This window comes from Saccopteryx bilineata, chromosome 3 (genome assembly GCF_036850765.1).
Source record: "Saccopteryx bilineata isolate mSacBil1 chromosome 3, mSacBil1_pri_phased_curated, whole genome shotgun sequence".
Lineage (NCBI taxonomy): Eukaryota > Metazoa > Chordata > Mammalia > Chiroptera > Emballonuridae > Saccopteryx > Saccopteryx bilineata.
In genome coordinates this window covers 134,024,402-134,096,490 of record NC_089492.1, presented here as the reverse complement: position 1 = coordinate 134,096,490, position 72,089 = coordinate 134,024,402, and the positions used below count along the sequence as shown (strand labels likewise).

The 72,089-nt window shown below is 38.0% G+C and overlaps 2 pseudogenes; both read left to right on the top strand.

Annotated features, from left to right (window-relative positions):
* Positions 1-28,707: 28,707 nt before the first annotated feature.
* LOC136328784 (AN1-type zinc finger protein 6 pseudogene) lies at positions 28,708-29,345 on the top strand (annotated as a pseudogene).
* A 7,684-nt stretch (positions 29,346-37,029) lies between these two features.
* On the top strand, positions 37,030-66,222 carry LOC136329890 (T-cell surface glycoprotein CD1e, membrane-associated-like; annotated as a pseudogene).
* The last annotated feature ends 5,867 nt before the right edge of the window (positions 66,223-72,089 follow it).

Below are 72,089 nucleotides of genomic sequence, written 5' to 3'. Positions count from 1 at the left end.
TGCTGGCCTCATGTTTCCCCAACTCTGGCATAAGTGAGAAATGTGTGAAGGGCTCCTCAACATGCTACCTTTTCCTTTTTCCCTCTCCTGAATCCTCCATTCTAGCCTTCCACTACCCATAAAGTGTCCCCTGGCTGCCCCTTCCTCCCACCAAACCTGTCCTTTTTTCCCCTTGCCCTTATCCTAAACCACTCCTCCCTGTCAGGCTGCTCTTTGAGGTCAGACTGTTTAAAAAAGAGAAACTCATTCATATCAAGTTGCTAATAATGACTGATGATGAATCCTCCGTTTTATTTCTGCCAAGAGATATTTATGTCAATGAGAAAATGGACTTAAATAAATGAACATATATCCCTTTGTATTATGGTATAGCTTTTAGCTTTCCCTGCAACCTCCCACCTCTACACTTTCTTATCATATTTTTTCACCTATATGACCTGAGTCAATAGAAATTATTGCCTTCTGGGAGGAATTACCCAGCATATAATAAAACAGGTTCACAATCCTTTTGAGCATCTAAATACATTTTGAGAAATTTTAGCAAAGACTTAAGAGGTATGAATTTTTATTTTCAAATTTATTGGATTTCATTTTTTTTTTTTTTTGGTTGCAAGCTTAAGCCCTAAAGAGCACAGAACATAAAATGTTAGCTTCTTTAAATAAAAAAGAGAATAAATAGAATGCCAGATTCCCCCTAATCTTGACTGGATTGGCTGGGGGAGAATTCAAGTCAGAGAGTAAAGAGAGTAGATAAATTTTCTGGTAAGTCCCTCAGTCTCTGCTCAACTTGGGAGAGAAGGTAAAGGCAAGGAGGAGCAGAAGTGCTAGACATAACTGGGGAGTTTAGGAGCAAAGGGTCCCCTGTCTTAGGGTAATAAGAACAGTTTCCCGCACCAGCATGGTAGAACAGAAATTGAGTAGAACTTAGACTATGATGTGTTCAGCAGAAATGGGATTTAAGACAAATTTCCCATCCCTCAAAAAAAAAAAAAAATGAACAGTTTTGTCAGAGTGTCTTGAAAGTAGTTTGTAAGGATTTATAAACCTAAAAGACAAAATGTAAATACAAGGGCGGGCAGAGTAGGTTAACAGTTGTGAATACGTCAAACTTAAGAGTTTATTCTTGTTTTACATTAATCATAACCTGCATGTTCTTTTCCATACAGACAACTGTAAACCTGCTTTGCCCAGCCCTGAATATGTATAACTATAACCAGGTAACAGAGAGTTAACACAGACATTTCAGTGGATATTGGTAGAAATGAAGACCAGTGACTAAGAGCCATTAAAGATGATGAACATATTGTCCAAGGTCATAATAATGAAGATCCAGATAACCCTCCCAACATCTGGACACCTCATAACCCAATTCTCTTCCACCCACATTAACATCCAGAATCTAAAGAAAGGGCAGAAATTCTCAACTGACTGAATGTATACCAAATGACCAAGAAAACCTAGAATGAGAGGACTTAACTGTAAATAACTAGACTAACTAAGGAAAATAGCGGCTTGAGTTAAAAGATAGGCTGTTACATTAAAAAATAAAGGAAGCTGTATTTATACTATACTTTTGAGCTTATGTTCAGAACCATATAGAGAGCGTTATGAGATCTAGGGAAGCATGGAGGACAGAAACTCTGAGTAGATAATAAGGTAAAGGACCTCCTTGGTGTCCTTGAAAACTCATTTAAGCAATCTACATTCCCTGCATTGATCTAGCCTCCACATCTATACAAGATCACCAGGTTTACTACACTGAACGAGAGTTAAGGCATTTGCCATACATTGTCTCTCATGCAACCAGGTCAGCGCAGTAAAACCCCAACTAACCAGAGCACAAGGGAAATAAAAGTTTCCTGTAAATAGCTTTCTGGTTAACCAAGTGTTATCCTGAATCCCAATATCCATTGTGAGATTTATCCTGAATCTTTAAGTCCACTGCCTTAAGTCTTCAGGGTCATCATTCTAAGCCAGGGGTCGGGAACGTTTTTGGCTGAGAAAGCCATGAATGCCACATATTTTAAAATGTGATTCCCTGAGAGCCATACAATAACCCGTGTATGTTATGCATTATCCAATAAAAATTTGGTGTTGTCCCGGAGGACAGCTGTGATTGGCTCCAGCCACCCATAACCATGAACATGAGTGGTAGGAAATGAATGGATTGTAATACATGAGAATGTTTTATATTTTTAATGTTACTATTTTTTTTTTATTAAAGATTTATCTGCAAGCCAGATGCAGCCATCAAAAGAGCCACATCTGGCTCGCGAGTCATAGGTTCCTGACCCCTGTTCTAAGCACTGCCCATGTTCTTCTTCTTTCTCCTCCATATCTTTTCTGAAAGGTCCTGGACCAGGCCGGAGTCACATCAACCACGCAGAGGTCAAAGTGTACAGCAGAGAGGATTTATTGCAAACACCTGGAAGCAGGTGGGCTGAATTCCATAAGAGTCAACCCTGAGCAGGGGTGAGAGGGTTAGTTTTATATTCTGCTGCCTCCTTCTGACAGTTTTTATTGAAGATGATTACCAGGCCTCCAGCCTGAGCTTGTGGTAATCTTCTGTTTCAGTTCCTGCCTCCATTGGTAAAAGGTTTGTTTCGGTTCCTGTTTCCATTAGCAATGGGCTTTTTCTATTGTTCCATCTCCTGACCCCATTGGTAATGGGCTCCTGAGGTAATGGGCTCCTGTTTTGTCAACTTAAAGCAGTGGTTCTCAAACTTTTTGAAGTAGGGGCACATTTAAAATCCTAAAAATAATTGTAGGCGCACTATATACAAATTTTTGAGAAATGTGTTATAATAATTAAATCAAATATTAAAGAAAAAAATATAAAGTCCAAGCATGCTCTTATGGTAATTAAATGAAATAAATACAACAAAATAAAATTTACTCTGACATTAAAAACATTTTTATGTTACATTTTTTTAGTTATGCTTTTTAGAATTCATAAAAAAGAGAGGTTAAAAAATAAAAAAATGATAAAAAGTTATCTTTTTATATATATAAATACATTCTTAGTAAGATTTAGTCAATTCGGCAGGTCCTGGCATGAATGTGTTAAGTTTTTTTATTCTTGTGTTTATGAGAAACATGAGCCTGATGTGTCCTAGCGATTTCTCCAACATTTGGGCATATATTTGAAAGGCAAGCTCTCATTTCCTCGTCAATACATTGAAGAATTCCTCTCTTTTTACTCTTAATTGTGTTGAGGGTAGAAAATCTTATTTCACATAAATAGGATATTGGAAATTGTAGTAAAATTTTCAAAGTTGTTTTAGATATTGGCACATATTCTTCTTTTATAGAAATCCAAAAGGCTTCAAGAGACAATTTATGTTTAATCATCAATCCACGATCACTGGATACAACTGCCAGTTCTTCTTCTGTTAATGTTAGACCAAAATCACTTGAAGCTTCCATGAATGGGTTTCTAATCCAATTGTATTGTTCAGTGTTAAGTGATGGAAAATGCTATAAATTAAATTCTGCCCATCAGCCTTCAAGTCCTATTTTATTTATACTTAACTTTTGCTCACTTCCAGAATCAGATTCTTCAATATTATGCTTCTTTTTGAGAAATCTGTTTTATTTGGGTGTATTTATCTAAAAATATGTTAACAAAAAAACTGTATATCTGTAATGAAATGGTATAATAGAGTAACTATATTTATTTTTATATCTGGGCACATGTCACAAACCAGCGCAGCTAGTAATTTCAGGTCCTGAGTGGGAACAGTGCAGAATTAAGAAAATACTCAGAATTAAGAAAATACGGGGTTGGAGGGTCCTGTAATTGTTGCTGGCAAGAACAAAGCATGCCCAAAAGCCGCATCTTGCTTTATTTATAGGGCAAAGTGGGCTATTAGCAAATCAATAAGATCTTCAATCATGTTTCCAAGGCAACCCAAGAACTTTTACCAAGTGCAGAAAACTCCCACCATACATATCATCTTAACTTCATACCAGAGGATAGAAGAAATTTGCCTCCAGTCTTTCTGGGGAACATGGGGGGTAGTGTAAACAATCCAGCACCACAGTTTAACATACTTTTGCAACCTAATCAGGCAAGTGAAGTGGAGGGTTGAGCAGACTGTCAGCTTACAGCCAATTCCCCACACCTCTGTCCCCCAAAAATCTAAACTCAAAAAACCTTGCTGGTTTTTTTGTCCCCAACAGGCACATATTTCTCTGGAATACCATAGGGCACACCTGGAAATCTTCTAGGGCACACCAGTGCACCCTGGTGCACACTTTGAGAACCACTGACTTAAAGGTTAGGTACAGTTCATCACATACTGACAAAGGGCTAGGAAGGGACAGTTTTGAGCCCTGAGGAAATATTTTGCCCTAACACTTTCTTCTCTATAACAAGCTTTCTGCAGCTCTTCAGCTTTTTTTTATATGACAGATTCTAAGGCTACTCTCCCATTAAGTGTCTGGTTTGGGTTCATCTCTTGAAAGAGTCATCAGAAAGTAGAGCACAAATTCCCAGGTTGACTTATGTAAAAAGATTAGATCTAGACATTAAATACTCTGCTTCGGTTAATTCCATCTATGGTCCCAAGAGACCTTTTGTGACTACATCAAGTTGTTGTCTGAATCCACTGGGTCAGGGATTCTTAGCATTAAGTTTATGGATGGGCTTCAAGGATATATGAATTTCTTAAATGTGGTAGGCAACATATCTATCTATCTATCTATATATATACACACACACACATATATACATATATATGTATTTGTATATATATATATATATCAATATGCATGCTTATCTGTGCATGTGTATATTTATGTGGATACATGTGCTTTGTCAGATGCTGAAGGATTCCATGACTTAAAAAAGTAAAAATTGTGTCCTGAAGTGTCTTTTTCAAATACTGCTGCTAAGCCCAGATCTCTACTCCTGTATACTTCTTAATTTAGTACTTTTTTCAGAAGCTGAGAGAATTGTGCATTTGAAGCTGGAGACAGTAAGAAAAAAATAAGATCAAGACATATTTAATCCTCATTGAGTCTTGCCATCTCTCTCAGGCATCAACCGTCTGTCCACACAGTGGATGCACTGTCTCTGTATCTTCATCCATGTTATAAAGAATATACCAGGATAAGATAAAGCACTCCAGAGTATTATGAAGCACCTATCTCCTAGTAGATACCAAATTTACAGCATCCCACTTATTCTTAAATCACTGAATTGTAACCACAATCCACATGTTGACATTTTATATAAAAATATATAAAAAGCTCTCTATGTACCTTGTTAAAGTCCAGAAACATTAAAATTTGATTTTTCTTCAAGTGTTCTCAGCTGAGTGAGAATTTAGAAATCATCTATGTCAATCCTTTTACTTTATAGATAGGAATAATAGAGTTCAAATATAGGTTAACTGCTATAAATTAAATGTTTTTGTTTTCTCCCCCAAAATTCATCTGTTGGAATCCTACCTCCCCCAAGGTGATGGTATAAGGAGGCAAGGCCTTTGAGAGGTAATTAACTTATGAGGGCACAGTTCCATGAGTATTGTCGTTATTAAAGAGACTCCAGAGAGCTCCCCACTCTCTTCTGCCAGTGAGGGCACAAAAAGAAGTCAGCAGACTGCAACCTGAAGATGTCCCCCCCTCAATCTAGCCATGCTGGCACCCTAATCTCAGATTCCCAGTCTCCCAGAACTGTGAGAAATAAAATTTCTGTTGTGTTATAAAGCACATGATCTGTGATATTTTATTATAGCAGCCTAAACTGCTGCTATACTAAAGCTAAAGCTACTCAAGTAATGGCAATGGCAGGGGTGGCCTAAGGCACTTGTCTCTTGACAGTCAGCCCAGGGCTGTTGCTGCATTCCAAGGAGCCCATTGCCCATGATTCATTTCTCTTACAGCTGCATCAATCCCATATTATCTTTGCGCCATTTCTAGCATGTAGCTCAGACTCCCAAATGAGACCTGCACCATTATGGGGGGTGTAGGAGGGTCTCAGCTGGTTTGTTTTTCTCTTCCAACAGAGGCTACAATGATTGTGAGAATGTGAAGATATGGACTTTTTGCCAGAAAAACAGGGTCCACTTTGTTTCCAAGAACAACGTAAATCTTGTGATTTTCAAACAAAGGCAAAAAATTCCTTTCTGTCCCCTTCCTGGAATGTCGTCGTAGCCTGAAGTGCACTGCCCATAACTGACAGCAAAGGACAAGCTTGCACACCATGCAGTGACCTTCTGTCCGGCTCCTGCCAAACTGGGCTGCCATTGCAGCGACCAGACCTGCATCATGAGGACAGCACTGAGAACTCTTCACCTCAATTCTATTTAGAGAGGCATTAATATGTAAAAATGCTATTCAAAGGCAAAAGGAAAGGAATAATTAGTTGAAGTTCACTTCATTAGTCTGACAAACCAGGACTGGGGCAGGAGACAGGGAGGCAGGGGGAGCAGACAGACATTATATTAAAACAAAGAAAAAGCAAAAACCTGGGATGAAGACCTTCTGTTCTCTTGACATTACCAGGACCGTTGTCCCAAAGTCTGGAGTCTATAAGTAGGCAAAGTTAATGTTCAGTGCCTCCACCTCAGCTTCTGTCTCCACTACTCATCTTAGGACCTCATCAGATGCCCATCCTCACCCCCCAGGGAGAGCCACAGGGCACTCACTTTTCTTCCTGTCTTCTTTACACATCTTGCTCACTGACATTTTCACACTAAAATGTAAATGTGTTACCTTTTCCCAGAGACATTTGTTTTTAACTAGGTCAGAGCAGACATTTTATCCCAAAGAAAAAGATTATGGAACTAATGGTGGAGGGGGGGTGACAGGGCAAGTGGCATGGAGGAGCTTCCTGAGTAGAAATTCCTTAAGTAAGACTCATTGCTTTCGAAGGTCCATTCCACCACCCCAGGCACTGTGTCTTCGACTCTCTGAGGGGATACAGTGCCAGTGCATATGCACGTGCATTGGTAGAGTAACATTTCACTCATTTTGTAATGTAATTCTTGTATTGGCTAATGTGTTTTCTGGTCTTTCTTATGTGCTAACCATTTAACTTCATGATTGTATCTAATACAATGTGTCCGTAAAGTCACGGTGCACTTTTGACCGGTCACAGGAAAGCAACAAAAGACAATAGAAATGTGAAATCTGCACCAAATAAAAGGAAAACCCTCCCAGTTTCTGTAGGATGATGTGGCAGTATGTGTGCATGCGCAGATGATGATGTAACACCATGTATACAGCAGAGCAGCCCACGGCCATGCCAGTCGAGATGTGGACAGTACAGAGGAAAGTTCAGTGTGTTCTGTGGCTCGCTAAATTCGAATCCGTGACCAAAGTGCAACGTGAATATCGGCGTGTTTATAATGAAGCGCCACCACATAGGAATAACATTATTCGGTAGGATAAGCAGTTGAAGGAAACCAGCAGTTTGGTGGAGAAACCCCGTTCTTGTAGGCCATCAGTCAGTGATGAGTCTGTAGAGGCTATACGGGATAGCTACCTAAGGAGCCCTAAAAAATCTGTGCGTGAGCTCACATCGAACTGCACTGAATAGGTATGAAACTGGGAGAGTTTTCCTTCTTTTTGGTGCAGAATTCACATTTCTATCATCTTTTGTTGCTTTCCTGTGACTGGTCAAAAGTGCACCATGACTTTACAGATACACTGTAGTTTTTTAAAGTGTGCTTCTTGATTAAATAGGGAATTTTGAACACCTCTTTAAATACAGCTAGAAATTAAAACCAATTTATAATGCCATATTTGTATATTATACATTTGTATATCTCCAGAAACCCAGATATGCCTCACCAATTTTCCTGTGTCTAATAAAATTATATGTTCAAATTGGCATCAAATTTCAGCTTCCTGTGTATGACAGAACAAGGAACCAAAGTTTCCAATGGGGTTTTGTCTATAGACATTTAGTAACGTAAAATATCTGTTTTTATACTGAAAGGTTTATACAGGTTTATTAACAGCAAGTGCAACTAACTAACTGGTGGTACACCTTGCAAACCAGTTTGGATATATTGGCATGCTTCTGAGTAAAAGCAAACCCTAAACCTGTTCTCTTTCGCAGTCTTTCTGAGATCAGTAAAAAAAAAAAAAAAAAAAAAAAAAAAAAATTATTTGAACTGAAGGGGGTAAAATAAGAAAGTCATAAAGTTTTTTGCATTTTTATTTAAATAAAGGAATTCCAAATGACTCACTGGCAAAGTATTAGCACAAATATAGCCATTGTAAAGTGCTAAGATTTTAAATAAATAATTGTTATTTCTGAGAGAAAAGGTAAGTCTGATCTCAGTTACAGTTTTTTTGTTTCTTAAGTTGGTTGTTTTTTTGGTAGTTTGATTTTTTTGAGATAGTACTAACTCCTATTGCTAGAATAAATTACTACAGAAGATATTATATTCTAAAAGAAAAGTAACTGAAGTTATATATAACCAATTAATTTAAACTATTGTCATTTGAATTACACACCAAGAGCATATACTATGCAGATACAGGTTTTTCTGTTCATTTATTTTTCTTTATTGCAGTAAGTTGATTTGAAAAATAGAGGTATTGAATCACTACATTTTAGTAAATTCACTAGTTTATTAAAAAAAGAAAAATTGAACTCAAATTTTGTTTTGGAGGTATTTACAATTTATATTTGTTTTTGACAAGTCAATTTCAAAATAACTTTTCCTTTTTTAAAATAAGAACAGCCATTTTTAATACCCCAAAGAATTGGGTTGAAACCTAAATGACATCAGAGGTTGAGCCATTTATCTAAATACTTTATCTTTATTTTTGTAAATTATTTAAAATAATTTTATTTTAGCTTAGGGAAGAAGTTCTTCTAAGTTTTGACACAGTCTCTAATAATTTTAATTCTATCTAATTTTATAGATAGATATTTTTAATTGTACATGAAAACATTAATTTATAAGTATCAAACAATTCTCATCTCAGCCACCTTAGTATTAAAAGGATGCTGACTGTCAGGCTTGTCAGTCTCCAAGGCATGATTTCCCATGTTAATATTGAGGTCTAAAGGGCTGGAACAAACTTCTAAAAAAATTAGCTTTTATGGACACGTCTCCTGATGAGTCAAATGTCAATATTCTTACAGAATCACTTTATACCAGGGGTCAGGAACCTTTTTGGCTGAGAGAGCCATGAACGCCACATATTTTAAAATGTAATTCCATGAGAGCCATACAACGACCCGTGTATGTTAAGCATTATCCAATTAAAGATTTGGTGTTGTCCCGGAAGACAACTGTGATTGGCTCCAGCCACCCGCAACCATGAACATGAGCGGTAGGAAATGAATGAATTGTAATACATGAGAATGTTTTATATTTTTAACATTATTATTCCTTTTTATTAAAGATTTGTCTGTGAGCCAGATATAGCCATCAAAAGAGTCACATCTGGCTTGCGAGCCATAGGTTCTCGACCCCTGCTTTATACTACAGAGAAAAATTTTTTCTCAGGCATCTCCATAAAGATTCTTAGTCACCTAAGAGTACCACAGCAAGGACCTTTTCTAAAATAAAAAGAGCCATTTTTAATTCTCCAAAGAATTGAATAGAAACCTCAATGATAGTGTCCCTTTATCTGGTTTTATGAAAAAGTAGCCAGGGGGTAGTTCCACCTTAGAGTTTAGGAACTGAAACACTGTTTAGGTCAAGATGATATCTTTAGCCTGCAAGAGTTCCAGATCTTGTGGCCATTAATCAGGTTAAGGCTATTGTGTTCTACCTCAAAGGTTACTATCCAGGGGATAAGCAAGGTATATAAGAGGTGTATTAAGAGAAGAAAAAAAATAATTTTTAAAGCTATACTCACAACTTATATCAAAATTGTGAGAACCTTCCATTTCACCTATAGAGGATTTTTATAAGTTTTTTTTTTCTTTGAGCCAAACTGACAATACATGTTGAGGAGAAAGACTGAATACTCTCAAAAATAACTATTTTGCAGTTTATGTATTTAAAATTTTTAAAAGAACATAAGGAAGATTACATGAAAGTGGGAGAGAGCAAGTTAGGAATAAGATCATAGGATAATTAAAACTGTTTTCTTTTGAGAGTGGTCATAGTTTAGGACACATGTATAATGACATATTTTTTATTATAATATCATAAAGAAAATTTTCACTGTTGTAAAAATTCTCTGCACTGTGACTATTCATTTCTCCTTTCCTGGACCATTTTTTATATTAATTTCTTGGATTGGACATTCCAAATTAAATAGTATTTTTCAATGTCAAACTCGTGTGAGGGCAAAGCTGTTATTAAGAATTTTTATGAGAATAATTTTAAAAATTCTAAGCAGAACTTAAGTCAACCACATATTTTTTTGTTATTTCCCAGTTAAGTTGTGTGGGGACTAAACTATATACATAAACATGCATACATACATATATACACACAAATACAGTGGTACCTCGACACACGAGTTCAGTTCATTTTATGGCCGAGCTCGTGACTCAATTTGCTCATGTGTAAAATTGAATTTCCCCATTTAAATTAATGGGAATGCAATTAATCCATTCTGGCTCCCAAAACCACATGAATATTTTGTTTTATATGCTTTTAAATAAGAAAATGTACTTTATAAATAATATAAATAATAAGCATATATATATATATATAATAAGAGAGAATGTAAAGAAATAAACTGGTCTATGAAGTATATTTGCCTTCAAAGTCAGGTAAAGATGTTGGCAGAGGGGGAAGAGTCTGGCAAAGGGGGTTTTCATTTCATGTGATATCGCTTAATATAAGTTACTCTCTACACTCTTAACGCTACATTTAATTGCAAAATTTAACTTACACACTACCTATGATATGTAACTTTATTACTAAACTTAATTGCTATTTTTTTACTTTGCTTAATCATCATTTTCTTCACTAACTTTTGGCTTTTTCACCATACTTTCCTCGCTTTCACTTAGAGGCCGTTTCAACAAAATCCTTTCCATGGAAGCTTGTTTCTTCCTCCCTTTCAGAACGTTCGGCACACCATCTAGTGGAGGGTGGCGGAAGCTTCTGATTTAAATATCTGCTCATGACTTAAAGCAGTGGTCCCCAACCTTTTTTGGGCCACGGACCGGTTTAATGTCAGAAAATATTTTCACAGACCGGCCCTTAGGGTGGGACGAATAAATCTATCACGTGACCAAGACAAGTGTCAAGAGTGAGTTTTAGACGGATGTAACAGAGGGAATCTGGTCATTTTTTAAAAAGAAAACATCATTCAGACTTAAATATAAATAAAACAGAAATAATGTAAGTTATTTATTCTTTCTATGCGGACCGGCACCAAATAGCCCATGGACCAATACCGGTCCACGGCCTGGGGTTTGGGGCCACTGACTTAAAGCAAAAAATCTCGCAAGTGACTGCTTGTCACTCAAATTGCTAGTGATTTAAAGTGCTCATGTGTTTCAAGGTACCACCATGTATGTAAATATATAGTTTCCTACCGCCTTCTAAGTTCTTCTAGTGGGCCTATAACAGGGGTCCCCAAACTACGGCCCGTGGGCCACATGCGGCCCCCTGAGGCCATTTATCCAGCCCCCGCTGCACTTCCAGAAGGGGCACCTCTTTCATTGGTGGTCAGGGAGAGGAGCATAGTTCCCATTGAAATACTGGTCATTTGGTTGATTTAAATTTACTTGTTCTTTATTTTAAATATTGTATTTATTCCCATTTTGTTTTTTGGTTTTTTTTACTTTAAAGTAAGATCTGCGCAGTGTGCATAGGGATTTGTTCATAGTTTTTTTTATAGTCTGGCCCTCCAATGGTCTGAGGGACAGTGAACTGGCACCCTGTGTAAAAAGTTTGGGGACCCCTGGCCTATAATCAAATTGATAGATACAGAATAACAAGAAAAATGTACAAAGTTTATTATACAAAAGCACTTAGAATAAATGTATAGAAAGATTATGTAGGAGTAGTAATAATATAGAGAGGAGACTTTGGGAATTTAGATTCATGGTAAATAGAGAACAATATAGAGAAGTAAAAGACAAGGACCAATGTGGACAAAAAAAAGGAGGGGCCAAAGCTTCCAGGAAAAGTAACCTCACAAGGTGAGCTGATCATAAATTCTAAATGGGGCATATCATGGTGGGTGGTTATACCCCAGGCATATAACCTTTTCAGTAAAAAGCTTATCTTTGTCTTAAAAGCCTTTTCCATTTTTTCTGTGCTTCTAGTTTAACACACTTTTGAAATGCCTCTTTTCAGACTTCTAAAGTGTGACCATTGTTAACCTGACCTGTGGTGGCATAAAGTGTTAACCTGGAATGCCAAGGTCGTCAGTTTGAAACCCATGTCAAGGCACATATGGGAAGCAACTACAATGAGTTGATGTTTTCTTTTTCTATTACCCCTTTTCTCTCTCTCTCTAAAATCAATAAGTGACCATCTCCAAGAGAGGACATAATCCAATGCCTGCCTTGCCTTTTCTTACCTTTGTGTAATCTTTCTTCATCCCCTCATTTATATCAAATAGATTAAAAAAACAACAACATTATCCTCAGTAGCATTTATCTCAGTCTGTAGAGATCTTGCTTCTAAGTGATTCTTTCTTCCGTTCAAATGAAGTTTTTTTTTAGTGAATTCTCTACAGGTTTGGATACTTTTATGTTGATATTCTATAGTCTTTTTTTTCTCTTCTTTCTGGTATTAACATAAAAAACATACAAACCTATAGAGAATTTTTTAAGTGTTCATTTCAGCCAAACTAATGACATATGCCAGGGAACAATACCTCAAGCTCTCTGGAGAATAACAGTTTTGCAGCTTTTATGCTTACAAAGGAAATATAAAGATTACATGAAGGTGGAATGAAGAAGGTGGGGATGGGATCACAGGACAGTTAACAAGATTATGACCCTCCCAGCTAGGAATTTATGATCAGATCATAACCTGAGATGACATTCTGTAGGACCTCTTTTATGTCTATAGTAAATCAAAATAATAGTGAACACAGACCAAGTCAAACAATGGTAAAGTTAAAGTGAAATTAGAGAATATCAAGTTTTATTAATCTAACCATTTTACAATGAGACCTAAAGTGCTAAGCCTTGTATTTCAGTAAGTGGTCCATCCAGGAGTTCATCCTTGCTCTCAGGATAAGACCCTCTCCACTGTTGTAGATAAGAGAGGGAAGAGGATGAGGAATGAGTCAGGAAACCGGAAATGGTGAGCAGTGCTGATGGGGAAATGAAAGGCTCGGTAAAAAGCATGTGATTGTGGGCAGCAATGGGTTTTTCAAATAGGGAAGTTGGCAGCGGGCAGGTTTCTGTTGCAGAGAGGGGGCTAATAGAATAGAGTGTGAGACTGTGATGGGTGGGGACAAGCCATCAGAGTTCTCAGGAGAGTTCTCTCTCTGAGAAAACAAAAATCACCCACTGAGGTGAACTTTGGAAAGTGCCACATAAGAGCTCAAGGAGAAGTGAACATGGGGATGTCTGTGGCCTGAGCACCAATGGGACAAGATTCAGGAGCCCTGGGAAGACTAGTGATGGAGGGAGAGCACTGGGTTCCCCCAGGATGGCCAGGACCCTCTAGTCAGACTGGATGTTAATTATAGAATATCTCATTTATCTCAGATTACTCCTTTGGGATTATGTATGTCTAGGGTTTATATAACCATTTCCTTCTCCACCTATTACATTATATATAAACTTTACATTTTTGGATCTTTGTTCATAAGTATTTACTCATACAAATAGTCTGTCATTTTTCCTTCTTATGGAGTCCATTCTTGTAAATGCACAAGAATTCCATCTTTTTAATATGACTTTTCTTAATTCAAGCTAGCTTTGTCCAGTCTAGTAGCACCATGACTCACTTGCCTCCTTGTAAACCAGGTCCTTTAACTCTGCACGTGCTGCATGTCCAAATAATCATTACACCCTTAGAACATCAGGATTTAGTCAGCATCAAATTATTTTAAGAAAAAATGTCAGGTCTATTGATCAAAGAACAGAGATTTGGTCAAATCAAAAATGGCATCTTGACCTCAATTGTGTTTCAGCCCCAAGCCCATGAAACTGAAGCAACCATATCAAACCACAACCACATGAAACTAGACAGTATGATGCCATGGTTGACATAAGGACCTGATACAATAATCAACTTACTCCATACCGCAACTCCATTAGTCATTATGACTAATGATTTTTCCCATATGTAACCTATCTTCTTGAAGCTAGCTGGAAGCCAGGTTTTAGAGCATTAGCTGGCCTGTTTCTCTGGGTTTGGCACTACTTCTTTAAATTAACCTTTACTTTTTTGGGGCAGCAAACTCTTGTTCTTGTTTTATTGGGCTTTAATGCAGACACAAGTTAACCCCTTTAATTCAGTAACATTCTCCCCACCTCCCTTTTCATTAGGAATTGAGCTATATGAGACTTTGTCTATAAAACTGACAGACTTAGGAGTTTGGATTATTTTTATTAAAGTGAAATGTCTATGTGTAAGCTTAATATAATAGTATTTACATTTTAGGTAGCATCTCTCAAGCAGAGTGCTAAATAAATATGGAGGATTTTTTTTTAATCAAATAAGAGACAGGGAGGCAGAGAGACAGACTCCTGCATTCGTCCTGACTGGCATCTACCCAGCAACCCTCATCTGGGCTGATGCTCTGCCCATCTGGGGCTGCTGCTCCATTGCTTGGCAACCAAACTATTTTTAGCTCCTAAGGCAAGGCCATGGAGCCATCCTCAGTGCCAGGGGGCAACATGCTCATTTGAGCTATGGCTGTGAAAGGGAATGAGAGAGAGAGAGAGGAGGAGAGGGGGAAGGGTGGAGAGGCAGATGGTTGTTTCTTCTGTGTGCCCTGACTGGAAATTGAACCCAGAACTTCCATACACTAGGTTGATGCTCTACTGCTGAGCCAACTAGCTGAGGCTGAGATAATTTCTATTGCAGTGTACAGCTAAGAGATTTTGTCAGTAATTCAGGTCACACATAAAGAAAGCAGAACTATATTGACCTAAGAAAAGTCCAAACTTGTATAGAATGTTGATAAGAGTTTATTTGAGTCAGACTGATAATATATGCTGAGAAACAAGATCTCAAATGCTCTGGAGAAGAACAGTATTGCAGTTTCTTTTATGCATTTAAAATTACGGAGGGGATGTAAGGAAGATTACATGGGGGTGGGAGAAAGCAAACTGGGGAGCAAATAGTAAGATTATATATATAGTCTTTTGAAGGTGGCTTTGGTTTATTTCTAAGGTTGTTAACTTAAAAACACAGGGCTTTCTTAAGGCAAAGATAAACGTTTTACTGAAAAGTTATATGACTAGGGTATGACTACCCACCATGACCTGCCCACTTAGGAAGTTTTGATAGGTCACACTAAGAGGCTACTTTCTATAGAAGTGCTTATTTTTCTTTTTTGTCCACAACTAAATGTCAGTGAAGTTAGAGAATAATAAATGGATTTTACTAATGATAAATAGAAATGATATAGTGACATGATGACTGTGGGGAGTAAAGGAGAAGTTTCTAATGAATGCAGGTTTCTAGGTTCTATTAGATCATTTCATGGGTATTCCATGTTATAGGATGAAACTGTTACCTAATTGTCTAGTTCCCCTGATGGAAAATTTTCCCTACTTTTAAAAAACGTATTTCTTATTATTTTCCATGAAAATTGAGTGAAGCATCTCATTAGTGAGTATGAATGAACATGGGTACATAAACTTTCTCAGTGGCTCCCCACTCTTTATCTCTCCAGTCAGTTGTTCTCAGTAGTAGTTTTAGTTCTTGTCTCCTCCATGCCCCGATTCCCACAAGGACAAGTCCTCAAGTGAGAGATTAAGGATTTCTTAGCATTTCCTGAACTGAGTGAGTATATTAGTCTGTCCAGGCTGCCCTAACAAAATACCACAGACTGGGTTAAGCCAGATATTTATTTTCTCACAGTTCTTGAGACTCAAAGTCCAAGTAGTTTGGTTTCTGGGAAAGGCTTGAAGACAGCTGACTTCTTGATATGTGCTCCCACGACCTTCCCTCAGTTTGTGGAGAGAGGCAGAGAGAGAGAGAGAAGGAAAAAGAGAGCTCACTTTTTGATATATCTTTTAAGGATTTCATTTAACCTTAGTGACTATCTTAGAGACCTTATTTCCAAATCCAACCACACTGCAGATTAAGGGTTCAACATATGACTTGTGGGAAAACACAAACATTCAGGTTTTAGCAGTGAGTAACACTACTTTATTTGGAGTTCAATGCCAGCAAAATTAGTTGTATTACATACTTAATGAAAATTCTTTTATTCATTTATTTATTTATTTACTTAGTTACTTACTTGTCACAGTCCAGCCGTGATGAGTCTAATACCAGGTCTTGAATGGGAAAAGGTATGGAATTGAATAAATGATAGAGCCTTAAAGATATATACATACAGATCGGTTTGGGAGGACGCCACGGTGAACAGTCTCTATTGTTCCTGAACCTTAGTGCAACTGCTCCCAAAAGCACATCCACCTTTATTCAGGAAAAATCGTGGTCCATTTAGCAATTCAATTAAGTTTCCAAGTCAACTCAAAGACAACTCCCACCATACCATTCAAATCTAACTTTACACTAATAAGAAACCAGCCTCCAGCCTCTTTCAGAGAACATGGCTAGGACAAACAAGAATCAGGTGTAGCTCTTTGTTAATTAGGCAGGTGAGGTGGGGATTGGGCCCAGCACCTCTGTCCAGATTGCAAAAATACCCTGTTTATTTATTTATTCGGTGCCCAACACTTACTTACTTATTTATTAGGTGAGAGGAGGGGAGATAGTGAGGAAGACTCCTGCATGTGCCCCGACTAGGATCTACCCAGCAATCCCATCATGGGTCAATACTTGAGTATCATGCTATTTTTAGTACCTGAAGCTAATGCACTTCAACAGAGCTACCCTCAGTGCCGGGGGACATGCTTGAACCAATCAAGCCACTGGTTGTGGGAGGGGAAGAGGGATAGAAGGGGGTAACAGATGATTGCTTCTGATGTGTGCCCTGACTGCGAATCAAACCTGGAGTGTTCATACACCCAGCCGACACTCTATCCACTGAAACACCTGCCAGGACCTTAATGGAAATCTTTAGAATCTTTATCTAAAAGCTTAATAAAAAGTTGACAATCTATTTTATATACTTGATGTTTTATGTTTTTATTTTATTTGACTCTGAATATAGAAGGGGAGAGAATATTAGTCACAGGGTTCTGTAATATTAACCAGTATATATGGGTTGTGTTGCAATGATAAATAAACTTGAGTATCTTAGAGTTCATTTCTCAGGTAGGCAAACTCTATGTAGACCAGACAGCTTTGCTCTGTCTTGAAGCTCTGCCACCCAGAATAGGTGACTTCTGAGCTGGCACTGCAGGACAAGCTTATCGGATGTGATATTTTATGTGCTCAGGTCTGGAGGTGGCTGACATTTCCAGCACAGAACAGTACATTGCCCAGTATTCAATCAATGGCCATAACACAATTACAAGAAAGTAGGAAGATTATGATTTTCCTATAAACCCACAGTGGAAAAATGTGATAAATATATAACATTGCATCAGCTATAGCTTCCTAAACCACAAACTAAGAGTTTGCCATTGACCAGGAGATTCAGGCAAAGATGAGGTCTGGGGCATTGTGAGTGATTTGGGAGAAGTTTATCCTATGTGTAGTTTTTGGAAGAGCTTATAGCTCATAAAAATTGCCAAATATCTGTGGCCATAATAGAAAGAGCTCATTAAGTGTAATTTCCAGACTCATTATTAATGTTAACAAATATAAAAAAGAAATAGTGTGACAAATGAAGTTTTAAGTTACTGCTTCTTGCATTTAATAATTGCTTAAAGTTCTTTTAAAGACATATAATAATGAAAACATGGCCTGAGTATTAAAAAGAATTTGTGTTCATGTATTCACACACATTAACCAGCGCGTATCACTGACAAATCACCAACTACTTCTCAAAAGAACTAAAATAAACTCAAATATTAATAAATGTTACCCTTTTTTGCCAATGTATTTTTAATCAGTTCACAAAATTTAACTCTAGTGTGAATTTTTAATGTCTCCCCCAGTATCCTCTTAAAAAGTTGCATTTTCCGACTAGGAAGAGAGGGCATAATGGAATCTGAATGCGGAGTTGAGTGGAGAAACTTAAAGCATTGTGATCTGTTTAAGCAAGCAGGGTCCAGAAAAGCCAAGTAGTTTCTGCTTTTTTTTAAAACCATTTTTTATTTTTCAATTATATTTGTCATACAATATTGTATAAGTTTCAGGTGTACAGCCCAGTGATTATACCTTAATTATATAACTTACTAAGTGATCATCCTGATAAGTCTTTTGCCTCTCTGACACCATACACAATTATTAAATTATTATTAACTATTTTCCTTATGCTGTACTTTACATCCATTTCTATAACAACCAATATTTACTTCTTAATCCCTTCACATTTTTTACCCATACCCTCACGCATACTCCCATCTGGAAACTGTCAAAGTAATCTCTGTATCTAAGAATCTGTTTCTGTTCTGTTTGTTCATTTATTTTGTTTTTTATATTCAATTGATATGCATTTATTACTATTTTATTGTTCATATTTTTAAACTTTGTTTTTTCTTCTTCTTAAAAAAGACCCTTTAACATTCATATAATATTGGCATGGGGGTGGTGAAGTCCTTTAGCTTTTTCTTGTCTGGGAAGTTCTTTTGTGCCCTTTGATTCTAAATGATAGCTTTTCTGGGTAGAGTAATCTTGGTTGTAGGTCATCGCTTCCCATCACTTTGAATATTTCTTGCTACTCCCTTTTGGCCTGCAAGCAAAGTTGAGAAAGCAGTTGATAGACTTAAGGGAGCACTTTTGTATGTAACTAACTTATTTTCTCTATCTGCTTTTAAGATTCTCTCTTTGTCTAAACTTTTGCATTTTAATCATGATGTGTCTTAGTGTGGACCTCTTTGAGTTCATCTTACTTGGGACTCCCTATACTTCCTGGACTTTATGTATATTTCTTTCACCAGGTTAGGAAAGTCTTCTGTCATTACTTTTTCAAATAGGTTTTTCATATCTTGTTCTCTCTTTTCTACTGCCAGCACCCCCATGATGAGAATGTTGATATACCTAAACTTGTCCCAGAAGCTCCATATGCTATCTTCATTTCTATGGATCTATTTTTCTTTTTGCTGTTCTGTTTGGGTGTTTTTTGCTCCCTTATATTCCAAATTGCTAATTTGATTCTCAACTTGATGTACTGTAATGTTGATTCCCTGTAAATTATTCTTCATTTTAGTTAGTGTATCCTTCGTTTCTGCTTGGTTCTTTTTTTTTTTTTTATGGTTTCTATGTTGCTTTTTAATGCTTATTCTTTTTTTGTTGAAGTTCTCAGAAAATTTCTTTAGCATCTTTATAACCATTGATTTGAACTCTGTATCTAGTACTTTGTCTCCATTTTGTTTATTTACTTATTGTTTTTTTTTTCTGGAGATTTCTCCTGCTCTTTCATTTAGAATACATATCTTTGTCTCTGCATTCCAGCTGCTTCCCTGTGTTAGTTTCTATGTATTAGGTAGAGCTGCTGTGTTTCCGAGACTTGATAGAGTGGCATTGTATATTTATTGGCCCATAGGGTCCCATGGCACAGCCTCCCCAGTCATTCAAGTTGGATGCAGTATATTGTGTGCACTGTCTTGTTATAGTTGAGCCTTGCTGTTGGTCTCGCTGGGAAGAATTGATCACCAGGCTTATGAGCTTTGAGGACTGGCTGCAATTATAGCAGAGGAACTGCTGTGCAGTTGAACCTATAGAACAGGACCTGCTTAGGTGGGGGCTTTGATGCTCATCAAGTCAATTCCTTGAGTGTGTCATTCATGAAGGTGGTAAGGTTGTACCTTTGTGTGGTCCGAAGCTTGTGGTCCAAAGCTGTCCATTGAGTGCACTGGCCCTGGGACCTCTTGGGAGGTATGAAGTCAGCTACTGCCTGTGCCTCACTGGGGCCATCCAGTTTAAGATAGAGAGTGATAATCAGATGGCTGTTATTTGTGCTGGGCTTAGAGGCTCCCAAGAGAAGCCAAGCTGTGAACCAAAGCAGACTGTCACTAGTGCCAGTCTTGAGGCCACTTAGAAAGAGGTATGGGGGACACAGAGGCCAGATGATGCTTGTGTGAGAGTTTTAGTAAATTCTAAAGCATGAACCAAGACAAGTTTTGTATGAAAAAGCCACTGAAAACAACTTGGGTGGGGTGAGGTCTCAGGGAATCACCTGGGTAAGGTGAACAGTGTAAGTCAGGTTAATGGAAGCTCAGATATGGCAACTGCCTGCTGGCTCTGTGAGGGTGAAGTCTCAGAAAAGGAACAATGACCTCTGCCAGCATTGTTATCTGGTGGAAAACTGACTCCCCAACCCCAGGTCTTGTCTTGATGCCAAACTATCTGGTTCTTCCACATATGTCCCTGGTTTCTTTCAAGCTGCTGTCTCAGTTCTGGAACTCAGAGAGAGCAAGTCTGAGTAAGTTCATATGTGAACCCTTTAAGGAGAGCTGCCTGAGACTCCTGCAACCCTCTGACTCACTAAGCTACAATCCTGCCTAGTTTCTACAGCCAGAAGATATGAAGACTTCTCTTCCTGACACTGGAACACTAGGCTGTAAGGCTATGTGTATAGCTAGGACTTCTCAATTCTCAAGGGGAACCTCTACAATCAAGATGTCCCTCCCTAATTTTAAACTGCAACACATGAGTGTGGGACCAGCCCTTCCACATCTCCACCCCTCCTACCAGTCTCGAGTGACTTTTTCTTTATTTCCCCAGTTGTAGCATTTTCATATAGCCAGACTCACGTACTTCTGAATGATGATTGTCCTGTAGTTTAGTTGTAATTTGGATGTGGTTGTGGGAGGTTTCAAGTACCATATTTATTTATGTTGCCATCTTAACTGGAAGTCCTTCTGTTTTATTTTTTCTCTTTAATTATTATTATTATTATTATTATTATTATTATTATTTTAGAGATGAGATGCAAATCCCAGAGAGGTAGATTGACATTTGTTTGTTTGCTTTCTTTCATATATTTTTTTTCATTTTATTTGAGTATACTGTTCTAGTGAATGGCCTCTTGCACACACATATTTTCAATTGTGTGATTAATCCAATTACTCATAAATCTATACTTCCAGTAAGACCTCTTCTCATAGTTTCAAACCTACACAGCTAATGGCCTCTTTAACACCTTCATTAGAATTCTTAGTGACACCTCAAAAATCTCATAACAGGAGCAAAAAAGGAGAAATAATATGGTGACAGAAAATAATTTGATGTTGGGTGATGGGCAAACAACATAATCAATGGTTCAAATGCCTTAAAGAAAAACTAAGACAATACAAATACAAACTTAACAAAGAAAACCCCTTTCTCTTCTCTTGCTTGAAGACACAGGCTTGCCCCATTCCCTTGCAAGTTTCTAAGAAGCCATGCAGTCCTAAAATCTTCCTGTCAGTTGGCGGCTGGCAGCCACCTGAGGGTTGGCAGCTACTTGGTCTCCCAATTACAGGCTTTGAATAGCACCTGGATTGGACTCAGCTTTGATATGGATTGAGCCATGGATTGAATCTTCTGGACTCCAATCTTTTTTTCTGGATCTGATGAAGATGAGGCTGGACTTCTGTGACAAATGGAGATAAGACACTGGGAATCTGTGGGAAGCCTTCTATTTCAACCCCATCTAAATCTTACTTTGAAAACTTCATTCTCTCCATATGTGAGTCCTATAAAATATTTTCTCTGTGACTCCATAAGAGAACAACACTTCCACCACCAACAATCCTAAGCTCAAAATTACAGTTGGCTGGATAAGTTGCAAACTCATAGCTGGGAGAGTAAAAATGGCATAATAATTTTCCTGCACACATGGTCCAAGGGTAACTTCAACAATAATAAGTTGATAGACCTGAAGTTATTGTTTAATGTCAACTTCATTGGATTAGCTCAGAAGATTCAAGATCTCCAGTTAATTGTCATTTGAATGTAAATTTATTAGACTCAAGAACTTGTACAAATTATTCTATTCCTGGGAAAGGAATTCTATACCTTTCCAGGTCTTTTCCCATTATTCCTATCCCACCATAAACATTTTATGCATTAAATTCTTGGGGGTATTTCAGATGTTGATCCTCAGGGTTTCTTCTGGACTGTTGTTTTTTCTTTTATATACTGTAAAAAAATTATATATATATATATATATATATATATAATATTTTCCCCCCAGTTGTTAACCTTCTATGGCCTAAAGTTCAGATATACAAAATTGTTCCATTGTGTGATTGACTCACTTATTTGATGTCATTTTCCATTCAATTTCTTTAAATATTTATGTCCATAGTGCAACACTATATGACCCATTTCATACATCGCAGGAAGATGTGCTTCCATCTCTGTCACATGTGTTCCTTCTCGTCCCCTCCACCAACCTGTATTATGTGCCATTCCTATCCCCTATTGTTTCTCCAAGCATCTTCAAATCAAACTCTAAATTCTTGGCATGTATCTATTATGTCCCCTACCCCATATCGCCGATGTTTCTCTTTCTTGTTCTTGACCAAATATATGTTTGGCTCATTCCTACATATGAAACATTTTTGTTACATTTTTTTTATAAGGCCCTAGGTTTTATATAGTCTCTCTCATGTTTTTTTAATTATTATTATTAATTTCTCTTTCTCCTTTCTTCCTCTTTCCAGATCCCTTCAAATTACAAGTAAAAGCGGGCTGTGAGCTGTATTACAGAGACACTGTAAACATTTTCTTTCAGGTTATCAAGGATAAGATTTCCTGAGTTCCCAAAACATGTTATGGGTGCCATCTCCAGAGGGTAAATGTAGGAACCTAATGTCTGTGATCTCATCAATCAGTATGAAAGCACCAAGAAAGTGCATAGGCTTATCAGAAATTCTGCCCTTGATTTTTCTTTTTTTCTTTCTTTCTTTCTTTTTTTTTTTTATATATATTTTTCTGAAGCTAGAAACGGGGAGAGACAGACAGACTTCCACATGTGCCAGACCAGGAAACACCCGGCACGCCCACCAGGGGCAACGCTCTGCCCACCAGGGGGCGATGCTCTGCCCCTCCGGGGTGTTGCTCTGTTGCGACCAGAGCCACTCTAGCGCCTGGGGCAGAGGCCAAGGAACCATCCCTAGTGCCCGGGCCATCTTTGCTCCAATGGAGCCTTGGCTGCGGGAGGGGAAGAGAGAGACAGAGAGGAAGGAGAGGGGGAGGGGTGGAGAAGCAGATGGGTACTTCTCCTGTGTACCCTGGCTGGGAATCAAACCTGGGACTTCTGCATGCCAGGCCGACGCTCTACTACTGAGCCAATCAAGGGCCAGGGCCGCCCTTGATTTTTCTTGTGTCTCCTCTAAGCAAGAAAGATGAATCTTCAGAGACAAGGTTAGTTCAGCCCCTTCCTCTAGGATTTTTCTATATAAGTCTCACCCTTTCCCACCATATCCTTCAAAGTTAGGATAAGGTATAGTTCAAAAGAGAGAGGGGCTGCTAAACAAATGTTCCTAGAGAAGGATGACCTATACATATTAATGTGGTTAATATGCCCCTAAGTTGTTTGTTAGAATTCTTATCTAAATACTTTCTATGCCCTTTACAGTAATGTTGGATGTCTGGCTGTCTACTAGCCCCATCCTTGGATCTAGCCAGCCAATCGTTTGTTTGTCATGTCTCTCTCTACCCAAAGCCTATTTAGATGATGTGGATGCGGGGTGAACAGGAGCACCCAGGCACTCAGTGAGACCTGCCAAGTGTTGATGGAACATGGTATCTTCAAGTGATCCCGGATGTGCAGGCAGAAGAGGAAGCTGGCCTGTCTTGCCAGGGGAGACACAGAAGTCTAGGAGACCAGGGCATCATTTTCTAATGGAGTACGTAAAACTGGATTTGTTAAGTGCGAGAAGGTGACTCTTGAGGGTAGAAGATAGTGCAGAAGAATGGTTCATGGTACCAGAACTAGGTGAGAGAGCTATTAGGAAGAAATGAATATAGGCGATTCCAGGAATGTGGGAATAAAAGCTCAGGATTAGTGAGGGATCAAAAGATGTAAACAGAAAACAAATCCCCTAAAAGATGGTGTTAAGATACCCTTGCCTAGACTTTAGTTCCTTTTTAAGTTCTATTCACTAATTCCGGAAATATTTGTGAAGCACTGAGTATAAAACAGGCACATACTATTTATAAAATGGTTGGGAAAAAAACAACTTAGATTGTATCACCTGCCTCAAGTTGCAATGTTTACTTCTTCAGTTTGTCTATGGGCTTTTTACGGGTTACATATTTTTGTTTCTTTTTAAACATTTGAATTTAACTTTATGAATGTATAATTTACATACAGTACATCTCTTTTAAGTGTACAGTTTTATTCATTTTGACAAATGTATACAGCCATGGGCATCCCTGCAACTATTGGTTTGCTTTATGCTGGTTAAGCTTAGCTTTTTTTTTTGTTTGTTTGTCTGTTTTTAAACGTTTTTTAAACATTTTTTTCTTTTTTTAATTTATTCATTTTAGAGAGGAGAGAGAGAGAAGGGAGAGGAGCAGGGAGCATCAACTCCCATATGTGCCTTGACCAGACAAGTGCAGGGTTTCGAACCAGCAACCTCAGCATTCCAGGTCAACGCTTTATCCACTGCACCACCACAGGTCAGGCCAAACTTAGCTTTGTCTTCTCTACAACTTTATTAAAAAGGAGTAAACAGTATATACTCTATTTAATGATTTATTTTGAGAGAGAGAGAAAGATTAATTTGTTGTTCCACTTTTTTATTCATTTATTGGTTGATTCTTATATGTGCCCTGACCAGGGATCACATCCACAACCTTAACGTATCAGAATGACACTCTAATCAACTAAGCTATCAGGGTCTGTGCCTGTCTCTCTCTTTGTAGCAGACATTTCCTCACCTAGCATGCAGCTATAAGCTATAATATTGTTGATCAGTATATTTATAGTCTATTCTTTTTTTTACTGCTCAATAGAATTCCATTTATGAATATCTTATTTTTTTAAATCTATCTACTCTTTGATGGTCATTTGTTTTTTGGTTTTTTTCCTAGTTTGAGGTTATTTAAATAAAGTCATTGTTGTTTTACATTTTGTGTTTCTTCATTTTTTGTTGTTGTTATTGTTTGTTTGTTTGTTTAGTTACCTGCCTGGACTAGTTCTGTAGGTTCTGGTTGTCTTGCAGTTTGTAACCACTGATATCTCTGCTCACATAAAACCTTTCCTTCTTCCCCTCCTTCTCCCTTTTCTTCCTTCCTTTCTTCTTTCCTTCTTTTCTTCTTCCCTCCTCCTCCTTTTTTCTCTTGCTCCCCCCACCTCTTCTTCCCTTTTCCTACTCTCTGTTATTTCTACCTTCCTAGGAGTTAACTAACCTAAATCGGTATAACTTGTGGTAGCCAAGGATTAGTCAGAGGTTGTGCTTTGCATCTTAACCTGAAAAGGTTGCTATCTTTTCCTGAGGAAATATTTGTGGATTAGAACACACATTTAGCCTTCAAGCAGTTCACAACTCTGCCCTGGCCTTCTGCTTTGTTTATGTGCAGTGCCTCAGGCTTAGGCAGGTATAAGAACTTCCTGTGGACCTGCTAGGTTTCTCCTTAGAGTGGGGGCAGCTTCCAAGCCTTTGGGAGCAAGTGGGAGCTTATCAAAGTCTACTATGGCTATTTTGTTTCCCAATTATTTTTGTTAAATTAATTTTATCTGGTCTCTTCCCCTAAACCAGAATTGCAACCTCTCAGGCAGCTGTAATGTTGATCTTAGTTTTGTTTTGTTTTTTGTTTTTTTTATTGGGGGGGGGGTGCCACCAACTGCTATTGTTTTCTATAACTTCTTGTGCATGGGTCTCTCTATGGAGTTCCAAATTGGATGTACCTTCAGCAACAGCGAGACTGCTGTTCCTCAACCTATACTGTCATCCAGCCAGGGTGAGGATAGGAGCAGGCCCCGGTTAAATCACCTCCATTGTTTTTTTCTGAAGTTCAGGTAGTTTTCTTAAACAAGCACTTCTCAATCTGCTATATGTCTTTGGTCATTTTCCAGAATTCTGAAATGGCTTATTTGGAAAATGTTTGTTTAGTTTCAGCATTGACTTTTGGGGAAAGGATTTGCTCAGATCATTACTCCACCATGCTGGGTGTCCAGCTCCACGCAAACATTCTGTAACATTATAAATCAAACAAATGATAGTTTTAGTTCCTAGAAATGGAAAGAATTGCAACAGTGAACATAACCATTTATCAAGTTGGTGACATACCACAAGTCAGAGACTATTTCAAGAGGCTTTAAGGCATAACAATTTTCTTATTTCCACAGGAAATACCCTAACATCAGATCAGAAATCTTAAACTGTTTTCAATTATTATATTGTTGATGTATTATTCTAATACTGCCATGGGTGTATGGTTCAGTGGGATAGTGGAATAAAGGGATAATGGGATAGTGCACAGTGGAAATAGGTAAGTAATACATAACTGTGCTGATTCATTGGGAACCAGGGATACTGCATGAGAGAAGTTGATGTGAGATCTGTGAGTAAAATACTATAGTTCTAAACTGAAACTGAACCTATCAATATGCCTCATGATATCTACTCTTTAAAATAAATGTTCTGGACACTTAAAAAGTCCAGAAACAAAGACTAATCTGGTGTTCAGATTGTGGTTTCTGTATAATATTTTTCTATAAATACTAAAAGAAACCAGGAGAGCCATGGAGAAATGACTAATTTCTAGTTTGGGGCATGAAGTTTCTACAAGAGTCTGGAATAATTTGTCAGAAAGGAATGGAGAGTTAAATAATATTGAAAGATTAATATTGAAAGAACTCAGAAGCAGCTGATTTGGAAAGGATTTTGTATCATCAATGATACAGTTTAAGCCTCAAACAATGGCTAAGATAGATTCAATCATTTTAACTATGTCAAAATAAATAAATAAGTAATAATGCAAAAAGTAACTCACTGGTCCCTTAAGAAGTCATGTAAAGAACTAATTCTCTTGAAAAATGGTAAATGGTAAACAAATGAAAAAAATACAATACTTATTCTGTCTTTAGTTATCTGAAGGTAATAAGATAGTTATTTAGGAGAATATATCTCTTTAGACATATTCTAACAAATAAAATGTGTAATACCTTTATGTAGCTCCTAAAGAAATACCAGATTTTGGCCACTTGTTTCCAAGGTGTGTTGAGGAATACCAGGGAGTTCCTAACGTCCTTTAGAAGGTCCATGAATTCAAAACTATTTTTATAATAATACTAAAATGTTATTTTAGTGTAGTTAATTTTCCAGAGACAATATGACATATTATTGCATCATATTATATTCAAAAGCCAATATGAAAACATGATATAATGTATTATATATTAAAATATTTTAAGATATTTAAAAAGCTATAAAGTCACTATTCTCATTACATTTGAGAGGAGAAATTTGTAAAGATATTTTTTATTATACATTTATTTATTTTTTGTTGGTTAACAAATACATATTTTTAAATTTTATTAGTTTTTACTTTTAATATAGTATCTTTCTATTATCTATCTATTATCTATAGTATCTTTCTATTATCTATCTATCTATTATATCTTTCTATTATCTATCTATCTATTATATCTTTCTATTATCTATCTTACCAACACTAACATATTGTTGGTAAGAATATAAAATGATATAGCTGCTGTGGATATCAGTTCTGTAGTTCCTCAGAAGTCAAACATTGGGTTAATCATTAACCCAGTAATTCTGTTTCTAGGTATATCTTCATAACAATAGAAAATAGATGTTTAAACAATATTTAAAAGCAAATGTACATAACAGCACTATTAACAACAGTAAATTCTAAATAGGAAGTAACACTCAAAAGTCCATCAGTGAGTGAATGGATAAACAAAATGTTGTATATACATACAATGGAATATTATTCAATCACAATAAGAATGTGTGATACATGATAGAACAAGAATGCACTTCAGAAACATGCCAGGTGATGGCAGCAGGACAAAAGTGAATGGGGTTTGACAGCCTCACCTGTTCTCATTCACCAGCTGCAACTGGCCACAGGCAATGTGTCTGACAGAGAGGACAGCTGCCAGGGAGGAGAGAGAAACAGAGAGAGAGGAAGGGATAGAAATGAGAAACATCAACTTGTAGTTCGCTGCATCACTTTGGTTGTACATTGATTGCTGTTCATGCATGCCTGACTAGGGGGCCCAAGTCAAGCCAATGACCCCTTGTTTGGGCCAGTAACATTTAAGCTCCAGCTAGCAACCATGGATCATGTCAATGATTCCACACTGAAGCCCACAACCCTGCATTCAAACTGGATGAGCCTGTGATCAGGCTAGTAACCTCTAGGTTTCAAACATGAGACATCAGTGTCCTAGGTCGGCCCTCTGCCCACTGCACTATCACCAGTCAGGCTTCACAAAGCATTTTTGATTGCTGTTGGGTTGGTGTTTGAAGTATGGAGGAATGAATTGCAGTCTGCTGCAGGAAAACACTGAAGGCTTTAAAATGTTCTCTTGCACAAAACTCAAACTTTAAGTGTTTATGAGGATAAAGAAGGCAAAAAGCTACTAATGTCTGTCTCAAGATAAGACAACTGTTTGCTCATCAACCTTAACTGTGTGCAACAAAGAAACATGGCTCAAGAAACTAATCACAGTCAAGTGTCTATGCTTTGTTCCATGAGCTGCGCATTTTATGGAAACCCTGGCATGAATGACGTGTGTTCGGTATGCTACAAAGAACATCTTCAATGACAGAATAGTAGTAACAGTAGAGTAAGCCCACCTGCAACTTCTGTCAGTAGTCTGTCTGAATCTTTACCAGTTCAGTGCACAGATGGCGGTGGCCTGGAAGCTCAGCCAGCTTTAGACTCTATATCATCATCTCTGCAGCCAAGTGGTGTATCAAATCAGTCACTTTTATCAGAATCTGTGCCATTTTCCCAAGTAGACAGTACATCTGTGGACAAAGCAATACCTGAAACAGGACACCTGCAAGCTTCAGTATCAGATACGGTACAACAGCCATCTGAAGAGCAGAGCAAGTCTCTTGAACAATCAAAACAGAAAAAAATATTGCTGTTTCATGTGCAGGAAGAAAGTAGGACTTACTGGGTTTGAATGCTGGCATGAAAATGTTTACTGTGGTGTACACCATCACTCAGATGTACACAGTTGCTCTTACAATTGCAAAGCTGATGCTGCTGAGAAAATCAGAAAAGAAAATCCAGTAGTTGTTGGTGAAAAGATCCAGAAGATTTGAACTCCTGCTGGAATACAAAATCCTTTGACCATCTGCAAACTAAAAATTGACTTGAGGTTTTTTGGTTGTTTTTTTCCTAGTCATTGGGAATGTAGAGCATTGTATCTTGCATAGAACTTTTAATCATAGATGTTATTAGAAGACTAGATTTTTGTTTTGGAAATGACTCTAAAAATATATTTTCATTGTAGTTTCTGTAGCTGAAAAGACTTAAGTAAACTTTATCCTTTTAAGATCATTTTAATTTTAGTTGAGTGCAGAGGGCTTTTATAACAAAGGTGGAAAAGTTTTCGAGGATTGTGATTTTTTCCAGTATTAAACATGCATGAGTTAATCTTGCAATTTATTTTCTCATTGTGTATGTATATATAACTTTTCTCTGAGGCACAATTTCTCTTTAGATAATGACTTCTAGGGCACATCTAGTTATCGGTAACTGAATGTATCTTAATCATTATGGCTGCTTCTGTTTTTTTATTGACAAAAGTTGTGCATATGTTAGCATATAGTTTCTTTGCACCCACTTTTTATGTCTGAATCATTTGTCATAGAAGAAAATGTATTGATGAGATTCTAAGTTTGTGTGTTTTTAAATTTCTTTTGAGTGCCTGACCAGGCAGTGGCGCAGTGGATAGAGCATAGGGATGCGGAAGGACCCAGGTTCAAGACCCCAAGGTCACCAACTTGAGCACGGGCTCAAGTGGTTTGAGCAAAAGCTCACCAGCTTGGACCCAAGGTCACTGGCTCGAGCAAGGGGTTACTCAGTCTGCTGAAGGCCTGCGGTCAAGGCACATATGAGAAAGCAATTAATGAACAACTAAGGTGTCGCAATGAAAAACTGATGATTGATGCTTCTCATCTCTCTTCGTTCCTGTCTGTCTGTCCCTATCTATCCCCCTCTCTCTCTCTTTCTCTGTCTCTGAAAAATAAATAAATAATTTTTTTTTAGCAAGGGAAGGAACAGCTGTATACATTTCATTGCCAACTATAGGTTTTCTTCAAATTAGTTCATCTGTCTGTGTGTATACAATATAAAAAATGATCTAAAGTAATCATGCTGCATTTATGTTTATGCACCAGTCTTTGATTAAATAAAAAGGAAAATCACCATATAAAATTATACTAAGTTAAAGAGTCTAAACATAAAAAACACATCTTTTATTATCTTATTTTAATGAAATATTCAGAATAAGTAACTCCACAGAGACAGAAAGATTATTGGTTAATAGGGGCCAGGGTTGAGGAGTGACTGCTTAATGGATATGGGATATTCTTTTGGGGTGATAAAAAATATTTTGGAAATTGTTAGAGCTAATGGTTGCACAATATAATGTACTAAATGCCAGTGGATTATATACTTCAAAATGGTTAATTTTATGCCATTTCATCTCATTAAAAAGTGAACAATTAAATATAAAATATTCACACTTTAACATTTAAACTTCAGAGTCTAAGGATAAGATGTTATACTAGAAGAGAATGAAATAAAAGATAGAAAATCTTCTGAGGAAAAAAATTTCCTATAAAATAAATAATAGAATGATAGAAATTGCTTAATCAAAAATACATACAAGAAAAGAATAAGGTAGAATTGACACTAGAATTTGAATTACTTGGACATATATCTGCTATTCATCTATAAGGACCACACAAGCCACATGGGTTTTGACCCATTTTGGAATAATTATTGTACATGTGGAGAAACTGTAGTCTAATGTTCTTTTGCATGTGACTTTTCAATTTTCCAGCACCGTTAATTGAAAGACTTTCTTTTCTCTACTATATGTTTTTGGATCCTTTGTAAAAAATATTATTCCCCTTATACATGTGGTTTTATTTCTGGGCTCTCAATTTTGTTTCATTGGTCAGTGTGGTTTTTTGCCAATACCATGCTGTTTTATTGTGGCTCTGTGGTATAATTTAAAGTCAAGTAGTGTGATAACTCTGGATTCATTCTTTTTTGTCAGTTGGCTTTGGCTATTCAAGGTCTTCTGGGTTCCATACAAATGTGATGATTTTTTGTTCTATTTTTTTAAAAACTGACATTGTGATTTTAATGGGGATTACATTAAAACTGTATACTACTTTGGGTAATTAACCATTTTGACTATGGTGATTCTTTCAATCCATGAACATAGAATATCATTTCATTTCATTGTGTCTTTTCCAATGTCTTTTAATAATGCTTTATAGTTTTCAGTATATAGGTCCTTCACATCCTTTCTTTTTTCCTAAATATCTTATTATTTTTGTTGCAATTGTAAAAGGAATTGTTTTTAATTTTGTTTTCTAAGGTTTCATTGTTGGCATATAGAAAAGCAGTAGATTTTTGTATATCAATATTATATTCTTTAACTTTACAATATATAATTATAGTTTCCTAGAGGTTTTTGGTGGAATCTTTGGTGTTTTCTATATACAGAATCATGTCATCTGCAAAAGTGACACTTTTACTTCTTTCCCAATTTAGATGCCTTTTATTACTTTTTCTTGCATAATTGCTATAGCTAGAACTTTCAGAATTATGTTGAATAAGAATGAAAAGAGTAGGCAATCTTGTCTTTTTCATGATTTTAGAGGAAGCGGTTTCAGTTTTTCACCATTGAGTATAATACTGGCTGAGGGCTTTTAGTGGTAGGTTGTTTAATTTCCACATTTTGGTGAGTTTCTTTACTTTTGGCTGCTCATTTATAATCTCAAAGCACTGTGGTCAGAGAATATGGTTGGTATAAGTTTAAACCTTTTAAATTTGATGAGGCTAGTTTTGTGACCCAACATACAATTGATCTTTGAAAATGTTTTTATATAAAATGTACATTAAAAACTTGTACTCAAAAAAGTATAAGACACTAAAAAAAGGAATTACAAAAAATACAAAAAAGTGAAAACATAAGTTGTATTCAAAATTAGAGAGAATTAATATCATTAGAATGTCCATACTACCCAAAGCAATCTGTAAAGTCAGTGCAATTCTTATCAAAATACCAGTAATGTTTTTCAAGGAACTAGAACAAATATTCCAAAAATGTATTTGGAACCGCAAAGACCACAGCAACTTGAGTAAAAAGAACAAAGTTGAAAGAAGCATGCTACTTGATATTGAGCTTTCTTACAGGGTCATAGGAATCAAAACAGCATGGTACTGGCATAAAAACAGACATACAGATCAATGGAAGAGAATAGAGACCCCAGAAATAAAGTCATGTCTTGATGGTCAATTAATTGTGTGTTTTTTTTTTTAATTCTGATAGTGCATGTAATAAATCTGGGCACAGTGAAACAAAGAGGAGATTAGGATAGAAGAAACAACATGAGAGAGCCCAGACAGAGCTGTTTTGTTCTATAGAAATGGTATAGGAAAGAAAGAGCTTAGGCAGGGCTGCATGGCTCACTAAGAAGTAAATATCACGGTGGCAGAAGTGAGCCAAAGCAGGACAGCTATTTGTTTACTGACAGGTCAGAGAAAATTGGGCCTTGGAGATAGGGTCAGGAATTAGCCCTGAAAAAGTTACTACTGCTCGTAACTCTATTGGTTGTAAGTCTCTTAAGGCCTTTAGAGTTTAGAAGAGAGATGCCTGAAAGGAATGAAAGGTAAGGGTATGCTCTCAGGAAGGAGAGCACAGATCAATTAATATTTGACAAAGAGGAAAGAATTTACAATAAGGTAAAAGACAGTTTACTGTATAAGTAAAGTTGAGAAAATTAGACAGATAAGTTCAAAAATAAATGAAACTAAACCATTTTCTTACACCACATACAAGAATGAACTCAAAATGGGTTAAAGGCTTAAATTTAAGACTAGAAATCATAAAAATCCTAGAAGAAAACTTAGAAAGTAAGATCCTGGAATTTCTTATAACAATTTTTTTTTGTAATATATCTCTTCAAACAAGGGAAACAAAAGAAAAAAATAAACAAACGAGATTAAATCAAACTAAAAAGTTTTTGCATGGCAAAGGAAACCATCAACAAAATGAAAAGACAACCCACTGAATGGGAGAACACATCCACCAATGATGTCTCTAATAAGGGGTCAATATCTGAAATTTGTTAAGAACTTATACAACTCAACACCATAAATAAAAAAAAAATCTGATTAAAAAATGGGAAAAGACACTGAATACACACTTGTCCAAAGAGGACATACAGAGGGCCAATAGACATTATGAAAAGGTGCTCAATTCACTAAGTATTGAAAAACTTCAAGTTAAAATCACAATGAGGTATCACCTCACATCTCTCAGAATGGCTATCAACAAAACATCAACAAATAGCATGTGTTGGCAAGGGTGTGGAGAAAACAGAGCCCCTGTGCACTCTTGGTGGAACATAAATTGGTGCAACACTGTGGAAAGCAGCATAGAGTTTCTTTAAAATATTAAAAATAAAACTGTCTTATGATCAGGGATTTCACTTCTGAGAATATATTCATAGAAAACTGAAACTCTCATTTGAAATTATATATACACCCTTATGTTCATTGCAGTGTTATATACAATGAGCAAGATTTGGAAGCAGAACCAGTGCCCATCAGTAAATGAGTAGATCAAAACCTGTGGTACATCTACACAGCCATATGTTTATGCTCATATGGATGAACATATATGTTTTTCCACAAAAAAATAGCTTACCTTTTGTGACAGCATTTAAGGACCTGGAGAGTACTATGCTAAGTGAAATTAGCCAGTCAGAGAAATAAATACCATATAATTTCACTTATATGTAAAATCTAATGAATAAAATAAACAAATAGAAAAGGAATCATAGATACAGAAAACAGACTGATAGTTGTCAGAGGAGTCAAGGTTTGTGGTGGGAGGGGGGCTGAGTGAACAAGGTGCAGAAATTAAGAAGGAAAACAGAAATAAAAATCAAGCTGATAGACAAAACAATATAAGTTTTCTTTGACTTAGCCTGAAGCTATACATAGTGTTCCTCCCAAAGTTCTGCTTGTATCATAAAAATTTGTTACTCAAACTTCTAAAGGTACTGAAGAGAAGATCATAAACTGCTAGCAAAGGTAATTTTTCTTTCAACAATGGCTATGACATAAGATAATTTTGCTTGGAGCATAAACTGTAGTATTTACCTTATTTGCTTTTAGGATTTGGGTCTGTAGTTCTATAGTCCAGGAAAATTAATTTCCTTTTTGGGCTCTGGCCAGGTAGCACATCATCCTGATATGCCACGGTTGCAAGTTCAATCCTGGATCAGGGCACATATAAGAATTAATCATTGAATGTATAAATAAGTGGAACAACAAATTAATGTTTCTGTTTCTCTCTGTCTCACCCTTTCTTTTTTAAAAAACAATTTAAAAGTTTTGAAAGAACTAAAAATATTGAAAACATTGTAAGGTATTTTTCCCCACCGAGAAGGAAGGAAGAGGGCTCAGAGCCACAAAGTGTGGAATAACAATAAGGCTTTACTGAGTACAGAGCATGCATCCTGCCCGGCAAGGTTCCCTGGCCCTGAGGTAAGATGGAGGCCAGGGAAGTTGCATGGATTAAACCGCATGGGAGATATTTAAAGGGGTCCCTCTAGGGAAGTCAAGCTAATATGATGTGGTGAAATCCCACTGGCTGGCAGATGGTCGCTTTTTTCCAAACGGTTCCTGTGAAGCTTCTTTTGGCGCGCTTGACTGTGGACGGTCCTAGCCAAAGTTCGTGGGTCTGAGTTCCCCACGTGACCATCCCCCATTATCCACCGACCTTACAAACATGAAAAAAAACTGAATGCTTCACCTTTTATCTATGGTCTTCATTACACCTCTCCCCCCCCACACACACATACACATGAATGTGGGGTTAGGGAGACCAGACAAGGGGATCAAACGAGAAAGAAGAGCCACTGAGAATGTGCAAGAGAAGAGAGGGCCATATGGAGGAAGATTGAGTTGGATAGACAATTCAAAAAAATTCTCTTGATTAAAAGCAGTCCATCCTTTAACAGTGCCTTCTGTTTTAACAGATGGCACAATAAAAGATTGAGGAGGTAAAATAACCCTTCAAAACCATATGGTGGCTTTTTCAAAGTGGTAAAAACGAAGCTGGGGTCAGGAAGAACACCTGGAAGCCAGGGAGATAGGAAGAAAAATCTGGAAGTCAAGGGCTGGAGTGGAAATGACAGGCAGTGGGAGGGTCAGGGTGTGGAAGGCACAACTTTTCTCTGATGTACAATGTGAATGAGGCAGAGTTTTGTCCCTTGGAAGAGGAAGTCACTATATAGCACTGGGGAAACAATGGTTTGCTGAGTTCAGAGATCAAACACCAGCTCTAAGAGTCAAAAGTTCAGTCTACTGGTGACATGCTGCTATTGCCACTTTTGTTGCTAGTTCTCATCCCAGGTACTGGCAACAAGCTTGAACAAGACCATGGTAAGAGTAACTCTTGCTGAAACTTTGGATGTGGGTGGTCGAAAGCATGCTGTGCATACCCCTACAGGTCTGGGCCAGCCCATCTCCAGCCCTCTTCTACCTATATATTTAGGATGCTGAGGATGGATCCAGAGGTCCTGGCACAGGCAAATATTTCTGCCATTTTGCTCTTCAAACTCTGGGGGCTTTTTCGTGGGTGTTTCCGGTTTTGAGTATATTTTCGCAATTTTCTTCTGCCTTTCTCTTTCTTTTCATTTTTCCTATCCTTTCACTACCCACAGCTTTCCAGGGGCCAACCTCTTTTCATGTCAGATGTTGGGCAGATAAGTTATTATTATTTTTTCTTTTTTGTGTTTCTCTGAAGTTGGAAATGGGGAGGCAGTCAGACAGACTCCCGCATGCGCCCGACCGGGATCCACCCGGCATGCCCACCAGGGGGCGATGCTTTGCCCATCTTGGGGCATCACTCTGCCGCAATCAGAGCCATTCTAGCACCTGAGGCAGAGGCCACAGAGCCATCCTCAGCACCCAGGCAAATGCTGCTCCAATGGAGCCTTGGCTGCAGGAGGGGAAGAGAGAGACAGAAAGGAAGGAGAGGCGGAGGGGTGGAGAAGCAGATGGGCGCTTCTTCTGTGTGCCCTGGCCAGGAATCAAACCCGGGACTCCTGCACACAAGGCCGGCACTCTACTGAGCCAACCTGCCAGGGCCAGATAAGTTATTTTATGCTTACTCTGTTAAAGACGGCCATTGCTCTCACATGATGATGCTCTCACATGATACAGCTAATTGCCTTACTTGCTTGGGAAGGGGCTTGGTTATGCTAATGTGTGCTGGAGGAGGTGATTGTCCTTCTGAAAAGTTTTAAAAGGAGGAGCTAGGGGGTCATTTTAAGAAGAGGAGACCACGTTGTGGTGGGGAGAGAAGACCAGGTTGTGGTAGGGAGAGAAGACATGTTGTAACAGGGCAGAGAGGCCATGTGGAGGGGAGGAGGCAGCCAAAATGGTGGAATACTGAAGGAGAAGTCAGTTTGTGCGGAGAAGGAGATAGGGAACAGAGGTGAATAAGACTGAGTGAGGCTATTAGGCCTTTGCTTCTAGGAAAACCAAAAAGATTCTCCTGGTTGTGGAACCGGAGGAATATAAGAGTGGGTTTTGGTGCCTCATGTGTTTGTTTTTTACTTGTTTGTTGGTACAAGTCTAGAATAAAGGGAAAAGGCCCACTAGTTTTTGGCTCCACTGTTTCTTTACAATCTGTCTGAATTAAATACGAACTTTAACCTGCATAGGCCAGGCAGCTGTGATGGTGGCCATGACCACTGACCATACATATCTAACTATCATCATTTGTCAACAGCACCTGGGCACAGGCTGGCTGGATGATTTGCAGATTTATGGCTGCGAAAGTTACTTGGACACTGCCATTTTCCTAAAGCCTTGGTCCAAGACCAACTTCAGCAATGTGGATGTGACTGCGGTGGTAGATATATATATTCCGGTTTTATTTCATCGTATTCAGTTGACACTCCTGCTGCTTATCAGAAGGGCTGGCAGCCTCTTCGAGACTACTCTTGAGGTGGCTATGAGGATTCTATTGATCAGTGCTGACACTAACTGCCACCGGAAGAAAAACACAAGACCAACACACAAAGTTAGTTGCAAGAATCACATAGGCAATTTATTACTCACAAATCCTTTTGGCATGCCAGGGTACAGCTTACAGGGGCCCTGTCGGCATGCTTCTCTTGGCTATCTTTGGTCAGATCTCAGAGTGGCATGCTGACAGTCCACATTCACGTTGGAGTCTGGGTGACTGCCTCAGGAGAGAGCCTCTCAGCTTTAGTACCTTTTCTGGCCAACGCCTTCTAACAGATGTCAATCTACAGGATTGCCACTTCAAACCACCTTTTTGGGAGTTCCTCACAGGGAGCCCTTTTTATGTTAATCTACTGAAATGTTACATCAAGCCACTTTTAAGGTGTCCTAGGGAAGCTCCTTGTTTATGTTAACTTACAGAATTATGACATTAAGCCACTTCTTGTCTATGTATAACTTCACACACACACTAACTGGGCTCTGCTGGAAAGTCAGAGTCTGTTTATCGCATCGTTATATGCTATATTAATTCCTATGGATGGCATAACTTCATTTAATTTCCTTAATTAATTTTAATATATCTTAGTTACTTTTAAATGTCTTTTATATTTTTTTATATTTCTATATATTTAATTACTATAACATTACTACAACATCTGCCATCATTTTATGGGAATCTCTTTTGATATCCTTGACTTGGTCCATCCTTCCTATCATTCCTATTATTTGTTATCATGTCACCGTATGCTTGGAAAATGTCTGACACAGAGTAAGTGCACAATATTTAATAAATAAAGAAAAAATAATAAATTCAAGAGACTTAAACATTTTCTAAGACTCAAATAATAATATTGATTAAATTTAACTTAAAAATGTAGTTTGGAAGAGAGTGAGAGATTAACAGATGTCTACACTGCTTTCTATGGTACTACATGCTCAGCAGATACTGTGCAGCCCATAACTCCTTCCTGCAACAACCCATATGCCAGAATCACCAAAATACCCTCAATGGGGGCCTCAATTTCAACATGACCCAGACTGACTGCACATCTAAATACCCTCCTTCCCAAACTGTTGTCTGTCTTCATAAATGACATCATTTTATGTCCTCCTGGTCACACTTTGTTTGACTAATCCTGATTACCACCATGCTTTGTTATTTCTACTCTGCAGCCTCACTGCTACTGCCTTTGTTCAGGTCACTAAAGTCATTTGCCTTGTAGCTTTCATCACTACCTGATTGCAAATCTCAATGTGAATTATAAACCATTTATAATTATTGAATATAAAGCATTTTTCTAAACGCTTTTTTAACCACATTACTCTCAGGTTCAAAATCCTTCACTTGTTTGAAAAAGAAGACAATATTTTAATATGACTCCTGTAATCAAGCCCTTCCCTTGTTTTGTCTCTTTTTTTTCCTTTGGTCCCTAAGCTTCAATATCTACTTTTCTCATGTAAGTATCTACCATCTTTCTAGTATGTTTTGCTATGTGTAAGGCCGATATTCCCTTCATTAGCTTATAGCAAAAATAGGTAGGATTTTTTTTTTTGTATTTAAGAGAGAGAGAAAGAAACAGGGACAGACAGACAGGAAGAGAGAGAGATGAGAAGCATTAACTCTTCACTGGCACCTTAGTTGTTCATTGATTGTTTTCTTATATGTGCCTTGACCAGGGGGCTCCAGCTTAGCCAGTGACCTCTTTTTCAAACCAGTGACCTTGGGCTCAAGCCAGTAGCCTTGGGCTTCAAGCAGGCCACCTCGTACTCAAGTTGGTGAGCCTGTACTCAAGCCAGAGATGTTGGCATTTCAAATCTGAGTTCTCAGTATCTCAGGTTGACCATATATCCACTGTGCCATTGGCTGATCAGAAAAAAAAATATGTAGAATCTTATGCTTTTATGTTTTTCAGATAAAATTTTAAAATATGTCATATCTATAAGAACTTTCTGTAGAACTAGAGGGCTATTACTCAGAATATGTCCTATTCCCCTTTACCATTCTATGCACATAATGCAGTTGATCCTTTAGTTTCTAGCAAAAGCAAAGGAGGAACAGGTGGTCATCTATATAGTTACCTTAGTCCCTGATCTGCTTTTCTTGCAAGAACAGTGCTTGTTTTCAGGATAGAATATCTTCCCAAGCTAACATATCACTCTGCTATGAGAAAAATCCTGAAATACTTTCATATGACCAACTGTGCTTACAACTTAAAATTCACTTAGAACCAGTGTTAATAAGTAATTATTTAATTCTTATTAGCAAGAAAAGTAATAACATGTTGGAGAGGTTATGGAGAAAAAGAAACCTTCATACACTGCTGATGGAAATTTAAATTGTTATAACCACTATGGAAAACAGTATGGAAGATCTTCAAAAAATTAAAAGTAGAGTTCCCATATGACCCAGCAATCTCTTTGTTTGTATCTATGTGAAAAATTTGAAAACATTTATTTTAAAATTATATGTACTTCTAAGATCACTGTTGCATTATTCACAGTTACCATGATGAGAAAACAACTGAAATGTTCCTTAATATATTTACATAATTGAATAAAGATGTGGTACATAAATACAAAGAAAAAATGAAATACTTCTATTTGCAACAACATGGATGGATTTTGAAAATACTATTCTAAGTGAAAGAAGTCAGATGGAAAAAGTCAAGAACCATAGGATTTCACACATATGTGGTATGTTAATCTCAAAACAACAAATGAACAAAGAAAACAAATAAAAACATACAGACACAGACAACAAACAGTATGGTGGTTACCAGAGGGAAAAGAGATAGGGTGAGGTAAAAACAAGAAAAGAATGTCAAGTACATGCTGATGTAAGACTTAATTTGGAGAGTGACATCACGGAAATGGCGCCGTGAGCAGTGCGTCCAACAGTTCTCCCCTAAATCACAACAAATTTATCAACTAGAAACAGAAAAATTTATCCTCGGAGCATTCCGGAGTTCCACACAAACTGATAGCGAAAGGACTGTTATCACTTGAATCTGAGAGACGAGGGTGTGGAGGAATCTACCACAGGGACGTTCTTTCAAACCGCAAGGAAGTGCGCCTGTGGTGAGTCAGCTCATATACTTGGGAACCGCGAGCCGCCGCGAGCTGCCGACGCGGGCCGCCACCGCGAGCCGCCGCCACGAGTAGCCGCGCGCGCACCCGGTCCGGTTGAGCACCGCTTACGTTCCTAGCGGCCCGCACACTGCGAGTGGGGGTCGCTGGCCACCGGTGCCCGGAGCGCCCTATTCGGGCGCGTGCCTTGGGCATTCCACACGCCCAGGGCGCCCTGCTGGCCCGCACACCCAGGGGGCTCCATTATCCTGCGCCTGGTGCGGTCCAGCCGCCAGCGGCGGGGCGAGCGGGAGAGGCTTGGGAGATTCTCTCCGTGGGCGGGGCACCTCACCCAGCCATTCAAGCTAACAATCAAGCGTTGGGGGAGGGGCACGCACAGGCAGCCTAAAATACCTTCGGAAGCACAGCTGTGACCCAATCACTGAAATTAGCTTAACCCATGAAATCTGCACACCCTCGGTTCTAATTGATAAGATCTCTCTCAGTTCAGCGATCCAAGACAAGAGGTGTGATATTTTTTAGTGCCTCTCGCTGAAGGGGTGGGGGCAACTTCTGATTGATAGAGCCTCCATATTCAGGGATAAACGCTAACAAGAGGGACTTGGCAGATAATAAGATCTATACTACACTAGTCGTAAGCAGAGACTAGTGCCTCTTCTTCCCTGCAAAAACAGGCTACAAAGTGTGGAAAGCCTGGGTTGAGAGGTCCAACTAAATGATAGGCGCTGAACAGTCACCTTGACAACAATTGACTCCCACCCCCGCCTGATTACACTGGAGGCCCTGACTGTCAGACCCTTTCCCAAAGCCTTGCATTGAGTGGGGATAGAGTGGGGATTTCCCAGCTCTTTGAGCCTCTTACTCCCCAGGCAGAAGCAGTTGCAGCCTTATAGCTGGATCACCAGGCTGCTAATTCAGAAAGGGGGGACTAGGAGAGAGAATCCAGGAAAGCAAACTCTCTCATCGTTGGACCCTGCAAATGCCAACAAGCCTTTACTTCCAGCAAGACTAAAGCCAATGATATGACATTGCCATAGAATCCCATCAACTGCAAATCCCTACCTAAGAGTGACACAGGGGCAGAGCCTGGGGTACAGAGTCACCGACCAGGAAGAGGGAGAGAAAAGAAAAAGGAAGAAGTTAACCTCTCAAAATCAAGAAAAACCCACAGACTTTACAACTTGATCCACTAATTTTTTGTTGTTGTTGTTGATGTTTGTTTCTTCTATCTTTTTGCCTTTATTTCCTCCACCTCGGTCCTTCTATTCTCTGCCCATCTTATGCTTCCCCTTTCTGGAACTACACTACCCATGAGTGTTGCATTTTATTTTTCTTCTTCATCCTCACCCTCCTTTAAGGTTATACTCCAAAACACTTAACTCTCACTCTCTCCTCTTTTGTTTTTTTTTTCTCTTGCTTTATTTTGTTTTTTTCTCTTCCTATTTTATTTCTACCTTCGTTTTTCTCTATTTCTTATTTTTTCCTTTCTATTCATTTTTTCTTTTCTCATTTTCCTTTCATCCCATATAATCCTCAATCACGAACAAATAAGTTAATTTGGGAATCAAGGCTTTTTTTTGGCTTTATTTCTCTTTTTTGCTTTTGTTTTTCTTTTTTTTTCTTTTTTCTTGTTTGTTTATTTTTGTGGCATTTTGGGTCCTCCCAACCCAAGGTCTCCATTGTATTTAGTCTTCGCTCCACTTAATACAACAGATTTTTACTTATTATTTTTATTTTTTCTTCTTTATTATTCTTTTTTGGTCCTTTTTTCTGGTTCCCTCTTATCCCTCTCATTATATCTCTTAGTTGACCATCACTTACAAGCAAATCATCTTATGCTTGTCTAAGATTTTCTTCCTTTTTTTTTTTTTGTTGCATTTAGTAGGTCCCTACTTTCTTTTTTTTGCCCCTTGAACTCTTCACCCCAAATCAGGCCCTCCATTATAGGCATGATATTTCCCTGAGGAGGGGAGAGGAGGGAAAGAGAAGAGAGAAAAAAAGGGGGAAATAATAAATTATTACTGGTTTTTTTTTGTGGGGTGTTTTACCTTTTTTTTTTTTTTTTACTTTTTACTCTTTATTAATTCTAATTAGTGCTATCAATAAGACCACCCTCAGATGCCGATAAGAAAGAGGAAATCGAATATTATGGATACAAAAGAAAGAGAGGTAACACAAATAGATGTGGAAAAATCTATGGAGAAAAGACTTAACATATTGGAAGCCTTGGAGCTAAATGACAGAGAATTTAAAATAGAAATCTTAAAAATACTCAGAGAGATACAAGAAAACACAGAAAGGCAATATAGGGAGATCAGAAAACAACTCAATGAAAACAAAGAATATATTACCAAGGAAATTGAAACTATAAAAACAAATCAAACAGAAATGAAAAACTCAATTCACGAGCTGAAAAACGAGGTAACAAGCTTAGCTAACAGAACAGCCCAGATTGAAGATAGGATTAGTGAAATAGAAGACAAACAACTTGAGGCACAAGAGAGAGAAGAAGAAAGAGACTCAAAAATAATAAAAAAGGAGAAAGCCCTACAGGAATTGTCTGACTCCATCAGAAAGAATAACATAAGAATAATAGGTATATCAGAGGGAGAAGAGAAAGAAAATGGAATGGAGAATATACTCAAACAAATAATAGACGAGAACTTCCCAAGCCTGTGCAAGGAACTAAAGCCTCAAATTCAAGAAGCAAACAGAACACCAAGTTTTCTTAACCCCAACAAACCCACTCCAAGGCACATCATAATAAAGATGACACAAACCAATGACAAAGAAAAAATTCTCAAGGCAGCCAGGGAAAAGAAGAGTACAACATATAAAGGAAGGCCTATTAGATTATCATCAGATTTCTCAGCAGAAACTCTACAAGCTAGAAGAAAATGGACCCCAATATTTAAAGCCCTGAAAGAGAGGAACTTTCAGCCAAGAATACTATACCCATCAAAGCTATCCTTCAAGTATGAAGGAGATATAAAAACATTCACAAATACAGAAAAGATGAGAGAATTTATCAACAGAAAGCCCCCACTCCAGGAAATACTAAAGGGGGTTTTCCAACCAGATTCAAAGAACAAAAGAAAACAACACCACAAGTAACAGCTCCACCAAGAACACAATAAAACCAAACTTAAACTGTGACAACAAAGGAAAAAAAGGGGGGAGAGGATGGAGATTAACAGTAGCAAAGGATGATGAAGTGCAGAAATACTTATAATATAGGGTACTACAATGAATATGGTAGGTACCCTTTTCATTACTTAATGGTAACCACCCTTAAAAAAACCACCACAAAAACACTTGACTTAAAAAAGGTAGCAACAGAGGAAAGAAGTATGGAACACAAACAAACAAAAACAAATGACAGAAAAACAAAAGAGAAGAATCAAACTAGATACAAAACTAACAGAAAGCAATTTATAAAATGGCAGTAGGGAACCCACAAGTGTCAATAATTACACTAAATGTAAATGGATTAAACTTACCAATAAAAAGACACAGAGTAGCAGAATGCTTTAAAAAGAAAATCCAACTATATGCTGCCTACAAGAAACACATCTAAGCAACAAGGATAAAAACAAATTCAAAGTGAAAGGCTGGAAAACAATACTCCAAGCAAACAACACCCAAAAAAAAGCAGGCGTAGCAATACTCATATCTAATAATGCTGACTACAAGACAGAAAAAGTACTCAGAGACAAAAATGGTCATTTCATAATGATTAAGGGGAAGTTGAATCAAGAAGACATAACAATCCTTAATATATATGCACCAAACCAAGGAGCACCAAAATATATAAGACAGCTACTTATTGACCTTAAAACAAAAACTAACAAAAATACAATCATACTTTGAGACCTCAATACACCACTGACGGCTCTAGATCGGTCATCCAAACAGAGAATCAATAAAGATATAGTGGCCTTAAATGAAATACTAGAACACCTGGATATGATAGACATCTACAGGACACTTCATCCCAAAGCAACAGAGTATACATTTTTCTCTAGTGTACATGGAACATTCTCAAGAATTGACCATATGTTGGGCCACAAAGACAATATCAGCAAATTTAGAAAAATTGAAATTGTACCAAGCATATTTTCTGATCATAAAGCCTTGAAACTAGAATTCAACTGCAAAAAAGAGGGGGAAAAACCCACAAAAATGTGGAAACTAAACAACATACTTCTAAAAAATGAATGGGTCAAAGAAGAAATAAGCGCAGAAATCAAAAGATATATACAGACAAATGAAAATGAAAATACGACATATCAGAATCTCTGGGATGCAGCAAAAGCAGTAATAAGAGGAAAGTTCATATCACTTCAGGCCTATATGAACAAACAAGAGAGAGCCGAAGTAAACCACTTAACTTCACACCTTAAGGAACTAGAAAAAGAAGAAAAAAGACAACCCAAAACCAGCCGAAGAAAGGAGATAATAAAAATCAGAGCAGAAATAAATGAAATAGAGAACAGAAAAACTATAGAAAAAAATCAATAAAACAAGGAGCTGGTTCTTTGAAAAGATCAACAAAATTGACAAACCCTTGGCAAGACTCACCAAGGAAAAAAGACACAGGACTCAAATAAATAAAATCCAAAATGAAAGAGGAGAGATCACCACAGACATCATAGATATACAAAGAATTATTGTAGAATACTATGAAAAATTATATGCCATCAAATACAACAATCTAGAATAAATGGATAAATTCCTAGAACAATACAACCTTCCTAGACTGAGTCATGAAGAAGCAGAAAGCCTAAACAGACCAATCAGCAGGGAGGAAATAGAAAAAACTATTAAAAATCTCCCCAAAAATAAAAGTCCAGGCCCAGACGGTTATACTAGTGAATTCTATCAAACATTCAAAGAAGACTTGGTTCCTATTCTACTCAAAGTCTTCCAAAAAATTGAAGAAGAAGCAATACTTCCAAACACATTTTATGAGGCCAACATAACCCTCATACCAAAACCTGGCAAGGATGGCACAAAGAAAGAAAACTACAGACCAATATCTCTAATGAATACAGATGCTAAAATACTAAACAAAATACTGGCAAACCGAATACAACAACATATTAAAAAAATAATACATCATGATCAAGTGGGATTCATCCCAGAATCTCAAGGATGGTTCAACATACGCAAAACGGTTAATGTAATACACCATATCAACAAAACAAAGAACAAAAACCACATGATCTTATCAATAGATGCAGAAAAGGCTTTTGATAAAATACAACACAATTTTATGTTTAAGACTCTCAAAAAAATGGGTATAGAAGGAAAATATCTCAACATGATAAAGGCCATATATGATAAACCATCAGCCAACATCCTATTAAACGGCATAAAACTGAGGACTTTCTACCTTAAATCAGGAACAAGACAGGGTTGTCCACTCTCTCCACTCTTATTCAACGTGGTGCTAGAAGTTCTGGCCAGAGCAATCAGACAAGACAAAGAAATAAAAGGCATCCATATCGGAAAAGAAGAAGTAAAGCTATCACTTTTTGCTGATGATATGATCCTATACATCGAAAACCCAAAGGACTCCACAAAAAGATTATTAGAAACAATAAACCAATACAGTAAGGTCGCAGGATACAAAATTAACATACAAAAGTCCATAGCCTTTCTATATGCCAACAATGAAATATTAGAAAACGAACTCAAAAAAATAATCCCCTTCACGATTAAACAAAAAAAATAAAATACCTAGGAATAAACATAACAAAGAACGTAAAGGACCTATATAATGAAAATTACAAAGCATTGTTAAGGGAAATCGAAAAAGATACAATGAGATGGAAAAATATTCCTTGTTCTTGGATAGGAAGAATAAATATAATCAAAATGGCCATATTACCCAAAGCAATATACAAATTTAATGCAATTCCCATCAAAATCCCTATGAGATTTTTTAAAGAAATGGAACAAAAAATCATCAGATTTATATGGAACTATAAAAAACCCCAAATAGCCAAAACAATCCTAAGGAAAAAGAATGAAGCTGGGGGCATTACAATACCTGACTTTAAACTATATTATAGGGCCACGATAATCAAAACAGCATGGTATTGGCAGAAAAATAGACACTCAGACCAATGGAACAGAATAGAAAGCCCAGAAATAAAACCACATATATATGGTCAAATAATCTTTGATAAAGGGGCCAACAACACACATTGGAGAAAAGAAAGCCTCTTCAACAAATGGTGTTGGGAAAACTGGAAAGCCACATGCAAAAGAATGAAACTCGACTACAGCCTGTCCCCATGTACTAAAATTAATTCAAAATGGATCAAAGACCTAAATATAAGACCTGAAACAATAAAGTACATAGAAGAAGACATAGGTACTAAAATCATGGACCTGGGTTTTAAAGAACATTTTATGAACTTGACTCCAATGGCAAGAGAAGTGAAGGCAAAGATAAATGAATGGGACTACATCAGAATTAAAAGTTTTTGCTCAGCAAGAGAAACTGATATCAAAATAAACAGACAGCCAACTATATGGGAACTGATATTTTCAAACGACAGCTCAGATAAGGGCCTAATATCCAAAATTTACAAAGAACTCATAAAACTCAACAACAAACATACAAACAATCCCATAAAAAAATGGGAAGAGGACATGAACAGACACTTCTCCCAGGAAGAGATACAAATGGCCAACAGATATATGAAAAGATGCTCAGCTTCATTAGTTATTAGAGAAATGCAAATCAAAACTACAATGAGATACCACCTCACTCCTGTTAGATTAGCTATTATCAACAAGACGGGTAATAGCAAATGTTGGAGAGGCTGTGGAGAAAAAGGAACCCTCATTCACTGTTGGTGGGACTGTAAAGTAGTACAACCATTATGGAGGAAAGTATGGTGGTTCCTCAAAAAACTGCAAATAGAACTACCTTATGACCCAGCAATCCCTCTACTGGGTATATACCCCAAAACCTCAGAAACATTGATACGTGAAGACACATGTAACCCCATGTTCATTGCAGCACTGTTCACAGTGGCCAAGACATGGAAACAACCAAAAAGCCCTTCAATAGAAGACTGGATAAAGAAGATGTGGCACATATACACTATGGAATACTACTCAGCCATAAGAAATGATGACATCAAATCATTTACAGCAAAATGGTGGGATCTTGATAACATTATAAGGAGTGAAATAAGTAAATCAGAAAAAAACAAGAACTACATGATTCCATACATTGGTGGAACATAAAAATGAGACTAAGAGACACGGACAAGAGTGTGGTGGTTACCAAGTGTGGGGGGGAGGGAGGATATGGGAGGGAGGGAGGGAGAGAGTTAGGGGAGGGAGAGGGCCACAGAGAGCTAGATAGAGGGTGACGGAGGACAATCTGACTTTGGGCGAGGGGTTTGCAACATAATTTGATGACAAAATAACCTAGACATGTTTTCTTTGAATATATGTACCCTGATTTATTAATGTCATCCCATTACCATTAATAAAAATTTATTAAAAAAAAAAAGACTTAATTTGGGGTGGTGAACACACAATGCAAAATACAGAGAATGTGTTACAGAATGGTATACTTAAAAACTATATAATTTTATTAAGCAATGTTATCTTAATAAATTTAATATAATTTAAAAAATAAAATGGTTAATTATCATACCTTTTATGTTTCAATTACATTTATAGTACTTGCAAACATCCTTTATATTGTATTATTTTTCTTTCTTTAAAAATATTTATTTTATTGACTTTAGAGAGAGGAAGGGAGACAGCAGAAAAAGACAGAAACATTGAACTGTTTCTTAATGTTCCTTGACTGAAGATTGAAATGGTAAACTCTGTGTTTTGTGATGATGCTCTAACCAACCAAGCTATCAACCAAGGCTTTGCATTATTTCTCTTTTGCATGATTTTTGGGCTGTGGATTTTGAGGTATTTTATCTGAAGTCTTCACGAAAGACTTCTTAAAGGTTTCTCTTCAGAGTAGAATCCTTTCATTGTTTTTTAAAGTGATAATAAATATGTTCATCTTTTTAAAGTAAATATTTTAAAACATTTGCAATCTTTTGGAGATAAAGAAAAGGCTGGTGTTCTCCACCACCATGAATAAATAAAGTCTCCTTTAAAACCAATAATTTAATGAATTTTTCTGAAAAACTCTATCTTATATTGTACTCTGTGGTCAATAAGATATGATTTGATATAAAACTTATTTATCTTTTTCTTTATCAGTCTCCCCAGTGAATAAAGTAATATGGAATTTAATCCTCTGATTATTAACCTCTTTCTGAAATAGTAATCAAATGTACTAAAATTTCAAGTACATCTAAACAATTAGAATTAACTATATATTTTTAAAATAATTTTTAAAAATTACATTTATTGAAGTAACATTAGTCAATAATGTTATATCAATTTCAAGAGTACAGTTCTATAGAGGGATTCCAAGATGGTGACAGAGTAGGTAGATGTTTGAACTGCCACCTCCTAAAACCAAATTGTATTATAACTTAATTTAAAAATAGTCTTCTTGGAAATCCAACTTTGGACTAAACAAAGAAGAGTCTATAACCAAGGATCACAGAAGAAGCCACACTGAGACTGGTAGGAAGGGTGGACACATGAAAAGGGCTGTCCTGCTCCTAGGAGCGAGCAGTGGCAGAGGGCACGAAGGGACTTTCACTTCATAGAGGGTCGCCCTGAGAGGTGTGGGTGCTCACCCAGAGATCCAGTCTCGAGCCCCAGAGCCTAGAAGAGGCACCCACACAGCATTTGGTGGTGAAAAGAGCCGGTTTCTATCTGCGAAAAAGAGACAGAGCTCTCAGAGATGCAGACTCCCTCTTTTTTTTTTTTTTTTTTTTTCTTTTTCATTTTTCTGAAGCTGGAAACAGGGAGAGACAGTCAGACAGACTCCCGCATGCGCCCGACCGGGATCCACCCGGCACGCCCACCAGGGGCGACGCTCTGCCCATCCTGGGCGTCGCCATGTTGCAACCAGAGCCACTCTAGCGCCTGGGGCAGAGGCCACAGAGCCATCCCCAGCGCCCGGGCCATCTTTGCTCCAATGGAGCCTTGGCTGCGGGAGGGGAAGAGAGAGACAGAGAGGAAAGCGCGGCGGAGGGGTGGAGAAGCAAATGGGCGCTTCTCCTGTGTGCCCTGGCCGGGAATCGAACCCGGGTCCTCCGCACGCTAGGCCGACGCTCTACCGCTGAGCCAACCGGCCAGGGCCAGAGATGCAGACTCCCTCTTAAAGAGCCCACGCAGAAAATCTTGTTCACAGCCACTTACCCAGGGCTCTGGTATAGGGAGACCTGTGCAGACTAGAGTTGTGTGAGGAAATTGTAAAGTTGGAGGCTCAGAGAGAGACACAGTGGGGGATGGCCATTGGAACCCCTGTTCTGAATCAATCTCCAATTTTACAGTCACCATCTTTCTTGGATGGAGCAGAATCCTCTGGGTGGCATCAACCTGGGGAAAAGCAACTGCCATACTGTTGGGAGTCTCTCCTACCCCAGGCATGGTGAAGGGTCATTGTGAAAGGTCAGGGAGCAGGGGGCACATCAGTGGCTCAGTTCTCTGGTGTTGAGGCTGGAGCTCTCCCCCACATGCTCCCAACTCTAAGACTGGTGCTTCCACCTCATGGGAGACTCAGTGGAAACTGTCCAGACTGAAGGTAGACCACACCTCTGGGTCTCAGAGGAAACACCCACCAGACTCCTGGGGCCGCACCCTACTTAGGTGTGTGAAAAAGTCTGGACAGACTGACAGCTGGGGCCAAGGAGTGAAGCCACACCCACCACTCTTTCTAATCCCTGAATTGCCACAGTCTCTAGATTTTACCAAGGGTTTTTTTTCAGAGGCCAAGCCCAACAAGCACCCAGCAAAAAAAAAAAAGGCTACAAGAGATGGGACTAAGAGAACTTTGGCCCTTTAAGTGGACCTAAACCCAGGCCAAAAGTTGGTAAAAGCCAGCCTAGGTATGCAGCTTGGTATCTCCATGTGCACCTGGCCCTACAGAGGCAGCCACAAACTATGAGTTTCTTGTAGCTCCAAAAAGGTTGCTGAGGGCCAATCACATGCAGTGTCACCCACTGATCTGCACTGGATTCTTGCCAGAGAGGCCCAGGGCTGGCATATCCAGGGGCCAGCTATGGACAGCATCAGTTCAGGCCCTAACAATTCTTCCTAGAGTGGTATCCTAAGGAAAGGCTCCTCACACTTGGCCCAGCTGAGGCAAGCTTCACTCTCTCCGATTAGCACCGGCACAGCTGCTCATGTGCATTGAATAGAGTGGAGCTTCACCATCAGCTGGCCTGGGTGCTGGATATCCTTCCCAGCAGGGCTAGATTCCACAAAGGGAAGGGAGAGAGGGTTGGAGCATGGACATTTAATGTGTGGGTTCCTGTGAGCCTATTGTTGACTCTGGTCAAACGACTTAACCACCTTTGAGGGGGGGCACAGTAAACCCCAGAAGAGGACTCTCTCAGTCTTCCTCCCTGAGACAAGGGTCTTACTAGCTGAAAGAATTTTTGCAGAGGGAACTGTCAGCCACACTTGGTCGGAACATGCTGCTCACCTTGATGGGGATAGATAAAATTTGAGCATCCAGCAATGGCTGACAGATTAAGCTCTGAGTAGAGGCCACATTTCTATACTGAGCTCCAGACCAAGAGACTTCTGAAGTAGGGGATCCCACTAATGTTGTATTCACAACTTCAGCTGCCCTAATCCACCAAGCATGCAACCTGTAGAGGGGTTGGTTTGGGTGAGGCCAGACTGAGCCCACACTACAGTTATTCTATAGAAGACTCTGTGGGAAGACCAGGCAGCTGAAAGAGGAAGAAGAACAGCTGAATAGTGGAGACAAATATTATGGAGCTTGGGGATTTTACAGAATCACTGTCATCTCTAAGCAGGAGAAAGCTAATCCTCATAGAAAGGTTGCCCCCCCTACCACTACTCAGGCACAGAAAACACAAACACAAACAGCAGAAAGTGCAGTAGCTGCAGACAGGTAGCCCACAGCAGGTTACAAACAACAGCTGACACCAACCCAAGAAGATCTAAAGCCAACACAACTGGTAGTGAGTGGCAGAGAGCACCAACCTTAGACTCAGCTAGCTGCACAAGCACCACACCCCAAGGAGAAGTCTAGCAGCCACCAGAGACTGTGGAGAATAAATATGCCAAACAGGACACACATTGTGCAGTGTGTAATACACATGTTCAAGGTGGACCTTTAGAGCCAGTCAACTTGAAGGGATAACTATACCCAGGAAAGCACCAATTACATTCAATACTCACTTACAACAAGAGGGAAAATAGTACCCTCAAGAAGCATTCCTAAAACAAGGAAAACAGGTGGTCTGGAGGTCAATACCACCGAACTAAACCTTCCTCACAAAGACACTACAAAAATTTCAAAGACAGACAGCACTACCTAATACACAGACAAAATGGGCTGATAGAGAAATGCAACCCAAATGAATCAACAAAAGAAAACCCCTGTAATTGGTACAGAAAACAATTAAATTAAATGGAAGTAATCAAACTACCAGATGCAGAGTTTAAAATAATGATTTTTAGGATGCTCAAGAATCTAAGAGCAATGATGGATAAACATAGTAAGGACCTAGATAAAGAGATAGCAAGCATCAAATAAGACATTGAAATCATAAAAAAGAACCTGTCATAAATGACAAATACAATAGCAGAAATGAAGATTACAGTAGAAGGAATCAACAGCAGGATGGATGAAGATGATCAAATCAGTTATTTAGAGGACAAGATAAATGAAAGCACAGAAGCAGAGCAGCCAAATGAAAAGAGGCTTAAAAAGACTGAGGAAATTCTAAGAGACCTCTGTAACAACATGAAGAGAAACAACATCTGCATCATAGGGATTCCTGAAGGAGAAGAGAACAAACAAGGGATAGGAAACCTGTTTGAAAAAATCATAGCTGAAAACTTCCTTAAATTGATGAAGGAAATGTTCAAACAAGTTCAAGAAACACAGAGAGTCCCATTATAGAGGAACCCAAGGAAGCCTACACCAAGACACATCATAATTAAAGTGCCAAAGTTAAGAGACAAAGAAAAAATATTAAAATCTGCAAGAGAAAAGTAGTTAATTACCTAAAGAGGAGCACCCATAAGGATAACATCTGACTTCTCAACAGAAACAGTTGGGGCCAGAAGGGATTGGCATGAAATATTAAAAGTGATGCAAAACAAGAACCTACAACCAAGACTTATTTCTCCAGCAAGGCTATTGTTTAAAATTGAATGAGAAATAAAAAGTTTCCCAGAAAAAAAAACCAAAACAAAACAAAAAACAAACAAAAAACCTCAAGAAATTTATTACAACCAAATTAGTACTACAAGAAATGTTAAGGGGCTTGTTGTAAAAAGAGCAAAAGAAAAAAACCTAGACAAAGAGGATTGTAGATTTAAAGATTAAAATGGCAATAAATAAGTACATATCAATAATAACCTTAAATGTAAATGGATTAAATGCTCCAATTAAAAGACATAGGGTAGCTGCATAGAAAAGAAAACAGGATTCATACATATGCTGTCTACAAAAGACCCATCTCAGAAAAAAATGATACACATAGACTGAAAGTGAAGGGCTTGAAAAAAGGTATTTTATGTAAATGGAAATGAATAAAAAGCTGGTGTAGCAATACTTATATCTGGCAAAATAGCCTTTAAAACAAAGGCTATAGTAAGGGACAAAGAAGGTCACTACATAATGATAAAGGAAGTAATCCAATAGAAGAATATAACCATTGTAAATATTTATGCACCTAACATAGGAGCACCTAAATATGTAAAGCATATTTTGATTGACGTAAAGGGTGAGACTGACAGTAATACTATAATAGTAGGAGATGTTAATACCCTACTAATACCAATAGATATATCCTTCAGGTAGAAAACTAACAAAAAATAACATCCTTAAATGACACACTAGATCAACTGAATTTTATAGATATCTTCAGAACCTTTCAAAGCAGCAGAATATACATTCTCTTCAAGTGCTCATGGTACATTCTCTAGGATAGACCACATGTTAGGACATAAAACATGTTTCAGTAAATTTAAGAAGATTGGAATTATATCAAGAACCTTCTCTAATCACAAGGGCATAAAACAAAAAATCAACTACAATAAAATAACTGAAAAATATTCAAACATTTAGAGGCTAAAAAGCATGTTATTAAATAACAAATGGGTTAACAATGAGATCAAGGAAGAAATAAAAAATTTCCTTGAACCTAAATATAAGACCTGAAACAATACATTACATGGAAGAAAACATAGGTACTAAACTCATGGACCTTGGTTATAAAGAGCACTTTATGAATTTGACTCCAAAGGCAAGGGAAGTGAAAGCAAAGATAAATGAATGGGACCACATCAGACTGAGAAGATTTTGCACAGCAAGAGAAAATGACAACAGAACAAAGAGACAGTCAACTAAATGGAAAATAATATTTTCAAGCAACAGCTCAGATAAGGGCCTAATATCCAAAATATACAAAGAACTCATAAAACTCAACAACAAACAATCCAATAAAAAAATTGAAAGAGAAGATGAACAGACACTTCTCCCAGGAAGAAATACAAATGGCCAACAGATATATGAAAAGATGCTCATCTTCATTAGCTATAAGTGAAATGCAAATCAAAACTACAATGAGATACCACCTCACACCTGTTAGATTAACTATCATCAACAAGACAGGTAATGGCAAGTGTTGGAGAGGCTGTGAAGAAAAAGGAACACTCATTCACTGTTGGTGGGAATGTAAAGTAGTACAACCATTATGGAAGAAAGTATGGTGGTTCCTCAAAAAATTAAAAATAAAACTACCATATAACCCAGCAATCCCTCTACTGGTTATAAACCCTCAAAACTCAAAAACACTGGTATGTAAAGACACATGCACCCCCATGTTTATTGAAGCATTGTTCACAGTGGCCAAGATATGGAAACAATCAACAAGCCCTTCAATAGATGATGGATAAAGAAGATGTGGTACATATATACTATGAAATACTACTCAGCCATAAGAAATGATGACATTGGATCATTTACAACAACATGGATGGACCTTGATAACATTATACTGAGTGAAATAAGTAACAGAAAAAACTAAGAGCTATATGATTCCATACTTAGGTAGGACATAAAAATGAGACTTGGGGACATGGAGGAAAGTGTGGTGGTTACAGGGGAGGGGAGAAAGGAGAGGGAGGGGTGGAAGGATGGGAGGGGCACAAAGAAAATCAGATAGAAGGTGATGAAAGACAATTTGACTTTGGGTGATGGGTATGCAACATAATCAAATGTCAAAATAACCTGGAGATTTTTTCTCTGAACCTATGTACCCTGAATGATCTATGTCACCCCATTAAAATTAGTAAAAAAAATTTCCTTGAAACTAATGCAAATGAACATAAAATAACTCAAAATTTATAGGACACAGCAAAAGCAGTCCTGAAAGGGAAGTTCATAGCATTGCAAACATAGGGTAAGAAGCAACAAAAAGCTCAAATAAACAACTTAACCCTGCATCTAAAAAAACTAGCCAAAGAGCAACAAATAAAACCAAAAGGAAGTATAAGAAAGGAAATAATAAAATCGGAATGGAAATAAATGTCATAAAGGCTAGAAAAGAAATACAAAAGATCGCCCTGGCCAGTTGGCTTAGTGGTAGAGCGTCAGCCTGGCATGCAGAAGTCCCGGGTTTGATTCCCAGCCAGGGCACACAGGAGAAGGCGCCCATCTGCTTCTCCACCCCTCCCCCTCTCCTTCCTCTCTGTCTCTCTCTTCCCCTCCCGCAGCGAGGCTCCATTGGAGCAAAGATGTCCCGGGCACTGGGGATGGCTCCTTGGCCTCTGCCCCAGGCGCTAGAGTGGCTCTGTTCGCAGCAGAGCAATGCCCCGGAGGGGCAGAGCATCGCCCCCTGGTGAGCGTGCCAGGTGGATCCCGGTCAGGTGCATGCAGGAGTCTGTCTCACTGTCTCTCCCCATTTCCAGCTTCAGAAAAATACAAAAAAAAAAAAAAAAAAAAGAAATACAAAAGATCAATGAAACCATGAGCTGGTTCTTTGAGAAGGTAAAAAAGATTGATGAACCTTTAACCAGACTCATCAAGAAAAATAGAGGACTCAAATAATATTAGAAATGAAAATGAAGAAGTAACACTGACAACACAGAAATACAAAAAATTGTAAAAATAAATACTATAATTATCTATATGCCAAAAAATTGAACAACCTAGGTGCAATGGAAAATTCCTAAAAACATAGTCTTCTAAAACTCAGTCTGGAAGAATCAGAAAACCTAAACAGACTGATTACAACAAATGAAATTGAAACAGTTACCAAAAATCTCCCAAAACACAAAAGTTCTGGACCATATGGCTTCACACGTGAATTTAACCAAATATTCAAAGAACTATCATCTATCCTTCTCAAGCTATTTCAAAAAATTCAAGAGGAGGGAAGACTTTCAAGCTCTTTTTATGAGTCACGCATGATCCTCATTTCAAAATCAGGTAATGACATTGCAAAGAAAGAAAACTATAGACCAATATCTCTAATGAACATAGATGCAAAAATGTGCAACAAAGTATTAACAAACCAGATTCAGCAATACATTTAAAAAAATCATAATCAAGTGAAATTTATTATGGGTAGGCAAGGCTGGTACAATATTCACAAATCAATCAATGTGATTCATCAGATAAAAAAAGGAAGAATAAAAATTACATGATTATATCAATAGATGCAGAAAAATCACTTGATAAAATCCAACACCCATTTGTTATCAAAACTCTTAGCAAAGTGGGAATACAGGGAACATACCTCAACATGATAAAGGTCATCTATGATAAACCCATAGCCAACATCATACTCAATGGGCAAAAGTTAAAAGCAATCCTCTTAAGATCAGGAACAAGGCAGAAACATTTCACCACTCTTATTTAACATAGTCCTAGAAGTCCTAGCCACAATAATCAGACAAAAAGAAAAAATAAAAGCCATCCAAATTGGAAAAGAAGAAGTAAAACTATCATTATTTGTTGATGACATGATATTGTACATAGAACACCCTAAAGTTTCAGTCCAAAAACTACTAAACCTAATAAATGAATTCAGCAAGGTGGCAGGATATAAAATTAATATCAGAAATCAGTGGCATATTTATCCACCAAAAATAAACTGTCTGAATAAGAAATTAAGGAAACAATCCCCTTCACTATTGCAACAAAAATAAAATAAAGTACTTAGGAGTAACTTTAACCAAGGAAGTAAGAGATTTGTACTTGAAAAATTATAAGACATTGGTAAAAGAAATCAAAGAAGATACAAACATGTGGAAGCATATACTGTGTTCATGGATAGAAAGAATAAACATCATTAAAATGTCTATATTACCCAAAGCAATCTATAAATTCAATGCAATTTCTATTAAAATACCAATGGGATACTTCAAAGATATAGAACAAATATTCCAAAAATTTATATGGAACCAAAAAAGAACATGAATAGCTTCAGCAATCTTGAAAAAGAAGAATAAAGTGATAGGTATCACACTTCTTGATATCAGGTTATATACAGTAATCAAAACACTTGATATTGGCATAAGAATAGGCATACGATCAGTGAAACAGAACAGAGAACCAAGAAATAAACACATGCCTTTATGGTCAATTGATATTTGACAAAACTTATAAGAGCATACAGTGCAGTAAAGACAGTCTCTTTAATAAATAGTGTTGGGAAAATTGGACAGTGACATGCAAAGAAATGAAACTAGACCATCAACTTAAACCATTCACAAAAATAAACTAAAATGAATCAAAGACTCAAACATAAGTCATGAAACCATAAACATCTTGGAAGAAAACATAGGCAGTAAAATCTCTGATATCTCCTGTAGGAATATTTTTACTGATTTATCTCCACAGGCAAGTGAAATAAAGAACAAAGTAAACAAATGAGACTATATTAAACTAAAAAGCTTTTGCACATCAAAAGACATGATGAACAAAATAAAAAGACAACCCACACAATGGGAGAACATATTCGCCAATATTTCTGTTAAGAGGTTAATAACAAAAATTTATAAAGAATTTCTAAAACTAAACACCAGGAAGGTAAACAATCCAATTTAAAAATGGGCAAGAGAACTGAACAGACACTTCTTCAAAGAAGACATACTGATGGTCAATAAGCATATGAAAAAATATTCAATGGCATTAATCATCAGGGAAATGCAAATTAAAACCACAATGAGACACCACCTCACACCTGTCAGAATGACAGTTATTAACAAATCAACACACAATAAGTGCTGGTGAGGGTGTGGACAAAAAGGAACCATCCTGCCCTGCTGGTGGGAATGCAGACTTGTGCAGCCACTGTAGAAAACAGTATGGCATTTTTTTCAAAAAATTAAAAATAAAATTTGCTTTTGACCCAGCTACCCCATTTTCAGGAATATATCCTAAGAATACCAAATCACTGATTCAGAAAAAGACATGCATCTCCATGTTTATTGCAGCATGGTTTTCAATAGCCAAGATCTGGAAACAGCCCTAATGTCCATCAGTGGATGACTGGATTCAAAATCTGTAGTTCATATACACAGTGGAATACTATGTGGTAATGAAAAAGAAGGAAATCTTACCTTTTGCAAAAGCATGGATGGACCTATAGATTATTATGCTAAATAAAATAAGCCAGGCAGATAAAGACAAATATCATATGATCTCACGTATATGTGAAATCTAATGAACAAAGTGAGCTGAGGAATGGAAGAGAAGCAGAAGGGGAGTCACAGGGAGCAGAGGGACTGCTTTCAGATGAAAGGAAAATGTGGGGATGGGATCAGTAAATGTGAAGGGATTAGTGAAATTATATATACATAACACATAGACTCAGATAACAGGACAGCAAATCCCAGAGAGAAGGGGGGAGGGAGTTAGGGGAAAAGGACAAAGGGGGAATCGGAGAAAAAGACATAGGGGTGACTGAGTTATATTGAGTGGGATATTTTAATCCATGTTAACACAGAAAATTAAAATTAATGAAAAAATTTTAAAATAAAAAAGTACAATTCTATAATAAATCATTGGTGCATTGCATTGTGTTTCATGACCTAAAGCAGTAGTTCTCAAAGTGTGCACCCTAGAAGACTTCCAGGTGCGCCCTATGATATTCCAGAGAAATATGTGCCTGTTGAAACCAAAAAACCAACAGGGTTTTTGGAGTTTAGATTTTTGGGGGACAGAGGTGTGGGGAATTGGCTGTAAGCTAACAGTCTGCCCAACCTCCCACCTCACTTGCCTGATTAGGTTGCAAAAGGCTGTTAAGCTGTGGTGCTGGATTGTTTACACTACCACCCATGTTCCCTGGAAAGACTGGAGACAAGTTTCTTCTATCCTTTGTTTTCTGTAAAGTTAAGATGATATATATAGTGGGGGTTTTTTGGACTTGGTAAAATTCTTGGGTTGCCTTAGAAACATGATCAAAAATCTCATTGATTTGCTAATGGCCCACTTTGCCCTATAAATAAAGTAAGATGTGGTTTTTGGACATGCTTTGTTTTTGCCAGCAGCAATTACAGGGCCCTCCCAATCCCACTTTTTCTTAATTCTGCATATTTTCTTAATTCTGTGTATTTTCTTAATTCCTCACCATTCCCACTCGGGACCTGGAATTACTAGTTGCATTGGTTCACGGCATGTTCCCAGATATAATATTAAATATGATTACTCTATTGTACCATTTCATTATGGAAATACTGCTCTTTTTGTTAACACATCATTATTATATTTATTATTAACACATCATAGTATTATTTTTAGGTAAATACACCCAAATAAAATGGATAGATTTCTCAAAAAGAAGAATGATATTGAAGAATTTGATTCTGGAAGTGAGCAAAAGTTAAGTATAAATAAAATAGGACTTGAAGGCTGATGGGAAGAATTTAATTTATAGCATTTTCCATCACTTAACACTGAACAATACAATTGGATTAGAAACGCATTCATGGAAGCTTCAAGTGATTTTGGTTTAACATTAACAGAAGAAGAACTAGCAGTTGTATCCAGTGATCATGGATTGATGATTAAACATAAGAAATTGTCTCTTGAAGCCTTTTGGATTTCTATAAAAGAAGAATATGTGGCAATATCTGAAACAACTTTGAACATTTTACTACAATTTCCAACATCCTATTTATGTGAAATAAGATTTTCTACCCTCAACACAATTAAGAGTAAAAAGAGGAATTCTTCAATGTATTGATGAGGAAATGAGAGTTTGCCTTTTAAATACATGCCCAAACATTAAAGAAATCTCTATGATACATCAGGCTCATGTTTCTCTTAAACACACGAATGAAAAAACTTAACACATTTGTGCCGAGACCTGCCGAATTTACTAAATCTTACTCAGAATGTATCTATATATATATAAAAAGATATATAAAAAGATAACTTTTTTGTCATTGTTCAAATTTTTAACCCCTCTTTTTTACAAATTCTAAAAAGCAGAACTAAAAAATGTAACATAAAAGTATTTTTAATGTCAGAATAAATTTAATTTTGTCATATTTATTTCATTTAATTACCATAAAAGTATGCTTTGACTTTATATTTTTTCTTTAATATTTGACTTAATTATTATAACATATTTCTCACAAATTTGTTATAGTGCGCTTACAATTATTTATAGGATTTTAAATGCATCCTGACTTCAAAAAGTTTGCGAACCACTGACCTAACGTCTACTCTAGAGTCTTTTCATCACCATATATTTGACCTCCTTTACCATCTTCAACTTTCCTTTATTCCACCTTCTCTCTGATTTCCACCTTACTGTTGTCTGTGACTATGTTTGTTTGTAGCTTTTTTATTCCATGTATTACTTTTTGAGAAAACTCTATTATATTTCTATAGTGACTGTATCAATTTACATTTTTACCAGCAGTAGATGAGGTTTTTTTTCTCTCTACATCCTCTCCAACCCTTGTATTTGTTTCCTGGTTGGTAACAGGCAATCTAACAGGTGTGAGTGGTAGCTCTGTGGTTTTGATTTGCATTTCTCTTGTAGCTAGTGATGTTGAGCAATTTTTCATATATATGTTGGCCATCACTATGTCTTCTTGAGAAAACTGTCTTTTCAGGTCTTCTGCCCATATTTAAAATTGGACTTTCTGTTTCTTGTGTTGTAGAGTTGTATGAGTTCTTTGTATTAATATGTATATATTTGGATGTTAGCCTCTATTGGGGATTTTATTTGCAGATATCTTTAATTGTTTGTTGATTGCCTTTTTGTTTTGTTGATGATTGGTTTTGCTGTGCAGAAACCTTTCAGTTTGATATAGTCAATTCATCAGTAAAAATAAATTTATAATAGTATTTATTGTGTTGAGTTAATTTTTGGTTTTACTTAGATCTTTAGTTTCATAAGGGAGTTTATGTCATTTTTTGAGTTTTTGAGTATTCAAATATAGATTTATTTGTGTCTCAAAAGAAAATAATAATTTGCATTAAATTTTTTAAAAATATTTTTAAATATTTTTTAAATTTTTTTAAAATTATTATTCAATACCCTAGAATTATGACATATTCTTCATAGCATTGAACATGAGGTGGCAGAAGCCAGTGTCTTAGAAATCAGAAATAATGGATGAGACTGAGTGTAAACTTTTCTCAATAACTCTGAGCACAATTCTGTAAGTCTTTTATATTACAAACATAGAGATTTTAGAGTACGTATTTTGTTTGTTTTCTCTTAAGGACTTCATTCTGAAATCTTAGTGTCTGACATATCTTGTGGCACCAGGTGGGCTCTGACTAAATGTCAGTTAAATGTGTCTATGAAAACCAAAAAGATAGGGTATTTCAACTGCCCGCTGGTTGCACAGCAAATATCAATGAAAAGAACAAAAGTAAAGGCTCAACACGGTAATTAATTCTCCCATTGACACTCAAGTCCCTGGAGTCATTTTCCTGCCTCCAATAAAACTCTTCTCTAATTAGACACCACTCAGGGGTCTCCAGTGCTTCCAGTACATGAACTGTGGAGGGAAGTATGTATGACTGCTCTTCATAGCAAAGGTACCTGAAGACACACTCAACTCATTTAGGATAGAGTGGGAGCCCAAGGCCCTGTGCATCCCCTATAGACCCACTCTTATAATATTAATGAACATCCATTGACTTATCAGCTCAACACTTCCAGGTCAAGAGTACTCATGGATCCTTAACAATGACAGGTGGACTGACTACAGATGCTGAGCAAAAGGGTATTTTTCTCAGATTATCTGATAATCTGTATTACCACTGCTGCTCTTTCTTCACTGTGGATTATAAAGGTTTTCCTGTGGATTATACAGCTACATTCAAAGTACCTATTATTTTCTGATAATAATTTTGTAAATAGAAAAATAAAAAAACAGGTAGTGAGGGAACAAGGAGAAGAGCCAAGGTAATGAGAAGAGTGGTGAGAGTATCCAGAGGAAAAAATAATGGGTAAGCAGAGGAATACAGAGAAGACCAAGGAGAGGGAGCATGAAGGCTGGGAAGGTGATCAGAAGAGAAGATCACAGAGAGATCAGGAGTGGGTACACTGCTGAAGAGGCCATGGGGCACTACTGAGGACCTTCTGTTACTACTTTTTATAAAAAAGGAAATTGAGATCCAAGTGTGGGCTTGAGTTCTCCAATGCCAAGAAGAACTACATTTTCCAGAGTACTGACCACAGACTTTTTTTTTCAAACTAAGACTCCTTTTGTTGTTGATGGTGAAATCAGGAGGTTAGGAGGCAGACAAGAGCAAAAAGAAATCTAGAAGCCTGATAGTGGAAGAGATGGAAGGGAAATGAGAGAGCCTGTAGGAAGCTAGTGGCTGAGGGAGGCAGTTGGGCTTCTCTGACAAGGAAGTGAGCAGAGGAAGATGTCGATTTGTGGCAAAGTGACAGAAGAGTTCAAAAGGGTTTGGAGGGGAAGCTGATAGTTGAGTCTGTGGGCATTCACATACTGAGGCATCCTTACCAACCAGAACTTCAATGCTCTGTTTCTGCCCCTGCTCTTCAAGGGAATTCTCTGCCATAGGCCAAGCACAGTGGATAAGAAGAACTCAGGTGGAATGATATCTGTGGTTGGGCAAAGCAGGGTGGAGAAAAGTTCTGGAGAAGTCCTCGAGGCAGGGAGTAATGCTCCTACTGGGCACCCTTAGAATCTGCATGCCAGAAGAGGGCCAGGCTCCATCCTTGATCCCCATCTATTTCTGATTTTGGAAACAAGAATCTAGATCAGGGAAAAGGGATATGGGATTATTTACAAATTTGTAATTATTCTCATTTTTTCACCTACAGGGGCCCCTTGTGTACCCTACTTTCACCTTCTCTCAATTGTGACTTCTCTTTTAGCTAACCCAAGTTCTAGTACCCCATCATCCAGAATCAGAAGACCCCTCTCCATTCACATGTTCCAGATCTCCACCTTTGCCAACTAGATCTGGCAGCACGTTGAGGGCTCAGGCTGGCTGAATGAGCTGCAGACTCATCACTGGGACAGTGTCTCAAGCACCATCCACTTTCTGTGGTCTTGGCTGGGAAGTAATTTCAGCAACAAGATGAAGAACATTTATGTGTTACTGCAATTGTACACCTATAGTTTCCACCAGGAAGTGCAGGCATTTTCCAGTCAGTTTCAGTTTGAATATGAGTTTGCTTTTCCAAGGTGATATTTGTCTGAAAGTTCTAACCAGGGAAGGTGATATGTCGGCTCTGACCATTATTCAATCTTCCTGACTTTGTGTTCTGTCTCCCTTGGCTCACTCCTTCTCTGATTCACCTTTACCACTATTCCCATGCTACTGTCATCCCACCACATATACAGTATGACCTACATGTATATATCTTCACACTCCTAAATATACCCTCATATTCTGGCTCCTTGGAATAGTTGTCACCTTGTGATCTTCTTTCCCTCAACCTTAGTCTTAGACTCAGCCTTTCCCAACAGTATCTGCCCTTCTTCCTCATGACCTAAGTGCTCACGTGGCCTAACCAGGACCTAACCAGTCCTGTGTGAGCTCTTCCTGACTGTTCTGTTGTCTTTCTACCAGTCTTCTCATCTAGCCTCTTCAGATTAATTATTTCAACATTTCTTTATTATTTTCTTATTTACTTCCCACAAATATCCTCCCCCTTTTTCAGAAAACTCTAGTCTTCATGTGAGTTTACAGTACATGTTTCTTTTCTTGAATTCCTTTACTTTCTAGATGTTGATGTTTCCTCTCTACAATTTCTTCCATATTGACTCTTTCTTCATTGTCTACCCGCAGAACTTTTTGAGATCTAGATATCAGCAGCTGTACAATGCATTCCAGAAAGGCCTCAGGAAAAAAAAATATTTTTTTTTTTAGCTTAAATGCTTGTGCTTTTTATTACTGCCAAAACAAAGTCCATTCGGGGTGACAAAAATGATCTAAAATTAGATTATGTTAAAGAACACATAACTTTGTGACTATACTAAAAACCACTGAGTTTTACACTTTAAATGTGAATTGTTTCACATGTGAATTATATCTCACTAAAGAAGTAGAGGGGACTACTCTAGGCTTATGTAGCTCAATCCTATGGGGTTATAATATACCTCAGCATCATCCCAAGAGCATTTGCTCCCTAACACTTTGGCCTTCCCTGTAGAACTACTGTGGAAGTTGCAGATGCTTAAAAGAATAAGACTTCATGTATCTGTGATCAGACACAGATGGTCTTCTGTGCTCCAGACATTATTTCTCAGACACACAGCAGCCCAGAATCATTATTCTGGAGCAGCTGTACACCTCTCATGGTACTCGGTGTCAGCAGTGCATGGTTTCCCTGTGGAGTTTTTTCTGGACTCTGAACCTTCTTATTCTTCTTTGTAAATGCCTCCTGCTCTAGAGAAGTTGCCACAGTGGAGATCTGTGCCCTTATAGCTCTATCCCAACTTGTTTGGGAATTGCCCTCGAGTCTGAACAGAAGCCTTGTGCGGGACTGAAGGATGATACTGATGCCACTTCAGCCTATAACTAGAGGCTGGAGTAAGCTGGCCCCATCTTCTTCAGCAATGTCAGTGATCTCACAACTGGTCCTCAGCCCTCTGTTCCCCATCTCCTTCTCTCCACACAGACTGGCTTCTCCCTCAGCACTCCACCATCTTGGCTGCTTCTCCTGGCCTCCTCCACATGGCCTTTCTCTGCTCTGCTCTCTAATGCTAATCTCAGGAACCGAGAGCAGAAAAAAAATTTAAATGCAGCAAATCAAGGATCAAATTTCTTGATTTTCCAAGGAATTTCTGGAAGCCATCTCCAGGAACAGGAAGTAAGGCTCAGAATGTCTATAATGTGCTTATTCACTATCAAATTATTAAAGATATTGTGCTGGATCTTCCCAGTGACATCTACCTTAATTCTGCCAGGCCTTCTGCAAGGAACAACAAGATGAGCCCAAACTCTTCTCCCCTCACAGCCTCAGTGCTTTAACTCCTGTATTTCAGTGTTTTACTCTTTGTCATCACTTTGAAACACAGAATAAGAAGCTAGAAGGTGAGTGTGCATTCAGGAGTGTTTCTACGACAAGAAAAAGTGAATTACCCAAGCTGATAAGGTACTTGTGCTACAAAACTCAGATTGGGTTGCCCTCCTAAACTCCATTTCTTCTCCCCTTTTTCCAGTGAAGCCAAAGGTTTGGGTGACCATAGACTCCATTGCTGGTCGTGGCCATCTGCTGCTGGTGTGCCACATCTCTGGTTTTCGTCCAAAACCTGTGTAGGTGATGTGGATGCGGGGTCAAGAGGGACAGCGGGCACTCAATGAGGTGAAGTCCTGCCCAATGATGACGAGACCTTCAAATAACCCTGGATGTGACAGCTGGCCTGTACTGCTGAGTGAAACACAGCATCCTGGGAAGCCATGATATAATCATTCACTGGGATGAGAAAGAATGAGAGCCCTGCTGGTAAATAATAGTCTTCTTATAGTCTCAGGGCTAATGAATGAGCAGCTGGAGAATGTGTAGGACTGCTATGCACCAGAGATAAAAGTGAGACAATATAAATCATAAAGAAGGGTAAAGATTCATACCAATTAAATTTCAAGAAAATAGAGGGAGAAGATTAGAGATGATGAAGATAAAGAAAGGAGCTAATGATTTGGTAAAAAGAGAGAGAGAGAGAAAGAGAGAGGTGAGATCAGGCATATCGACTCAGGAAGAATTGAAATAAGGGCTCTAAAAAATACAAAAAAAAACTCTTGAAAGGTCCCAACCCTGTGAAATGAGAAACATTAACTGAGGTAGGATAGAGTGTATTTTATAGATTGACATTATTTTGTCCCCAATCAAATGGATACCCCATCTCCTTGAAACTGATGTTTGGCTGTAGCAGTTACCATGGTTATGGTGGTTGTAATGTATTTATGGTTTAAACAGCACACATGAGACATGCTTTGTTTCTTCAACTACTTACTCAGTTATTTTTTTATTCCTATATTGTTTTGTTTCCTCTCTGATTACCCCTCTTTGATATCAAAATTCTCTTCTTCTCCCACAGCTCAAATCAGAATGTCTGCTCTTTCCATGCCTCCAACCCTACCCCTCCCATTAAAGGCAACACCCAGGAACTGAGGAGTTCAGGAAAGTATCTCTCTTCAGCACAGAAATCATGGATAAAAAACAGATTTTTGAAGAAATAGAAAATGAGCCTAATCCAACTCTGATGATATTTGTTTTATCTTATACATAAAATTCTGGTCTGCTTCTTCTGCTCCTTCTGCCAATAAACATAGCATGACTTTGCTAAAGTAGTTTGTTCTGGCAGACATTCTGACTTATTTGGAAACCTATTCTTCCCTTCCCCCATGTGTGACCATCTCTTTTCTGCTTTGGCCACCTGTTTATTAATCCTTCAAAATCTAATTCAGGTGCCTGTTTCTGAATCTTCCCTGGAAGCTTCTTTGGAAGGCTCAGTTGAAATCTCAAAACAAGAACGAGAAGATCTCACTTACACATGGAATCAAATGAACAAAATAAGCTAACAAACATAGTAGAAAAAAAACTCATAGATACAGAGAACAGACTAATAGCTGTCAAAAGGGAGCTTTTGGGGGGGGGGCTAGTAATATAAGGTGAAGGGATTAAGCAGAGAAAAAACCCACATAGACACAGAAAACAACATGATGATTACCAGAGGATATAGGGGAAAAGGTGTGGGGAGGCAGAAGAGGGTAAAGGGAAGATAAATGGTGATAAAAGGAGATCTGACTCGGGGTGGTTAACACATAATACTGTATGCAGATATAGTATTATAGAATTCTACAGTTAAATCTGGCATAATTTTTTAACTAATGCCGCCCCTGTCAATTTGATAAAAAAAAAATAATGGAGATTTCAAGGTGGTGACTGAGTAGGCAGACATTTCAACTATAACCACCTAGGACGAAATTTCAGTTATAACTAAGTTTAAGAACAATTGTTTTGAAAAGCCAACTTCGGACTAATTGAAGAAGAACCCATAACCCCAGAGTCACAGAAGCCACATTGAGGCTGGTAGGAAGAGAGAAAACATAAAAAGGGGTTCCTCACTCCCCAGAGCCAGTGACAGCTGAGGGTCTGAAGGCACTCTCAGCTGTGGGAAAATTTTCCCTGAGAGGGGAGAGTCCTAACTTCTAGTCCAGGAGATCCAGCTTAGAGCCTCAGAGCCTAAAAGAGGTGCCCACATAGCATTTGGCAGTAAAAAGAGGCAAGTTTTCTTTGGGAAAATAGCTATGTTAAGCTTGCTTGCTTACACTTTGCATGATTAGCATGTGAGCACATGGCACAGTCACATGTGTGTGGCCTATATAAGGTTACAGATACTTGTACTCAGGGTGGTTTTGTAGATCACTGACCTGCCACTGTGAGGCTCGGATCGCTTGCCCACTACCTTGAGGACCTGTTTTCTGGTTTGCTCACCTACTGCCTTGAAGAATCATTTTTCCCCACCTATTTACTCACCCACTGTTGTGAGATTCTAATAAATAAGAATGACCCACAGCTTTTTGGCTCCACAGTTCCTCAAATGTCTTTCCAAATCCAGTGTGAACCTGCTTGGCCTTGGCTACCTGCATTACAGTTTTTGTCTGTGAGAAAGAGACAGGAGTTGTCAGAGACACAGGCACCATTTTAAAGGGTCAACACAGAAGATCTTGTTTACAGCCACTTACCCAGGGATCCAGCAGAGGAAGGGCTGAGAGGACTAGAGTTGTATGAGGAGATGTCAAGTTGGTGACCCAAGGAGAGACACCAGGAGGGATGTCCACCGGAACCCCTGAACTGAGTAATTCTCCAATACCAATTCACCATTTTTCTTGGTTGGAGTAGTCCCATCCTTGCAGCATCAGCCTAAGGCCCTACAGCAATGGTCAGCAAACTCATCAGTCAATAGAGCCAAATATCAACAGTACAATGATTGAAATTTCTTTTGAGAGCAAAATTTTTTAAACTTAAACTATACAGGTAGGTACATTCTTTATTGAGGTAGCGCCCACAAAGTATTTTGTGGAAGAGCCACACTCAAGGGCCCAAAGAGCCGCATGTGGCTTGTGAGTCACAGTTTGCCGACCAGGGTCCTAAGGGAAAGCAACTGCCCTATATTCAGGATTCTCTCTTGTTCTACCCTGTGGAGACTGGATCATTCCAAGAAGTAAGCCAGGAAACAGAAGGTGGGCAGTGACTCAGTGTTTCAGTGTTGAAGCCAGAGCTTTCCCCACACTCTCCCAAGAATATGACTGGTGCTTCTGCTTCTCAGGAGAATCAGTAAAACTGTCTGGACTGTGGGCCAACCACATGTCTGGGTCTCAGAGGCCACATTCACCAGACTCTTAGTGGCCACACAGTACTGACATTTGTGAAAGTCAGGACAGACTGACTGAAACCTGGGGCTGAGGAAGAGGAGCCACAGCCATCACCTTTCCTAAACACTGAATTGCCCAGGCTCTAGAATTTGCCAGAATTTTTTTTCAGTGGCCCAGTCCAATCAGAAGCTAGCAGACAGAGGAAGTAAGAAGTGGATCTCAGGGAACCTTGGGCCTTATGCTTACTTGCCCCCAGGCCCACTGTGAGTAAAAGCCAGCCTAGGTGTGTGACTTGGTATTTTTATGTGCATCTGGGCCCAGCAGAGGCAGCTACAACCTCTGGTTTGCTTGGAGCTCCAAGAAGATTGCTCAGGGTCAGTCATGGACACCGTCCTGCCTGGGTTCTACCAGGGTCCCTCCTGGGAGACCATCCGGTGGCCAGCTGCAGAGAACATCAGAGCAGTACCCAATGATCCTTGCTGGTGATATGTCTGAAGGTAGGGCTCATTGGACAATAAGCCCAGCTGAAGTAATCCACTTTCACAGTGAACCCAGTGTATAATGGACAAGGTGGAACTTCACAGTATCCTGGCCTGCTGGGCTAGTTTCCACAGGGGTAAGTAAGAGAATCTTGAAGCACAGATATTCAAGGTGTGGGTCACCTGGAGCCTATTTTTGGGGCCCATCAAGGGGCTTAGCCAATTTATGGGTGGGGCACAGTCAGCCCCAAGGGAGGAGTCTCTCAGTCTTCCTCCCTGAGACCAAGGGCTCCCCAGATGAAAGAACTTCTGCAGAGTATATGTCAGTTCCACCAAATGTGAACCTGTTGTTCATCTCACTGGGGAGAAACAGAATTGGAGCATCCAGCAGTGTTTGAGCAACTAGGCTCTGGAGTAGAAGTCATTTTTCTTATGCTGAGCTCTTGACCAAGAGAACCCTAAAATACAAGTTACCAGTAATGTTGTCATCCTAAACTCAGCTGCCCTAACTCACCATGTTGCAAACTGTAGAGGAGTCGGGTATGAACCTAGTCTAAGCCCACACTATAGTCTTTCTACAGAAGACATTGTGGGAAGGCCAAGCAGCCGCAAGAGTAGGTAGAACAGCTAAAAAGTGGAAGCAAATCTTTTAGAGCTTAGGTTCTTTTTTGAAATGCTGTCAGATCTAAATAGGAGGAAACTGATCCTTAACACATGTTGGCCCCTCCCACACTTAGAAGGCACAGAAAATGCAGATAAAAACAGTGAACAGAGCAATAGCTCTAGACAGATAGCCCAAGGCACATACAAACAATGGCTGATAACAACACATATGCAAACCCCGACCAAGAGGATCCAGAACTGACACAAACAGTAGTGGGTGGCAGACCACATCATTGCTAGACTTTGCTAGCTACACAAGTGGCATGCCCAAAGGCGGAGTCCAGCAAGCACCAGACACAGCAGAGAATAAAGATGCCCAACAGGACAGACACTGCACAGCATCTAATACATGTGATCAAGGTTGACACTTAAAGCCAGGAAGCCTGAAGAAAATCACTCCATCCATGAAAGGGCCAACTGCATTCAAAACTCACATACAACAAGCGAAAAGATATAATCCTCAAGAAGCATTCCTAGGGCAAGGAATTCAGGCACTCTGGAAGGCAGTACCACTGAGCCAATCTTCCTAAAAAAGATACCACAACAAACTTGGAAGTCAAAGTAGTGCTACTTAATACACAGACAAAATGGGCAGACAAAGTAACAGGAGTTCAAGACGTATAGAGACTTATAAAAGAAAAAACCAAGGAGGTTCACACCAAGACACATCATAATGAAAATGCCAAAATCAAGAGACAAAGAAAGAATATTAAAAGCCGCAAGAGAAAAGCAATTATATACCTACAAAAAAAAAAAACCCACAAGGTTGACATCTGACTTCTCAACAGAAACACTTCAGGCCAGAGGGAACTGGCAAAAAATATTCAAAGTGCTGCAAAACAAGAACCTACAATCAAAACTACTCTATCCAGTAAAGCTATCATTTAAAATTGAAGTAGAAATGAAGATTTTTCCAGGTAAAAAAAAAAAAAAAAAAGGACCAAAAGTTTAATACCACAAAACCATGACTACAAGAAATGTTAAAAGGCCTGCTATAATAATAAGAAGAAAGTGAAGAAAAATAAAGAAGAAATCAAAAGAGAGAGGATTATAGGTTTAAAGAATAAAATGGTAATACAAAAGTACATAACAAAAAAACTTAAATGTAAATGAACTAAATCAGTGGTCCCCAACCCCCAGGCCGCAGACCAGTACCGGGGCCATTTGGTACCGGTCCACAGAGAAAGAATAAATAACTTATATTATTTCCTTTTTATTTAAATTTAAGTCTGAACAATATTTTATTTTTTAAAAATGACCAGATTTCCTCTGTTACATCCGTCTAAGACTCACTCTTGATGATTGTCTCAGTCACATGATACATTTATTCGTCCCACCCTAAAGGCCAGTCCGTGAAAATATTTTCTGACATTAAACCAGTCCGTGACCCAAAAAAGTTTGGGGACCACTGAACTAAATGACCCAATCAAAAAAACATAAGGAAAAAAAAACCACATAAGGTAGCCACATGGATAAGAAAACAAGACCTGTATATATGGTATCTATAAGAGACCCACTTCAGAACAAAAGATATACATTGATTGAAAGTAAAGAGATGAAAATAAATATTTTATGTAAGTGGAAATAAAGAATGGCTGATGCATGATAAAACAGGAATACATTTTAAAAACACTATTAAGGAATTCAGACAGGAAAGACACATCATGTATGTTCCTATTTATATGAAATATTCTGAACAAGTAACTCCACAGAGACAGAAAGGTTATTGGTTAATAGGAGCCAGTATTGAGGGAGTGACTGCTTAATGCATATGGGATATTTTTTGGGGGTAATAAAAATATTTTGGAAATTGTTGGAGCTGATGGTTGCACAGCAATATAAAGTACTAAATTCCAATAGATTGTATACTTTAAAATGGCTAACTTTATGTCATATTTTGCCTGATTAAAAATGTACAAATTTATGAGATAGTCACACTTTAACATAAAACTTCAGAGTCTAAGGATAACATGTTCCATTAGAAAAGGGAAAAAAAGGTGAAAAATCTTCAGAAGAAAATGGCCCTATGAAGTAATCAACAAAATGATAGAAGTTGCCTCGTCACCTACAGGAGATCCTCGTGTTACAGCAGTCTTGACATATAACTTTTGGAGATTACGATGCTCACTCCCATAAAAACTTTAAAAAACTAAAATATTTCAGTTTAGTCGCTAGCATCTTACTTACGGACTACACATGGGCAATCTAATTTGGTTTTGCGCAGTGAAAGAATATGCAGTCACACAGCATATGAATGAGGGAGTTGACATCACCAGTACACTTACGTTTGCCATTTTGGACTGTTAAAAGTGCAACTGTTCTGGTTGTATTAGACTAGGGTGTGTTTTGACATACACTAAAGTTCGGGTATGTCACTGTCATAGAAATGCACTGTACCAGAAAATGAGGACCCTATGTATAGATGCAAGAAAAGAATTGACACTAGAATTTGAAATGGTTGGACATATATATATTTATATATGCTATTAATTTAAGGATCACATGAATCACATGGTCTTTGATCTATTTTTATGTGTGTGCATGTGTGTGTTTTTTTGAAGTTAGAAGTGAGGAGGCAGTCAGACTCCCACATGTGCCCGGTGGGTTCCA